Raw genomic sequence first — 71,245 nt, forward strand, 5'->3', positions numbered from 1 at the left:
CACTTTCCATAATTTTTTCATTGACGTTTCTCGTGACAAACCTCCCACGAAATTTCGCCAATAAGCACGTTTTTTCCCTTTGATCAAGTTTTTAAATTGATTTTCAAGGTCCAAATACGTCTGAAAATTTTCAGGGGTTCCACGTTTCCGAAAAGCTTTAAATGCATTCGATTTTTCTACATAAAGCTTGGAACATATGCTATCCCACCATAGATTGGGAGGCCTTCGACGAATAGTGGAACCTGGGATGGGTTTCGTTTGAGCGCGAACCGCGCGCGTTTGAAGTTCATTGTTATGGCCGTACCAGGTTAGATACCGCATCACTAAAATGGCTGTAACTCGGTAAATAATAGGATTTTCGATAAGTTCTTTCTAGCGTATATTCTTGAATGCCTAAACTACAGAAATATGAAGGAAAAAAAATGATTTTTTTCAAATTTCTAGACTAGAATACTGCCTTAAATACACAAATAGGATAAATAATATTGGTTTATCCGATTCAGGGTGTTTTCACACAACTATTGAATGCAAATCGATTTTCCTTTATGAAAATCACATGTTATCAAGACGAGTTTGGGTTTGTTGAAAAGCCCCAAGTCTTTAGTTGCTAATACTACCATAAGGCGTTAAAATTATTCGATTTTTTATGGTTTTTAACGATTTCCCTCAAAGAGAAATTATGGTCATGGTTTGTCCACCTCTGATCATGGTTTGTCCGAAAAATGATCATGGTTTGTCCGGCTTTAAAAATTACCATTTTTCAATGAAAAAATCGAATTTTTAAGGAAATTTTGCAGAAGATTGCCTTTTCTTGAGCATTTTAAAAATGTTCACCTCAACATAGAGAAACTTTATTTCTGCTATGCACGAAGAACACCATAAACAAAATAAACAAACTGCAGCACGCCAAGCGGTTGCCATAGAAATCATGTGGACAAACCAACATTAGTGAATCGGACAACTCATGATCAGAATTGAACTCTATGGAAATTTTCAAACGTATTGGACCAACGTTTCTTATCGTAGTGGAAGATATTTTTGTTCGAAAGGGAATGCTTATAAGCTTATATGCTTATATTAGTTACCTTTATTATCATATGTGATACTGTCAGTCACTGGTGACTGACGTAGCCTGAGCGAAAAGTCACCGGTGACTGACGTGACAGTGAACGTGTTAATTATATGGTTTAGCTATGTAAATCTGATACAAGTGATGTACAACCATGATGTTTACAATATTTGTAAGTGTTATAATCCAGAAGAGAACTGCATACGTACCAAATAATCATCTGCTCAAATGATGGGAAGGTGGATTTTGTAATCCTTTAAAATATGTATATATTAAAATATATTGATATGTTTTGAAGCATTTGAATACTTGATTTGATACAGGTGCGCTGAACTAGAGCATTCAAAAAGGTGGACAAACCATGATCATTTTTTCGACTGGACAAACCAAAATAATTTACCTTATATGCATCATATTCAGAAACTTATAGGATAGTTGTGTTCAAGCCACGACCGCATGGTTGACGTAGGATTACGCTGGGTTCTCTGTTGTATGTTGATATGCTTGAAAAATTACATTATTAAACATTCTAATAATAATTCAGTGCCCTTGAAAAGGGCTATTTTGTTTGGTTATTATGTATTGTTTATTCACTCCGACAGTGTTGCAATCGAGTGATGATGGCAGACGGATGGTGATTAGTCATTCGATGATGCATATCACGATAGAGGATGCCAGAGTGGAATGAGATATGCTGAAAACCACAGGGTGGTAAGGTGGCTCCACCATTCTGTATGAATGAAATAATGAAAAAACTCATCAATATTATATAAATAACTAGCTGACCCGACAAACTTTGTTTTGCCATGAAAATTATTTCTAGTGAATATGTTGGTTGTTAAATATAACTAATGTATTGTAAGTGTGTTTAAACGTTTTAACGATCTACATATACGTGAAACGTTCGTTACTCTTGTGTTTGACATACCGAGGAATAGAGCGCCGAGTCGATGACGATTAAAAAAAAACACAAACCATTTTTTGTATTCCATTCCCGATGTATTTCATTAACGAATCTGAAGTGTATATATATTGTTGTCGTAAAGTAGACAAATTAAATGAAGAATATCAATATAAATTTCGTTGTTGCAAATGTATTTGTTGCTCTTCATCGAATTACAGAACTCAACATTAATATAAGCATTGAATGTTTTGCTCAGCTGAGGCGAATATGGCACTGCCGAACGATTTTCTATGTCAATGTCTGCGTTGTTAATTTTCATGAATGATTGTCTTTATCAGTTTTTAGTCGTTGATATATTGGACATCCACCTAAGGTTGCGGTCGTGTTGTTGGTGAAATCTTCAAGAATTATACATTTTCCATCTGCCATGCAAGGCTATAAAAGTTTTAGATTACCGCACGGTCATGAACCATGTTTGGGGTAACAATATCGAACAATCACCTGACCTGACCTGGAAGCAATTTCAAGTTGTTGAAATTTTAATGAAAATTTTTATTCGATGTTGTTTCAATACTTAGTAGACATAGTCCTGACCCTAACTCAACTATTTATCTATTCTCGTTGAAGATACCTGCAGAGAATGTATCATTCTGGTACACAGAACACACAATAGAGCCATATTTAATTTGATTTTTTTGTCGGAACACGAAGCTCAATGACTGGAATTTAATTACATTAACACTTAATTACACTATTTTTTTGTAATTTTGCCATCCAGCCGAATAAATTCAGCAAGGTGTGGAACCAAATACATATAACTTTGTAATGAATCTCATTCTACATTTCATTTATTTTTTTGTTTGACCACATGTTTTGTAATATCATGACAATGCATGTGTTTAGACATGGCAATACCAAAGGCTGCGTCGGTATTGTTCATGATAGCGCCTGGCAAGTGAGTGTATTTCTCCTCAAAACAGGTTCTGATTGTTTAGAATCGCAGTCGTTCGCTCTCTACCTCTATATCGTTCGCAATTCATTCTACGTTGAGATGCTGAACGTTAGGAACATTAGAAACATTAGTACCATTGAAGAAGAAGGTGAAGAGTGTCGTTTGAACGGTGGGTGTCAACGATGAACTCCAGATTGTTGTTCTTCTTCGAATCACAATTTCTCGCGTCGCTGTGCAGTCGCCTACCATGACTTCAGCAATGTATTCAACTACATACGCATTGAATGTATACATGTGTTCCCCAGTCGGTGTTATATTAGAATTGATGAAAATAACATGATCGTCACATTGCAAACCGAGCATGTATGATATGAAGAATTTCAATAATTCATTATGTATATTCAGAAAATCTTCCAGCTCACTGGCAATACGCATGGCTTTAGCCGAATTAAGGTTATTGACGCATGTGAGGATGAATGTGTTCAATGAAATGAACTTAGCACCATCTGTCATTTAACAACGTAAATAGATTCACTCTCTTTGAGAAACAAACTACGGGTCGATTTTTTGAATATTATTTATACCAAAATACTAATATCGCGATTAAAAATAGGAGATGGGGGGTGAAACTTTGAGGTTATATATAGTTTTATACCAAATTTGAGAAAAAAAAATAGAATTCAAAATTATTTAGATTTTTTTCGCATAGGGCCACCCTAATCGGTATTAAACATATGGTAATTGGGACCCTAGCGGTATCATATATAGTTAACGTCCTATTATCATGACTACCAAGTTTTTTGTGCATAATTTCTTGAAAATCGTTTGAGCCGTTTCGGAGGAGTTCGACCACGAACATCGTGACACGAGATTTTTATATATAAGATTATCATCATCAAACACAATTATCAATTATTCTCACAACTTGCAAAAGAAATAGAAAATCCATGTCATATTATTATATGGAACATATATAGGCAAAGCTTTTTTGTGCGGGGGATAGGAACCCTCATCAAATTAACACGTAACTTTCTTGCTTCGAATTGAAAAAAAAATCAAATTGAATTAGATCTACAAGTAACACCGGATCTTTGAATGAAATAGAGGAAGAGATTGGAATAACCGCTGAGCACAGTCCTGGTGATGGTTGACTAGATGCTGCTTCAACTACTTTCGGAATGCAATCCGAGGTGATTGAGAAAATTTAACAAAAATCCGTTTGAATGCGGAACATAAATGTTTATACTAAAATTATTTGTTTTATTTTTTTTCAGTTGTTTTAGATTGATGTGGAACCGTCTTAAAGTTTACTGCCGAATGGCAGCGCTTCACATTTTCTTGTTTTATTTTCATGTCATCACAAAATAGGTAGTTATTCTAGTTGTTTGTTAGACGCAGTTGATTTTAATTTCTATCTTCATTAACCACATTTCCTGCAAAGTATTATATATTATACAAAGCATACTGTATTCTACAGCTGCTCATTTTGATTCCACTGTAGTTTCAAAATGTCACGCATACCTTCAATTTAATGTCGTTTACAAGATTAAGTACTGTTGTATATCTATTTTCGTTCGAGTTAAAAAAAACTCAAGTAAAGTAATTTAAAAAAAAATAATGATTGATTTTTCATATGATTTCCTTCAATATTTGAAGAAATGATATCTCTCCCAGCGATTATGCAATTTATGATGACAGACGAAAACTTAACGATTTCATCACGTTTGAGTTGCCTCAATGTGCAGAACTGAATTCCGATTGACCGATTGACATCGCCAACATAGATCGAGTTGCAGTTGCCTAAAGTGTAGAAGGCCTTACACTTATGCTAAACGTTTAACAATGCATGATCGGTTATTATAATGAAATTTCGCGAAGCAACCAATATGTTAAACTATATTTTATTTACTTAATGTAGTTTCAAATTTTGATTGTATTTTGTAGAATTCATTGTATAACTCACCGTAGTTGCAATCAGGGCTTCAACATGTCACAATTGAATGATATTTATTGGAAGAAGCGTTCGGCGAACGAAAAATTTCGCGTAATGGATCCGTGTATAATCATTCAAAATCATGCCTATGACATCAATTTTTGTGGGACTATGTGAAGTCTCTGATCTACTCCGATAATTCGCAGATGATGGGTGCCTTCGTAGACAGCATTCATTACGTTATAACTGTTATACGATCTCCATTCGCGATGACAGTGATACAGTGTCGAAGTCCAGTGGCGGCTTTCAATTTGGGTCCCAAACTCGATAGTATAATCTCTATCAGAATAGAAAGCAGGAAGACAATTTTAAATTTTTAGAATTTGAATAAAAAATGCTCCATAATGATATTAAACTACTTAAAACAAAACATTCATTTTCTATATTTTCATTAAAACTTTCCATTTTATTATAAAATTGTCTTCAGACACAATTTTCGAACGAGTTTTTTTTACCACCTCCCAAAAAAAATATTTTTCATTTCAATAGAGTACTAACTTGATACGGAAAAGTTAATTTTCATTCATAATTTTGATTTAAAAAAGGTGTTCATTGTGCCTAAAATCTATTACTATCGTTGACACTTCCTAAACCGTAAAAGTCATCCCGAATTGGAGCATAAAACTGAACTCCCCGATTAGACCTCCTCCGAGCCACAATTCTGGATATTTTATTCATATAGAAATGGCAAAACATAATATAGAAATAGCAAAATGGTATATTTTTATTGAAAATTTCCATTATATTATAAAATTGTCTTCAGACACGATTTTCGAATGAGTTTTTTTACCACCTATAATTTTGATTTAAAAAAGGTGTTCATTCTGCCTTAAAATTAATTACTATCGTTGACGCTCCCAAAACCGTAAAACGAAACTCACTGTTGTCACCCCGAATTGCTGCATAAAACTAGACTTCCCGATTAGACTTTCTCCGAGCCAGAAATTCTGGATATTTTATTCATATAGAAAAGACAAGAAATAATATAGAAATGGCAAAGATCAAGATGCTGAACTATAGGTGTTTCGTTCTTGACACTTTCAGGACATGACGTGAGACGAGTAGCGAGACGAAACTTTCAGAATTATTTACTTTTTGTTTGGGTGTGTGGTTATGATTTCAATGTCAACTCGCTAAGGTAAATAATTGAAGGAAAAAATAAGCAAATATATATTCGTGGAATATGGTGCACAACCTCCTTTTGCCCTAGCCAATTACTTGTAACGGCCCTTTCCGGATCTCCTTCCCGGTATATGCACAGCATTTTCCTCCTCCCTGAGCGAAATCAGTGGAGCCACAATCAGCGTTATTTTTGTCACCATCGCCGTAAGCTGATAGTACTCTTTTCCCCGCCGATGGGAGCCAAACAGAAGTACATTTTGTTTGGAAAGAAAGGCGAAAAGATATACTAAAACATCTTTCTGCACTGTTATGATTCGACAATAAAGCGCGAGCAGCTATTTTGCCAACGAATGCATTTGTCACCAAAAGATACGACTTGTTTTGTAAACAAATTTGTTTTTTCACGAGCAATGGCCGAACAGCAATTTTGACATTGCGGTCCACCTATAGTACAACGCCTTGGCAAAGATAAAGTGGAATTCATGACAAATGACACTTTAAAATCCAATTCCTCTCGAGAAAAAACACCCTGTACTACAAAAAGTACTAAAAACTTTTGCTGACGATCTGGCAACCATATGCATTCATTCTCATTTTCAATCAAAACAATCCATTTTGACAGCGTTTTGTTTTGTTCGGTCCTTCGCAATATCATCCGACTACGGTATCGGCATCAGTGATTATTTTCCTACCAACTGTTTATCTATTTGTAGCGCCATCGTTACTGTTGCAGTTTTATTATTAGCAATAAATCAAAACTGTGATTCTGGTCGAACTTTTACCCTAACCAACGGCTGACTACGTGACTGTCCCAAGGTAAGTGCTTCTTTTTCAATGTTCCGTGTGATGTGAACCGAGTGCAAAACCCTTATCAGTAGTGTCAACACATGTACCCATCGAGCACGAATCATAATCAAAATTTACTGCATTCTGAATCAATACATTTATCGCTCATCGGACAAAAGACAAAGGTCAATCGTTTACCCAAAAAAGAACAAGAATTCGAAACGCGCCCAACTCAAATCTCGCACCATTCAGTGGTCATTCCTAATTCAATTAGTCTACGCTGCTCATCTGATAGAGTAAACTGTATTTCCAACCACGAGTGAATCAAATATGCTTATGTTTGTTTGAATTTCTTGTTTTCTCTCCTTCGGTCATATGCGCTGAAGATGTCTAGCCGAAATGTTCCGATTAGACACGTAAGTAGTGACAATCACATAGCGGGTCTACACTGAGGGATCGTGTTAGGCCTCAAAAATTGTGATTTTTATTAATCTGCTTTTTGAACAATAACGACGATCGAGGCAATCATTGATAATACTTTACTCATTCCGCTTCCAGGACTCGCAGGTTTCGTACATACCGGATTGGCTCGAGTGTCACCGGAAACCAATCACAATGATTCTTCGGTTGTATTCAAGTTTTATCCTGCTTTGGGATTTCTGCATCATTCTGATGCTGTTCGCGATACAGTTGCTGAAGTCGTTATATCAGTGGGCTAAACCGCCGAAACGGAAATCAGTCGCAGGAGAGATTGTGGCGGTATGTAGTTTTTCGGAAGTAATTTACGGGATAATAATTGATGAGGGAACAATTTTAGATCTTCGGGACCAGTCGGGGAGTAGGACGTGATTTAGCGTTTCAGTTCGCGGAGCTTGGCGCAAAAGTTGCGTGCGTTGATATAAACTCGACAGATAACGAAATCTTGGTGAAAAATATCAACACCAGTGGTTACATTGCCCATGCTTTCGAGTGTGATGTGACCAATAAGAATGATGTTATCCGGACAACGACTGCAATCGAGAAAACGTTTGGCCACATCACAATGTTGTTCCACTGTTGTGGTGTTCCAAGTCCGAGGACACTAGTGACCGATCCTCCGCCAATTCAGGCCACTCTGGATCTAAGTGTCATTTCACACTTTTGGGTAAAGTATCTCTAATTTGTAATTGGGAAGTCAGTTTTGTAACGGTTGTCATTACAGCTTCTGGAAGCTATCCTGCCCAAAATGAAACGTAACAAACACGGTCACATAGTATTCCTCACTTCTGTCGCTGGCTTAAGCGGAATGAAGCACCAAATGCCCCTATCAGTTGCACAATTTGCCGTGCAAGGTCTGTTCGAGTCGGTTCTCGACGAATTGCGCATCGAAAAGTTTCAGGACACCGTTCACACCTCCCTCGTGCACCTTTATCCTTTCGTGATCACACCCAAATGTCGAAATGACATCCGAATGCGTATTCCGTCTGCCTTCGGAACGATCCCATCGGAAGAAGCCGCCCGGAGGATCATCGAGGGCGTGCGGAAGAACGAGCTAGAAATTAGCATTCCCAAGTATCTCCTCGTGTTGGGCCACGTGCTGCGGTTGCTGCCGAGGCGAGCCACTCTGCTGCTGCGGGAATTGTTCGACACTGGGGTGGATTTCTAGACTTGGGAAATTGTTTACATTTGATGTTTACTGCTGAGATTTCGACAAGCCTGTTATCTACAACTGATGTTTTGTGTTCCATTTCAACACACGAGTTTTTAACGGATAGTTTTGTATTTTTAAAACCAGATGTTTAAGGAATGTTATGAAATATATTATTGAACGGAAGTGTACTATTGTATAGTTTCTAATCCGACAGGATGGGAATGTTTGAAATTCGATTTTTTTTAACTGTAGAACAAGGTTTTTTTTGCTTAACCCATATCAAGCTAAGTGTTCAAACAGCAGCTTTCCTATTTTTTCATGGCTATAGAAAAAATAATTTTTACAGCTCGGTCGTTAATGGGTTAAACCTCACAATAACGAAAACCTGACAAACCGTTATCTTTTTTGACGTAGAACTACATCTTTCAGTAATGGTGCCAAATCAAAAAATAGATAGTCAGTATAGATAAAAAAAATATTGCAATTTATAACATGTTTCTCCGTTACATCGAATAAATGTTTGATACAGAAAATATGATAGAATGAAAATAGCCCTAAATCGGATAATTCCTTCTTCGAGTTTTGCTCTTATCCACACATTCAGCGCTCCATTTTTATTTATCTAGATAGGAGAAGATATAGGAGTGCGTTTTATCACATTAAAATCCATTTCCACTTTCGAACAAAAATCAATTTCGTTGGCGCAAACATCAAATGGACTAAAAATCCAAATAATCATACCATCATAGAAACATTTCTCGTACCCAAAAACCTTCACATCCCAAATTTGGGTTCGTTTGTTTGATTAATTCTCGAGTTAGGCTGAAATTTGTGTTTCATTTGCATGTCAGTCCCCCCTAGAAAGGGGGAGTGTCTATCCAACATAGAAACATTTATTGCACCCTGAAACCTCCACATGCCAAATTTGGGTTCGTTTGCTTGATTAATTCTCGAGATATACTGAAATTTTTGTTCCATTTGTATGGCAGACCCCCTTAGAGAGAGGAGTGAAGAGTCTAACCACCATAGAAACATTTATAGCACCCTAAAACCTTCAGATGCTAAATATGGTTTCATTTGCTTGATTAATTCTCGAGTTATGCAGAAATTTGTGTTTCATTTGTATGGCAGAAGACCCCCCTCCCCCTCTTAGAGAGAGGGGGCGGAGAATCTGATCACCATAGACTCATTTATTGCACCCTAAAACCTCCATATGCCAAATTTCATTTAATTTGCTTGATTAATTATCGAGTAATGTAGAAATTTGTATGGCAGTACACCCCCCCCCCACCCCCCCCCCCCCCCTTAGAGATGGGGAGGGGTCTCAAACTAACACGAAAACCTTCCCCAGCCCCGAAAACCCCTACATATCAATTTTCATATTGATCGGTTCAGTAGTTTCCGAGTCCATAAAAATCAGATAGACAGATAGACAGACAGAAATCCATTTATATATATATAGATTTGGCCAATTATATCGAAAAACCAGTATATTGAACTGTAACAAACTGGTTTTAAGTTTTGGAAAACATAAGTTTCCAAAGATAAAATTGAAGTTTTTCTTAACATGTCCGACTTACCCCCATCTCCCCTACTGAGCGCGCTACGTGCCAATAAGGGCACAAATCTGGCGTATTGTTTTCGTGAGAACAAGAATGAATCATAAATCACCCATCTTCAACAGCTTCTACAAAACCACCCAAACCCATCGGTTCTTTCCAGGGCCACCAAAACTTTCGACTAGATTTATTTTAAAAATTTCGATACATTCCAAGATAATATAAGAAATAATCAAAAGTGAATTGATTTTTATATTATTTTTTGCTGGAAGCGAGCTTCTGCTTTTAACTCTTCTGCATAGGAACGTATTCGAATTTGTTGATGAATTGTAGGTGATGTTCATTTTTCTCAACAACATTTTAATTCTGGAAAAATTGTGAATTTGTTGACAATTGTGTGGGCTAATCATCGACAAATTCGAGTTCATTCAAGTGAGATTTCTCACGGCATACGCCTGGTGGAATCGCGTGACATACGTGACATTTGTCATCTCACCTAACGCGCCGCCTTGACTTCAAACAAAATTAGAGCTAGTTGTAATTTATGACGTAGAACTGCGTCTTTCAGGAAGGGAGCCAACTCAGAAAACAGGTCACGTTTTTGTGAAATAAAGTTAACGTAATAACTATTTTCACAGCGAACAAATACTGATAATTTGCACTCCAATGCAATCGGAAATTCTCTGAGATTAGTTTGAAATACTATACAGTAAAATCTACCAATGTCTAAACAGTTTGAATTAATGAAAACTGGAAGCACTCTCATTTTCCCATAAATTTGTTCTGCCGATTTGTGTGCATTCCCGAACAGAGCTGTCAATAACGAATAACTGATACACTCGTTTCAGCCCGCTTTCAACATATTTGGTTTAAATAAGCCATCCGCGATTTGAAGCCACACCACTTCTCGTTTGGTGGTCTTCGAAGCAACAAGGTTGATGCAGAGCGTCGAACGGGAGAGAATTTTTTTCTCAGGGCTAAAGGCGGAAAACTAAAATAGAATAGAATGAAAACACAGATGCGAGTGAGCTAACCTAAAACAACGAGCGGATATCATTCATGCCTAATGCTGATTCCACACACATACACAAACAGCTCCATACAAGGAGAAGAAACCTTCTGTATCGAAGTGTGCTACGACAAAGAAGAGTAGCATACGAGAATTTTTTGTGCTAGTACGGATATGGAAGAGTATCCAGAATTTTGGAATATACACACTGCATTTATTTAGATAAACATATACTTCGTGAAAATATGCTTTCAAATTCCAGCAGAGTAACCATACTGCTGCATGTTGTGGGGTTCGATCACATCTCAAGCGGAATATAGGAGCAAAAAAAAGTTTATAGATTGTTATCGACATCTGAGTGGGAAGGGGAAAGTCTGATGCGAGTTGAACCAAATAAACGAGAAGTACTGAAAGGTCTCGAGGATTCTGGTTGGCATGCATGAATCGAGTCTACTGAAGTAATAAAACATTAAATAGCTAAAAAGTTATGTCAAAAATGTCGATGCGTTCTAAAATGATATCCGAAGTGATAAACAAGTGGATTGAATAATTGAGTTGACATCAAATTCGTCCAAAGAGGCTTCTCTAGAGGCTCTCAAACTTTTCAGTTTTTTTGCCCTAGGCATAAAAATACCGATTTCGAAACTAAACTAAGCACTCGACCTTGAGAATTACTATTAGATGGCCTCGCTGCCGTTGCCTTCTGATCGCTAGCAGGATGACTGAAAAATCGTGAATTAATTATTGGTGACTTTCTTCGAACGATCATTTGATTTGAGCATTATTTCTGGGTTGAAAGTGACGTCAAAGTGCATCCGATTTCGTGGAGAAAGTATTTCTCAACGGTGAGAGCTGTGTTCTTCCGAGAAAAACTGAAGGAGAAAATTTGTTCCGCAACGGTTGCTGTTGACGCCACCACCCCACCGGTTTGGTTTGGACTTTCTGTTTTGAGTGTTTGTTGGAGCATTGTAATTTTGCTAATAGATATTGAAAAACTACTTTAATATACAGTAAGTTCAGTGCCGCTCTAAACAGCGAGCAATCAACAGTACAATTCTGAGAGTTAATTTGCTCAAATCTGCTCAAATGGCGTTTTATCGCTCCGCGAAACGTATCCGTCCTTTATTCAATGAAACCATCAATTCTTGAGCATAAATTACGTTTTTCACTTACCATTGTCTTCAATCTGGACATCCAAATGCATCGAGAATGTTGAAAATTTCTTCTCTGTTATAATATTTTATTGAAAATCTCTGCAATATCTGAGCTGCGCTGAGTTCATCCATCATTTCACTGGTCAACATGATTTTTTCCGCTAGTCTCTGTTGCATTGACACTCCTATTAACGATCAACAACATTTTAATGTTTCAGGAGAATCATCAAGCCAATGGCCAATAAACGAATCCTGTGTGTCGGTCTGTGCAATCTGGACATCATTCAAGTGTGTGGGAGCTATCCTCTGGAAGATTCCGATCAGCGGTATCAACTCATTACCCAAAATCAGTTGGAATTCATTCATAATAAATGAACCATCACATTTTTTTCAGCTCTAATCGAAGTATCTGGCAAAGGGGTGGAAATGCCTCGAACAATTGCACGGTACTATCGTTGCTCGGTGCCAAATGTGAGCTGCTCGCAACGTTTAGCGATTCCGAACACTTTACATTCGCTCTCCGTGATCTCGAGCGACACGGCATTCCGATCGAAAAGTGTGCCTTCCACAAGGGGTGCGAAATTCCACTGTCCACCGTTTGGATCAATGAGGCTACGGGAAGTCGAACGATCGTTCACTCGAATCTGAACCTTCCTGAGATAAAAGTGGAAGATTTCGCGAGGTGCGATCTGTCGCGGTACAGCTGGGTTCATTTTGAGGTATATGTAAGTTAGTATACGAATGGAATATACAATAGAACAAGGTCGTTTTTTCAGGGTAGAAGAAGTGCTTCAGAAATTGCAAAGATGATCGAAACAGTAAGAATATTCAACACCAGTGAAGACCATGAAAGAATCCGGGTTTCGGTAGATTTAGAGAAACCCCGTAATACCAACCTTTTGTTGATCCCGAATGTTGACATCATATTCCTCGGCAAAGACTTTGCACGTTTTCTAGGGTATGATAATTCTCGTGATGCCGTTCATGGCTTCAAGAAGTCCTATCCTGGCAAGTAATGGAAGTCGATCAGCTGTCTAGATACACTTGATATTGCTTACCTCGTCGTAGGTACACGGCGATTTGTCCGTGGGGTAGCTCTGGAGTAAGCGCTCTGGACGGGGATAACAAATACTACAGTTGCGGAGTTTATCCACCAGCTGTAATCAGAGACACTCTCGGAGCCGGAGACACATTCTGTGCTGGATGCATATTACAATTAAACAAACAAGAACCTCTCCAGGCAGCGATCGAGTATGGTTCAAAGCTCGCCGGCTTAAAAATCGGTGATTACGGCTTCGATCACCTGCAACAAAAACTACATCAATTAGTGTAGAATTTCTCTATAGCAGCTTAAAAAAAGCCCACACATCACATAATGCCACGATGAAAAGACATTTTATTTCTCGCATTTGATTCCTCTTTCTTAAAGCAAATTAAAAGGAACATGTGTTACTTGGTACTCTTCTCGTGTTTTTTTTTGTTCTAATAACTTGCAAAAGAGTAAACCTAATCGCAAAAGTGGGACTAGGAAACGCATTCCTGCTATTAACACCTGACATGCGGGGGAGGCGTAGCTGCTTTCGGTTTTGTGCCTTACATATTCCAGCATTGTGCGAAGAAATTCGACCCCGTTTTTATTTATTGTTTCTGAAAACTCTTTTCACAAACAAAACGAGTCCTTGCCGATCAGCTTTCCTTGTATTATATCTTCTAAACAATCTTTGTGTAACTGCTTGTTTGTTTTAAATCGATCCGATTGTAGCAATAAAAGATAAATTATTTAAAATGTATTCACAATTAATTAAAAACAAAAACAAACATCAGCATTTGAACCCTGTTTACAACAGTACAGCGAATTGTAAAATGTATCCTTATAAACTAGCAACCAGCTAATGTTCTCGGTTTTTATCATTTTGTTTTTTTTTTCTTCTTCACTTATCTTAAATCCTATCAATACACTAGAAACAATGCATTGTATTCTTTATTATTCACCTCAATCTTTTTTGTTATCATTATTATCCGACTTGTTGAAGCACTTGACGCTCCGTATTGGGATTGATTCTGCGTTTGACTTGTTTATTGGGGTAATAGAGCCTTCGCGGCCACGTGGCCAACAAAATTAAAACGATTGTAGCCTTCACACACACACTTACTTGTATGGAAACAAATGTTTTCTTTTGGTTTGGTTGAGAAAATTTGTCTGATATATATATTAAATGGAGGGTTTTCCTAGGAGGATGTTAAAACACAATATTAGTCGACAATTTCGCTGCCATTATTTTGTTTGCGCAGTGTTCCCTGTGTTCGCATTGAATTTTCTGCAGTTGAGATTTTTTCTGACTTTTGTGCAAACCATTTCACACTCAAGAATTTGTGCCATTTGCATTTGTTTTTTTTGCGACCGATAAATCCTAACGCGTTAGTCTCATTGTTTTCCTGTTGTTACAATCTTTACACTGCCCATAGACACACTCACGTTTCGTGGCATGTGTTTAGCTGTCGCTAAGCAAGTATACGTACATGACGTTCGAATAGTTGATAAGCATCAGTATCAGCTGGTAGTGGACATAGGTGGAGGTAATAAAGAACAAATGGATGAGCAGGAATCGTAGCAAGTCCTGCTGCACCACGGTCGGCAGCACGGAAGCCGAGCCACAGGGGAACTTTCCGGTGCGGTAGAACTCGTTCAGCAGTTTCTCCTTCTCGGTGAATCGATCGTACAACCACTGCGTGAGAGATTCGCTGTCTCGGGGAACCTGTGCAAATGAAAATGATACTTGTTCAAAAAGTAATACTCTTGTGGAATTGATTAGATTTTCATAATGGTGGTTTTGTGGTTGACAAATATATTGCAGATACCTGTACCACGTGTTATTGACAAAAAGCTCTAGTCTCTGAGAACATGGAATAACCCGATTCATAGCAGCGCCACTACTGATTGGCTCTATAATGTTTTGACATTCATTTTTTTTCTGAAAGTGTTCCTCTTCTTAATAAGGATCCATTTTGTTTCTCAAAAGTTGTGCATAATGGAAACCGAGACATATTTTCTCAAAACTACATCAGAATAGTTGAAACGTTTGTTTGACAAACCCCATGAACGCATTAAAATTAACTTTTTGGCCGATTTTAAGTACTTGAGGGTAGCTACATCAACTGCCAAATTTCAGAAAAAGTTAGTTTTACAAACCCCCTTTTAATTGGGGTTTCAAATAGTGGTTTGTTTGAGAAACACAGCCGGCACTGGGAAAGATATACAATTTAATTCATTTTTTTTCGATAACGTAAGAAGCATGCGCAACTCAACATAATCGGAATATCTGGATTGCGACCCGGACACGACTCTGAAACGTAAGTGTGGTGTTCAGCGAACAGTAGAATACAAAGCGGAAATCATAAAAAGAGGAAAGGTTCGAATCTCACCACTGTCTAACATATTTTTCGGGTTGGAAATTTGTTCGATAGTTCGATTGAATCGGTTCAAAGCCGCTAAATATACCGCTGAATGCTCGTTTGTTTGAGAAACCTTAAGTCCACCAACTTTGAAGCGTTATATTTTGTTATATTGATAAAGTAATGGTCCAAAATAATAGGTTTCGGGTCTAATAATCGAATCTCATGCCAACAAATTGGAGGACCAGATCAAACTTTTGAAAAAAAAACAGTTTTTCGTCATTTTGTCGCAATTGCGTCAAATGGACTTTGGACCGTTTGCGACTTTCCAACTAGGTTTGAATCGAAAAAAAGGATTATCAACATTTTTGCACCTAGATCAAAGTCACAGAGCCTCGAGCTCACATTCGAATGCTTCCTTGTATTTTCCATGAATTGGCTAATCGATAGATTTTCTCCGTTCCCGATCAATTTTCTTATAAACATATTTAACTTCTCCGCAGAGCATTCCGTTACCCGGAAATAATATCTGAGGGTTGGTTGATCTGCTGATTTACATTTCTCGATTCCGAGTTCCATCCGCACTTCAAAACTGAAGTCGCTAACGCACTGTAGAAGGCCATGTAGTGCTTCTGTTGATTCCGCAAACAATTTCAAGTCGTCTATAAGGCCGTACACTGTTTGTCCGGAGGTCAAATATTTGATAATTTTGACAGATAATGTTTGGTTTGAAATTTGTACAAACACTATTTCGTTTGACACTTCAATTATCGACAATGGCAAACAATGTCAAACATCGAACACGGAAAAAATTACTGAAATATTTAAGTACCGACGAACAGACCGAAAAAATATGTTTGACATTTTTGGGTCATTGTGCACCGTTTTGTTGTAAAATTTGTTGCCTTTCTAAAAGCTTCATAATGTCTCTATCACAGAATCTTGGACCTTATTGGCGAAAAATTATAGCAATAGATTTTTACTATCCTCTCTTGACCCCAATATTCTTATCACAAATTTTGCAATGCGTGAAAAAGGTGGTAACAGAGTTGCAAAATCTCACACTCACTTTACTGACAGCGCAAGATATTGAGACAACATCAAAATCAACCACCAGTGCAGGGGCACTGACAAATGAACCAAGCTTAATTACATGCAACCGACACTCCGTCACGTGGAACATTTGGTTTTTGCATTATTCCCCACACTCATTCGTTCCACTGTCTCACTGAGAATTTACGCCCGAAATTTTCATACGCATCTTCGATCAGCTGACAGTGAAAGGGAACAAAATTCCATACAAGGAAATATCATCTCACTGACACCGCGTCAGACGTTTAAACGCGTGTTCGTGTGTATGTTTTCCTGGTATGTTTCTAGCCCCGGTCCCATTTTTGTGCCGCTTATTGCACACACATCGCAACGGCACATTTGAGTGCTGAGTTTATGGGTGTATGACCAACGAAAATTTCACCAGGACGCAATGAAAGGTGATATTTTCGGCTTGAGCATTCACTGATATCGAGAATGAACTGATATTTCTGTTGATGGAACGAAAACTATATCAAAACAAACGAGATGGTGAGCCAGCGGTCATAGGCACAGCGGCACCATTTTACACTGATAAAAATTGCTTTTCGATTTCAACATGTTCTTTCGAAATTTTGCATCCTTGGGTGGTAATCGCTTGGTGCCAGGTCCGGACTATATTTATTTATTTATTGTATCAATAAATCATGAAACTTGAGACATCGCCTCTTTTAATGTTACAATTTGTTCTACGTTAAAGATAATGTGAAAACTTCTAATTCATTTTTTTAATTACTACGTATTCGTTTCTCAAATTGCAACGAGCTAATTAATACTGTTTAGGTGAAGAAGTAAATTCCACTTGAAATTTTGCTTAGATGAACAATTTTTGACATTATTTGGTAACTGATTCCAAAAAAACTATGCCTCTAGAGAACAGCGATTGATTATAATAGTACGACGTATGATATGAAATCTAAAAGTGGTTTAATCTTGTATTACGAAAAGGAATCAACTTTGAAAAAAAGATAATTGGGCACTTTTGTTGTTATTAAGCGAAACAAAATAGAACATATTCTGTACTTATAAAACTGGGAGAATGGATATCCCAATATTTGCTTTTGTAAATGCTCTTCCCAGTCTTGGAATGTTGAAAACATACCTTATGCAACAGTTTAAAGCTACTTTAAGTTTGTTGATTGAATGTTGAGTGGCATTGGTGTATACAAAATCACCATACATAAAATGAGAAAATACTAGTGTTTTGAATAATTTGAGTTTAACTTTTACTGCTAAATGTTTAGTAACTAAATGTAACTGATTGAGCACACCAAAAATTTTACCAACTTGAGAATTAATATGTGATTCCCAACTTAAATTAGACGTAAAAATAACGCCAAGAATGTTAAATTTGTTGACAAATAAGATTGGTTAATTATTGATAGCTAGTGTAGGTAAGGCAGGTGATGTTCTCAACTTTGTTATGAACATCGCTTTAGTTTTAGATGAATTAATGGGCAAAAGGTTTTTCTGAGACCAGCAATGAATTCGATGCAGATCTTCATTGATCTTTATAGAGATATCGGCCATACTTAACTTATCAATACTGTATAAATAAATATGAGCATCATATCAATGAGTAAATCATTGATAAAGAGACAAAATAAGAGTGGTCCCAGAACGGAACCCTAAGGAACACCGGAGGAAATTGGCTTGAGGGAAGACAATACTTCATTGTAGAAAACTGCTTGAGATCTATCACAAAGATACGACTTTATCAAGTATGTGGCAGACCGAGAGAAACCAAACTTATATGAAAGCTTTCTTAAGAGTTTAGCGTGGGAAACACGATCGAATGCTTTGCTATATGATGGATGCATTAAAACGTCCCAATCAAGCTCTCGGAATTGTGTAGATTTGCGTTGTCCTGATGGAACACAACGCCTTTTCTTTTGACCAATTCCGGACGTTTCTGATCAATCGCTTCAAACGGTCCATTTGTTGACAGTAAAGATCTGAATTTTGTTAAAAATTTGAAAAAAATAAAAAAGAATAAAATGTTTTTAAAAATAAATTAATTTGCACGTATTTTAATGTTGCAGTATGGACACCATAAATACCATTCACAATTTCTGCAGCCTGACTTGCATTTTCGCCTTTATAAAAGGAAAAGTGTAAAATGTACCGAATTTTCTCTTTGTTGACCTCCATTGTTAACACCCTGTAATGCACAACTGAATGGAACAAACAAAAGACAGCAAAAGATTTTTTTTGGTGTGAAATTTCACCTTTACAGCGAGCTTAAACATGAAATTGTATGATCGGTATTACGCGAGATATTGATCAATAAAGCCAGCTACCGAGAAAATAATGGATAACTTCTTCCCCAACCTTATATTTGCCTTCGACCAAACAGTCTATGAGCACTAGGGTCCCAATGAATGTATGGGAAAAAATCGACCCAAAGATTTCAAAAACGTACACTATACGAAATATTCACCACCTCGAAAAAATACCCTATACAAAATATTCAGCCCAATCGGACTTAAGGAAGAGTGACCCAAAGCGGACAAAGTTTGATTTTTTTGAAAATCGAAAAATCACCCAAAGGGGAAATGTTTTGATGCTAAATGTCTTAAAATTGCATGGAACGTCGAGATCTAGTGTCATCTCGAACATTTTTTTTCTCTCAAAATCAACACTGGGACTGGGACTGACAGTTTTTTTTTCTGAATACGAGACGAAAATTATGGTTTTGGATGCCAATAAAAATAGTTATCTCGATTTTTTCATTTGGAACTTGCTGCAAAATGTCGATTTACACGATGATATACTCTATGCACAATATTAGCTGAACAGCTGAGGGCAAGTCAAGTGCCCAATCAGTTACTAGGAATCCTTCAGGTAGCACTAAGTCCACCTGGCACGACACAATGGAGGCATATTCTAGATAGGGAAACTGTGGAAGCACAAGCCTAAATCGAACGGCCGAACACACATCAAGTTATGCTGAAGAGAAGCGAGCGTGGTAATTTGTTTTCCAGCCTGGTAACCAATGATGAGTCGAAAATATCGACGTATGTCCCATACGGAAAACTTCAATGGATAAGAAGATGTATGCCATCAGAATCAATTCCAAAAAAAAGTTCCGCAATTCGAGTAGGCCGCCGACCCACCATCGAAAGCGGCGGCTTATCGCATACAAAATTATTTTACACCGATTGCTCGGTTAATTCGAAACATAGGATCTCGGTTTCCAAGGGGTCACCACAAACGAAAATTGATTTTGGGGGTCGACGAGGTCTAAAAATCGACCCCTATTAATTAACACAAGTTGCAAGTTGTTTGCAAAATAAGATGAATTCGTTGAATTCATCAAATTAAATGTAGTACTCTTTACAGTTCTGTCAAAAATCAAGATATTTATCTCAAAAACTTGATTGTTTCCACAACACTGTTGATTGCAACCTTTACAGCGAGTCCTAATTCAATTTTATCCGCTGCTTAGCAGAAACGAATCATCGGAAAGATCTACGTTTATAAGGGACTTCAGATTCCCTCTCAAATGTGCTGGCTTGATCAATTTATTCATTACTGGTTTAAAAAGGTTCGTCAGATTGAATAGAAAAGGTGCTATAAGCTCGTCATAAATGGTTGAACTGCAGCAACTGATGTTAAGAAAAGCCCCCAACAATTTATCCTCAAACGCCTCTGCAACTACTCTAAAGGTATTGGCTGTGAAGACAGCAGCAAAGCTCCTACGGAAATCTGGATGTGTATCTTTGTACTTGCGTTCCTTTTGTGCTTAGACTGCGGCTACGCAGGTTTTAAGGTACGGCAGCATGTCCAGGGCTATTTATACCATCGGTTGATTTTCGATTCATTTTACTCCGCAAAAATTTCGATCCAATAGTTCAAGAATACTCCGCGCATCTAACAGAACGTTCTCAAATAGTCTGTATAAGCACTGGAGGAATTCATCAATTTTCCAAACAGTCTTTTTCATTTCTTCTTTGAATGAATTGTGAAAACTTGCAAACTGCATCTACCTATATTCGTGAGCTCGTAGTGAGCTCGCTACGGATTTCCCGAATTTCTCATGCAATTGGTAACATGGGGACCGTCAATGCTGAGTTGACCCACTTCAAACTAGGGTTAGCTTCAAAATATTTCTTCAATCCGTCGAATAAGTCCAGTGCACGCGATGAACTTAGAAAAGCTGAGCCTATGTCCCTGGATTCCACCGTTCCCTTCAGTACATTCCAGTAACGGACATCAAAATCCATCTGTTGCTTTTATGAAATCTTATTTAACGTTTCGTCGAATCTGATAACGATAACCTTGCAATTTTCGAGTAAACGAAAGATGCCATTCAAAAAGTATGGCTCAATACCGTATGTGATCAGGTAGCTCATTTTGGTTCTGCTGAGCTGCATCTTTGGTACCATTCCACTGTCCAGAAACATATGCGGAAAGAGCTTAGCACTAGAGCACTAGAGTTTCATGGGATCATGTCTACTACTTGCTAAGGAAGATTGCCCAAATGAGCTCACGACCTTACTCGTGCGTGTATTCTACGTTTCAGTGGACCGATAATTACGGTTGTCTTGAATTGTTTCCACGACTGCGATTTTCGTTGAATCTTCTTTGGCAGCGCCTATTTTCATTTTTATTATTTTTACTAATTGATTTCTTAATACTCACGATTTTCAACAGTCTGAATTATAAATAAATCGAAAGAAATGGTGTAATTCTTTATGTTTGTGTTTGTTGGAAGATGAAAAATCAATCTTGCGTCGACTAGAGACTCTGACTCTAGACAGAACTCAAGTGTCGACGGAAACTCTGTTGACTCTCTGATTGAAGATCAATATATATAAAACATACAAGAGCACCACATTTAAATAACAATAGAAAACATTAATCCATCTGATTTTTCCTGGATTTGAATGAAAATTCCTGGTTTTACCGGTTTTCCTGGTTGAGTTTCCACCCTGAATGATAATACACCCATCGACTAATTTAGTTCGGGAGATTATAACGTGATTACACAGTGAAAGTGAACTTAAATGAAGTGATTAAACATAATTTGAAAGAGCGTTGCGTTCAGGATACTAGTCACCGAAAATTATGAATGTTCGGTTTTCTTGCTTTTCTTTTTTTTACGTTGATTGGTGCCTAATGCCTAAATTTTCTATACAATACTGTTCATTCTCCACATTAATTTGATGCAAGGTGCGGCTACTTAATGAGTTTCCCCAACACAGATTTCAATGAGCTTGAGGAATTCGGTATTGCGAAAGCAAGATGCGGGTACTTTTGTACTCGCATGCGTTTCTGCAGACCGGAATGAGTTCCCCAACACAGACTTCAAAACCAAGGAAAGAAATCGGCATTGCAAATAAATGCAATGTGTTGTATTTTAGGGATAACCCACCCATAGTTTTTGACGAAGGGTTATGTTTTTCCGGAACATATTTTTATCTTTGCTTTGCGATTTTAAAGTTAGTTTCAAAAATTAATTACCTACTTAAGTTATTATAAGTAATGTGTATTTAAAAATTATTAGTTACACTTGATAATTACTGAGTTTCATGTATATATTTATTTTGTTTAATTTTAATAACAAAATAAGGTTAAGTTGTTTCATTTCATCAACTGTAATGTTTTTAAATTGGTAAGTATTATATATGAATATAAAAAAAACTAGAAATTTTTAAAGAAATTGTGATATGGGGGTCTTTGGTATCACATCATTCTGGAAAAGTTTGAGAAGCCCTGGTTTAAAGAATGACTCACTTTTTTGTTATTCCTTCCTGCGCCTGGCAGTATATAGCACACCATTACACCTCTATTGAAAACAAAATCCAAGCAACATCGGTCCCGGACATCTTCTCCATCCACCATGTGTGGTTGTTCCACTACATGCTCTCTATCGTACCTTATATGCAGGCTGTAGAGAAGTGGCTTCACCTTGCCGCTCCACCACACACGGTCTATGCTCTATCTATCGAACAATCGCCCTCCCAAGACACACCTATATACGATAAATATACCGAGAAAAAAACGTTGGCGCCCCCCCCCCATCAGAATATGGTCCTCGGCCGACACTGTTACCAATTTCGGTGTATGGAAATTTTCCAATCGAACAAGATGTCCCGGTGAGCGTTACAAATCTAGCAAATCATCTTGTCAGGGATGACCATAGAGGGCTAAAAAATCTATGCGAGTAGATATTGGCGATGGCATTTATTTCAATATTATGGGATGAACATCCCACTAGATATTTCATTATGCCGAGGTATATCCTCATGTAAGTGGTACTGGAGCGTGAAGAGATTGTGCAAGTCTTATATGGGCAATACCATTTGGATGAGAAGCACTGAAGGTCTGCCTTCTATAAATTATAACCCCGTGTCAGAGGTACTGGAACGTAAAAAAGAACTGGTGTTACACTTTAGGTGGATCGTATCCTCTGTATGAGGTGCTGAAATGTCAAAATGGTGATATTCCAACCGTTGTTCCATCACGTATCACGTATGGTCACTTTACACCTTCGTATGACTGGAACTGTAGAATCCCTTGTGTGAAAAAATTATCCATTTATCCAATTATCCATTATCCGAATTATCTCTCCGCTTATGAGAGATAGCTGGAATACACTGAATTCTTTGCGATCAACCATCGTCTAAATTGATTTGCAATTTCTTCAGTATTCACTTATTTTCCCTGAAAATTTTAATAACATTCCGTACTCACCTCTGAACTACGGTATAACCTATAGAATAAATAAGTCTGGCATGGATTCCTAAGGCCGTGCACAATATTTGGTAAATCTAGTGGCTTCCCATTGGGATACCCGATGGTAATGTCCAGAATGTACTCTAAACAGTCGTTCAACTTCCCGTTCAGCTTAGTGAGTGGTGAATCCTTAAAATTATCTAACAATGGTGTGAGAAAAAAAACGTTATTATCCTTGGCGGATACTATGTAAAAAGCGATCATTTACCACAGTCATCGTTACTTATTGCTTCGCTATTGACTACGGTGCTACTATTATTGATGACATCATTCTGCTTCAGTTGCTGCCCCTGTGGCTGCTGCTGCTGCTGTTGCTGATCTTGCGTCGTCATCGCTGTCGCCCGATTGTATTCATCGGTAACGGTCGCAACGGCTGTTGCGCTCAGCTCGACATCATTCTCCCGACAGGGCGAATCCGGAGAACCGAGCACATCGATGATCGCTTTCATGGCACCAACGCGCGGCACGGTGACATTGTTTAATACTGGTAGGTTATTTTTCTCTGCAAATCTGATGCCACACATGAGAGTCAATTTTACAGTGCGTAGAGAATTTCAAAACTTTATGCGTTTACCTTTGGCTCACTTCCTTCCTCTTCCGCAAAAAGCCTCCTTCCGGGAAGAGCACCATCCACTTTCGCTCACGTGGAATGTACGATTTTCTAAGATGTGTCTTGAGCTCCAGCAGAGACTTTTCTCTGTTTGATTTACCCTGAAAAATTGGGGGATGAATATTTACTATAGCTCACTCATATAAGGAGCACAAGATATTACCGAAGCAATGAAAAAATCTTGATGGATCAAACTAACGGCTCCGAAGTTCGTATACTTAAACAGCCGATCCATGATCCACATAATGTTAGGTAAGACACCCTTTTTTACATTAAAGGCTGCCATCAAGAGCGGAACATCCGATGTACTTTGATGGTTGGCAATTATCAGCGTTCGCTGATCCAAAGCCGGTGTGATATCGTCTCCCAATTCCACCACTGAAATTCAAATCAATTATCAATGCATCATTATTTTTTGTCTGTGAGATGTAAAATACATACAATCATATCCGGCCGTAGCCGACCACATCGTAACGTTCGCCAACAGCCAGTGAAACAGAACCCCTTCGATCCTATAGTAGTACTTCTCGTGGATTTTCTTTAGCGGAAGCAACAGAAACATCCATATCAAATAAGTCGGCACACAGTATATGTTGTTCACTATCACAAATACCGTCCGGAACAGTGCCCTGGGATATTTAATAACGTCACAGCTGTGAATCAAAATGAAACGTTTCAAATTAATTCTATCGGAACATAAATCTTATCAAATAAACAAGCCTTACACTAATCCACCGCAAGAGGGCATCGCTGACGTCTAAAAATATGCAGATGAAAACGGTCCGTAAGCTCGTTTCCTTACAAAAGGTCGTGAACCAACCCACCGTCAGACCGAAAAAGGTGAATGACTGCAGACTGTTGCTTGATTTGTCCTAGTCGCCACGAGTCGCCAAATTCCTTGTGCCTTGTGTTTTTGAAGGCCCACTCTCAGCGCATCGTCAGGAATCCTTCTCCACGTGCTCCTCACTGGCGCCAATGATAATGATGGGCAGCAGTTATTGGATGATGGTGGCAATGTTGTTGTTGTTGTGATTGTAATTTGTCTTTTCCACACACTATAAGATGAAGGCTCACTGATACTGTGGTTGTTGTAGTTCTACTGCGACAAATGAATGTGTCCGAAGCGGCGATGGGGCAAAGCAGCATCATTCGTGCTCCCTTCACACTCTCTCTCCCTGCCGATCACTCCTCGTCGTCGTTTTTAGCAGTGGTCTTTCGCAGGTTCAAGTGAAAAGGTTATCGCCTAAATGTGATATTTCGGTAATATGAAAAGAACAGTTATAGTAGTAGATTTAATAATGAGACAAAAATATGTAAATATCGATTATTCATCTCTGGTAGACGGTCGGCCAACCATGCTACTGTGATTCGCTATCAAAAGGACAACGAAAAAAAGGGATGCTGATGATGTTTATAAATAATCATCGACCGGGATGTAATGTCTTCTCGCTTCGTTTCAACTGCCTTCAGGCAGACAGGGAGCTAGCGATACTATACAGTTAGTGGTATGATGCTGCTGAATGAATAATAGGTTTCAGAGCCATCGAGTCTGTTTGAAACCGTGACAATGAAGTCACCATATACATAGTAATGTGAGGAAAAGGAAGCCTTCCTCCGTGATAATGTTTAGAGTAGTGCCGAGCAATGGTGCGCACCTAACTGTTGTCGTCCAATAACTCTTGAAATAAAAGCAAATAAAATTCAGTTTGTTTACCAAATTGTAACTATATATATTACCTTCGAAACGCAGTACAGGTTGGACTCGATTATCCGGAGTATTGATTTTTTTTTCACTCCGGATAATCGAATCCTCCGGTTAATCGATTCATAAAAAAAAGAATTTTCTCTCGGTAAACGTAATATAATTATTATTTGCACTTATTTATTGAACGGTTTTATCTAGCTTGACTATGTTTGTATTTTTTATGACTTTGTGACTTTGTAACTTTGTCTGTAGCGCTGTACCACATTAATAGAAATTTAACTCTCTTTCTGTTAACCGTTTGATCTAAAATTTGGAACACATTTTTATCTCTGATGTCATTATAAAACTGCGTTATCCGTGATCTTGAAAATCCAAGATGGCGGCCGGTACAAAATGGCGGATTATGAACATATTTTCTCAAAATCCCATCAATATGGGTTCTCAAAACCCCATCAATATGGGTATCAAATGAAAGGGCTTCACTAGTAGAATACAGTTATTCATGAAAAATGCAAATCCAAGACGACGGCCGCATATTTTCTCAGAACTCCATCAATGTGGGTATCAAATGAAAGGGATGAAAAATGAAAAATGAAAGGGATTAACTAGTAGAATACAGTTATTCATGAAAAATGCAAATCCAAGACGGCGGCCGCTACAAAATGGCGGATTACATATTTTCTCAGAACTCCATCAATATGAGTATCAAATGAAAGGGATTGACTAGTAGAACACAGTTATTTATGAAAAATGCAAATCCAAAATGGCCTCCACCACAAGATGACCCATATTTTTTTTCAAAGCCCCATCAATATGGGTATCAAATGAAAGTGCTCGACTGGTATAACACAGTAGATCATGCAAAATCAAAGACCAAGATGGCCGCAGTTCCCAAATAAACAATTACTTTTAATGGTTTCATTCAGCTTGCCCTGTTTGTATGTATGTTTGAGTGTTTGTAGGATTGTCCCACATTGATTGAAATTTGACCCCGTTCCTAATCACTGATTGATCTGAAATTTGGAACATACCTTTAATTCTACTGCCATGATAAAACTGCGTATTCCATGATCTTGAAAAATTCAATTTGGCCGCCGTTATAAATGACTGAATGGCTTGACTTGGAGAATACACTACATTATGAACAACATAAATTCAAGAAGGTCGTCGCCACAAAATGGTCGACTATGTATTTTTTTGCAAACTCCTCAATATTGGTATCAAATGAAATGATTTGACTAATAGAATACAGTACATCATCAAAATATTCCGATGAATATTCATCTTGTCGCCATCGCCATCTTGTGGTGGTGGCCATTTTGGATTTGGATTTTTCATGAATAACTGTTCTACTAGTCAAGACCTTTCATTTGATACCCATATTGATGGGGTTTTGAGAAAATATGTAATCCGCCATTTTGTAGTGGATGCCATCTTGGATTTGCATTTTTCAGAAATAACTGTGTTCTACTAGACAAGCCATTTCATTTGATACCCATATTGATGGGGTTGTGAAAAAACTATATATGGAGCCATCTGGTGGAGGCGGCCATTTTGGATTTGCATTTTCCATAAATAACTGTGTTCTACTAGTCAAAATACAAATTATTCAGAATTTCCGAAAATCAAAAATAAAATACTTCGAATCCCGGATAATCGAGCCTCCGGATAATCGAGTCCGACCTGTATACTAATTGATGTAACTTTTCACGAAATAAGTTTGTATTGTATCACTGATTAGTAGCTGAGAAATAAAAGGAGAAACAGATGTCATGATAGTAGCATGCAAAAAAAATCAGTTAATCATTCGTTAGAATATGGGTTGCATTTGAAACTAATAATCCACTGTTTGTTAGATTCTTACACGGATTTTGAAATTTACGCAGTTTCTTTTTACGCGGATTTTGGAATTTACGCGGTTTTTTACGCACCACGTATCCCTCGCGTAAAAAGCGACGCGGTTATGCTGGAATCACACTGGAAGAATAGTTATAGTGATCAACCGGAAATAGCAGCTCTGAAAAACAGAATGCAATTCATACGAAGCATCAGTTCAAAATTTGAATAATACGATAGAATGGGAAGAAAAAAATAACTTAAATTTAGCTAAAATGTCTTTCACACAGTCTTGGAGAAAACAAGAGAAATTGCTATGAGAAACACACTGCAACTATAACTTCGTTATATCATGTTAAAATATAACTTCGTTATATCATGAATTTTCAAAATTTTCAAAAATTCATATCTCTATTTTTGTGAGTTTACCACGGCACTACTATATCTCAAACTTTGTTAAATTGGAAGGGCTTTCCAATAAAAATATACAAAAAATATATCGAAGGGGAGGTGTTTTGAGATAAAATTTTTTTTATCATTTTCAATTTTTTTGAATAACTGTTCTATTTTTGAGTAAGATTTTTTAACAGTAAATTTGAAAGGTTATTTTTCTTAAATGGTTCATTTATTTTCCAACAACTTGGTCATACATTATATTTAAATCAGGCATATGGATTTTATCAGCAGCTTCTCTTGCAGATAGGGCAGCATTCCTTCGATTCACTGCTGCAATTCACTTTAGGATGAAATATTTCAGAATGGTTGTTGAGGTAAGCGTCGATCCGAATGAATTTTCCGTTATATATCATCAGTGGAGAAACAATGACGCTTGTTGCCTCCGCCAAGGCATAAATCCATGCGCTGAACGCCGTCAGGTTGACTGCGGCCAGTGTTTGACGATATATGACGATGATATTCATTATATTGTTTCAATCTTAAAGGCATATTCCGTAATCGATTTTTCTGCCACAGCAATATTGTTCATCTCTCATCCCGTATCGCCTCTAAAGAGGAGAAAAAATTATTCGATTATATTCCAGAATTGGAGTACAGATATGACACATAGTGTGACACACTTTTCTTCGATATTTTTTTTCCTCTTATCAAATTGGGTTACGAGAAGGCAACACAATGTAGTATCGAACTATAATTTCACATGAAGGCTCAATATGAATTCCATGACGAGAAAAACAATCACAATAGGGAAGCGGATAATAGACACTCAATCCAATTACATTTCAGTTTACAATATTATGATGGTTCATACTTCATCGAACACTGCCTTGGGGATTTTTGCACCTCTTATCAACACGTGCATTAGTCATCCTCATAACATTGAATTATTACGAGCTTACCCGAATCCAGTCACGATTCGTTGATTCGCCTATGGTTTCGAGATTAAAGTTTCATCCGCTTGTTTATGTGACCCCAAACACGAGTACTATGGTGGCAGCGAAAATGGTCATGTCAAATTTTAAAAACCGACCATGTACATTTTGTTTAGTGGCCCAAAAAAGTGATCTGTGTGAAGTTTCAGCTCAATCGGGCATGATTTAGGGGTGCCTCAAGCTTAAAAAAAGGGGGTACCTCAAGGTTGAAAAAGAGTTATTACACGGATATCCACGCTTGTCGATGGTGAAGGGGGGAAGGGGTTATGAATGACGTTCACGTGGACAAGCTTAATAAGTATAGTATAAATGAAATCTGAAATTTGTTCAGAATTTTCAAAGATTTTTTAAGAGTGTTTACCCTTCGTACTTCGTGTTTTTTTAATAAATGAATTAAGCTGCCTGAGAGTGTTACCCGGTCGAACATCCATCTTTTCCTTAAATTGTTGAATATCTTCACCGTAATGTATACTTTGAGACTAACTCACATAAAATCACTGATATCTCGGGATCAAATGGGTTAGATACGCAAAAGTACACATTATGCATTTCTCTTCTCTTCTTCATCCAACATTGCACAGCTGTAGTGTGAATCTCTTTCGATAGTTTGTTCCGCAGTTTTATCATCTGTGCAGTGTTCTTAGCTATTAATTTAGGAATTGAAGACAATTGGGTGGATTGGTTAAATTCAAACCAAAACAACCAAAAAGTCAATCAATATTTTGACTTTCGCTCCATCAGGACAAACACCTTGTCAAATCACGAACTTACGAACAAATTTATCCATGAATGTGAATTTAAATCTGCCAGGGACATCATCTAGCTAAGATTTTTTTTCTAGGAACCTAGCCGAAATCCATCCAAGTTTTCAAGTCAAGTAAGTCGTCAATTAGCAAGTATTCTTCGTTGTACTTCATGAACTTCATGTACCCACGTCAGAAAAAGACAACATCTTCTGAAGAGACTTCTTTCAAAAAAGAATCCTGGTTTATTGTTGCAGGAGTTACGAAAAATTCTTTTTTCAGTATGCAGCTTTTTCTGGAATTTAACCATTTTTTATTTTGTGTTTTCCTGGGCACTTTGCAGATCTAACGAGGTATTAATTTTTTTGTCCAGTCTTTTCGGAAACAACGACCTTGTAGTACATTCCATCATCCATCACGACGCAACCGTATTTCATCAGCAAATTCTTGGAGAGCATCCTTGAACGTTTCTGTGGTTCCATATTTTACTTCGCATTACGGTTCCATACAACTTGTGTCTCGACATTTCTCAAACCACCATTTGTTTTTTGAATTTACGATTGCGAAGCTCGTGCCATTTTCTCCGTGTCTTTCGGTGACAAATCCGGGGTCCGTTTGAAAAGAGCAACCACTCTCGAGTGAGTTTTCGGATCAGTTACCTTTGCTTCGATCTCCTGGTTCCCTGTCGATGGTTAGACATTCTTCAAAGGATTTGGAATACCGTGAAGTTTTGGCGAGTTGAACAGTTCAACTCGCTTAAGAGAGGATAGCTCTGATGTTAATTGCGTTCGTGCAGGGTAGATTCGAACTCATCTTGTCACTTAAAATAATAAATTTATTTTCTCATACTGCTTTACGACTCATTCTTTCCCAGCAAACTGCTATATTTTTTAATTCAATGGTTTTTGATTCTCCAAAAACTTTGTCAAATATTCAAGATATGATTCTCTAAGAATCAGACACTATTAGAATTTGTCAATCAACAACGGAAAAATTAAGACTACATAAATGGAGTTTGGGAGAAACCGAAGAGCGATACGAATTAATTCTTGGGTAATGTTAGTAAAAAAAAAAGACGGGTGGGTAATGTCGGGGACATAACCGGAGTGACGTAGGACTATACAAAGGGGTCAGCTTTTGTTAAATATATATTTTAAATATATTGTTTTATTTTCTTCTCCTACGTGAATACCTACCTATCTACCTGAAAAATGGATTAGTTTACTGTTTACTCTTTATGAATATGTTGATGGTTCTGAAAAGAACCTTTGGTGTTGTGTTTTTGTTATCACTCGATATTCCCATCTTGTTCGGTTAAACCTTCCTGTTTAGCTATTGCGTTTAGCTATTCTCCACAGCTTTCACAGTTGGAAAATTTCTTCCCATCCAGCTTGTGACATATTGTTCAGTAAATTACATTTAATGTGACGTGCCGGAGAAACACTTAGCCACTCACTGAAACTAATTGTTGCCTTTATGAGCGCCGAACCGAAGCTGCTCTGTTCTTGATGCGGGTTTTCTGATTGTCGTGAGCAGCTTTGCAAGCCAACTCGAGCACTCCGACGACCGAAACTCTATAATCGCTGTTAGGTATACTGGTGCTCCGGCACCAATCCGTTCGGCCTAGTTACCCTTGCGGAGCAATCAGTGAATGCGACCAACAGGGAACTGGAGACCTGCACGGTTAGAGTGAGACTTTGCCTTTCCCTTAACTTGTCCTCCTTTGTTACGTCCACGATGCCGATGCCGTACCACCACACGGGTTTACGGTTTGAAAGAAAATAAGATATTTTTTTGGGGTCCGCGTGCTTTATACTCTAGCGGTACACACTCACAGGATAGAGACAAATCGGCAGACTCAGCCAGAGGGGCGAGTCCAACGAGACGAACGAATGAGCGTTAAAAGGGAGCGATGGCAAAAAAAATACATTCATTACGATTTGTTCGCTCGTTGGATTCACATGCAGGCTAAAAAGGGTCCTTTTCAGGATCACAAAATTATCTTCAATCTAAAGAGTTTATTGTTTTGTTATCACTCGATATCCCCATCTTGTTTGGCTAAACCTTTCTGTTTAGCGATTGCATTTGCCACTCGCCGCAGCTTTCACAGTTGGAAAATTTCTTCCCATCCAGCTTGTGACATATTTTACAGTAAATTACATTCAATGGCACGTCGCATTACCACCACTCAGTATCGGATTGGAGGTAATTTTAACCTGTAATTGAACATTTGCGATGACAGTGGTACAGTGTCGACTTTCAATGTGGGGTCATAATTTGGACCCCGAACTCTATGTTTACAAAAATGTCCAACTAAATATGGCGCATTACAGGTCCGTCCAATTGGCTAAATGTCGAGATAAGTGTAAATTACTGTACTTTCAATCTAGAAGCAATTTAAGAATTGGTGAAAATCAATAAGCTCAGAACAACTGCCAAATTCACATACTCATCATATCCTGGCAAACAAATTATGAAAAAATCAATTTGTGTTTTATTATTATTTTGGATATTGTTTTAGAAAGCATTGAACTGTATTTCCTAAACTCTTTTTTGGAAGGTTTAATGGCCCTGAAAAGCGCCTTGTTTTATAGAATGGTTCCAATTTAGAAAACTTAGTAATCTTGGTTTTGAAAAAAACCATTTCGAACGCCCTCGATGCCGCCTTGTTCTGGATTTGTCACCAAAGCAGTTTGTATAAAGAACAAACTTTTTTCTTCTGCTACCTGATGCCGTTTTGCGATTGCGTTTGCCACTCGCCACTCGCTGCAACTGCCTGTTGTTGTCTTGATGTGTTCTGTTCTGAATGCGGTTTTTCTTATCGTCGCGAACTGCTTTACCAGCCAACTCGATCACTTCGGCGGCCGAAACTATATAACGCCGGCTAGGTGCACTGGTGCACTGGTACTAACGCGCTCGGCCTAGCTACCCTTGCGGGGAACTCCAGATCAACACGATTCGAGCGGGATTTTGCCTTTCCCTTCACTTTTCCTCCTTTACCATGTCCAGACATGGCTGCTTGGGTTGGTTTGTTGATGTGTTGTGATGCGAACCGATGTGGTGTACGGTTTGAATGAGAATGATCGTTACGGCAGCGGAGCGGGGATTTTTAGGCTGACTGGCTGGCTCGAGAATTATGCATGTGTGAGACTGCGACCAATGTTTCGTTCATTTTTTTCTTTTCCCTTTCCAATCGTGCTTCATTCTATTTCGCTGCTGCTCTGGTTGCCCGTTTTGGTCGGTACGATTTGAGGAGCACAAAATGGACCAATCAAAAATGGGCACATAGTGCAATTATTTATCTCAAGAAAAATTAAATGTTATTCGTTATGATAGATGCGTAGATATATTTTGTATTTTCAATTGATACAAAAACCTTTGCGATCTATTGAGAAATGCTCGAGTTATAAGCGTTCCAAATCTTGCATTTTTTCCTACTTGTTCAGTGCCTAGATTTCCATTTCACCCCCTATATCTTCCGGTTAGACGTCAGACCTACGTCAAAACTCAAAGGACAGGAAAAACACGACTTCTAATAAATCCAATCAGCTTTATTTTTACGAAGCCGATCGTTTGAATTAATATTACAATCAGGATAAAACAAGATTAACGTTACAGTTCCGGTAATAATAAGCTTTAAATATAGTCGCAACTCAATTATTTCTTTGATCCGAGAAAATGCAAAAAATGTCCACGTGGACAAGAAGACAGGGGTTTAGTAAATGTCCACGCTTGTCCACGGTGGGGAAGGGGGAGTATAAAATCATGCTTTTTCCGTCCACGTGGTATGTGGACAGCCCTAAGATCAAAAAATCAAAACTTTGAGCGCTTTGAGGCACCCCTAAATCATGTCCGATTGGGATGAAACTTTGCCCAAATCATTTTTTTGGGCCAATAAACAAAATGTACATGGTCGGTTTTTGAAATTCGATGATGAAATTTTGCCCATACATCCATTGCCACCCTAACAAGTAGGTACTGTGGTACCGTGCACAAATATACATCAAAGCCAGTTGAAACAATATTGCACATTTTTTGGCGAAGGATGCATCTACGCGATGATTCATAGAGAACGCTCAATACATTTAAAAGCGTTTCAACAACCTCAATGCAGGGAGATCACGTCATTGATTCCACGCGACACGATTTTGTGCCCTGCTCTTCGAAAACATCACCATCTAAAAAAAATGAAACTTACCCCCACACGCTGTTTCCACAAACGACAATACATCTGTATCAGATAACCTCCGATATATCCCGTCCACCGATGACTAGTTCGCCGAAGAATTCTGAGTCCAAATTGCGCTGAGCCAAAATTATCGTTCTTTCAAGGTCGCATTACTAATTGATTCTATTATCACATGAGTGTATTATTGTCCAAGCGTGGTACGTTAATTAACACGGAAATGCCAATATTCTCCGCCTCTCTCGGGTGATTTTCGACGGCTGATTAGGAAGTGTTTTACATCACTCATACACATTGACCTCCGAGACCGAGACACGAGACCGTGATCCCTCGAACCGGCTACCAAAAGCAATACTGTTGGTGTGGTGGTCACATACCGGGGGAGGTTGTGAACACCGAACTGCGTCACCTTTTTGTTGACTGATCGTTGTGTGTGCGATTTGTTTAGTTTTATCAGCCACTAGAAGCTTGGGTGGAAGGAGGAAATGGACCGTGCCATGGCGCGACATCGTACGATGGATTGCTTTTTTCATGAAATCAAAATAACCGTCCAATTATGAGAACAGAGAGCGCAGAAATATTCACCAAACCGGTTTGGGAGCAATCTGGTAAAATTGAATCTCTACCAATTTCCCACTAATTGACGATAAGACGGAATAGAGTGTGTGAGCAACATCCACGAAACTGCCCTTCGACAGCGGCACGAGAAGTACACAAACGTTCAATATTATGCTGATTATTTTCGGTGGCGAAGTAGCTCGCGTTTACCTGCTGATAGATTAACCTTCCCTGTGTGCGCGTGTTTTCTTAGAAATGAACATTTAAGTACGCTAAATGCTAAACCATGACCAACTGCTCTTAAATCATTTGCTGTTCAGGTGCAACGAGCCTTCATCTTAACCCTTCTGATATCTGAATACAAACATACGTCAAGCCGTAACAAGTATGGAACATTTATGTGTGCCAGCTAGCTCATGTGAATCTCATAAATTATTCATTTAAACCTGTCTCGTTATCAGCTGCGATTTATTTAATCCCGTCAGCCTCAAACACTATCAGTCAAATGAGTATATGTGCGCGGGGATGAGCAATCCAGTGATGTCATTCTCAAGACAATCGTACAATCGCGTGACAAAATTAGTACATTACATAAAACAAGTAAAATGAAAAAAAAAATCAAAATTGATTTGATTTGAGTGCATGAACACACGAATATTCAGTATTCCAATTTTCATAGCACGCAGTTTCCAGCCGCACAATGTTTACAAACATTTGCCTCTAGCGATTGCTGCGATCTGTGAGGAGCAGAAAATATTGTTCCGATTTCATTTTGGCTTCTTCCAATTCTCACGCACCTTCGCCAGACGTCACCATGGTAGCATTTCCGAATAAACAAATTTTTCAACGCACTCGCAATGATGCAAAAACAAGACAATCCCTCTTCATACAAGACCGAGTAAAAATGAAACCAATTAACACGTCTAAATGGTCGAAATCGCGTGCCAAGCTCTGGGATCACACGGATGAAACATCAATTTATTGATTTTTCGTTTATACCCGTGTCCCTGGCCCGGCCTGCTGCTTATTCCTCTCGCTCTTTGGGCTCTCTCTTTGGGAAGTTTCGCTATTTGGCATGCCATACGCGAGATGAGATAAGCAATGTAAACTCTGATGCTAATACTTTTTTTCCTTCCACCGTCCATGCCTGCTCAGAGCAAACTCTAATGTTGGATCGATTCCAATTGGTTCAACAAAAAAGCCACCCCAAACACAGCAACCTGAATTAATTATTCAATTATTCCAGCGGTGCTAATTGAAATTCGATAGTCGGATCCATTCCTAACCCTGCCCAGCAACAGACAGGAATTTCCCGTTGCGACCTTGATCCGGCCAGTCATTTCCACGGACCGGACCGAGGTTAACTTTTTTTTCCTCAACTCCACATTTCACGAAACCTGCCACATTAACACACAAGAATAAAAAATTACTCACATTTTCATTCATCATCACATATGTTCACAAATGTCCGTAGTTTCCAAGAATCGCAACCGCAAAACAAATTGTGCTAATGATGCGATAGAATACACTTTTGGGTTCGATTGTTTTTGCCTCACACGCATCCAATTTTGCACAAACGCCAATTTTTTTTTTACTTCTTCACTCGACAAGCACTTCAGAACGCAACAAGATGATAGGAGGGGACCGCAATTACTGAGGAAAATGTCAAAAGTTCTGAAGTTTTCCTGCAACCGTGTCGTGCGCGGACGAGCGGCAGATCTGCAGCGATGTGTGCGTGTGATGTTTTGCCAAACAACGGAGACACCCGCTGATGAAACGTTTTTTGCTCATGTGCACGATTGTTATAATTTAGTTAATTTTTGCCTAATTTTCAAATATGCGTTGACGGCAGTGCGCTTCGTGCTCCATCGACATAAAAGGAAATCTGCAATGGTTTTTGAAGTAGAATAAAAATTTACAAAACAAAAATAATAAATGAAGATAAGCTCATTCATATCAAATAACTATTTGTGATAGTCTCAGATTGATTAAGGCTCTTTTGGCGAGGAAGCCTAATAAACATTCATCTTATTTCCTCACCAAAATAACGGAGCAGATGAGTGTACTGATCGAAAGATCTTGTGAGATAACCCTACACTAGGGTGCCAATGGTCATCTCGAATTTGAAAATTTACCCGATAAAAATGTTCACCACCTCGAAAAAAACACCCTATGTAAAATATCAGCTCAATCGGACTTAATACTTATGACAGACAATCAGCTGTACTTGCGTTGTACTTCGAAAATTGTATGTCTGTCACCATGTACAGCGCTAGAACCATGCAAGCAACTCGGTACAATCGCTGTACCTGTACCGACCTATTTTACCGCTGTACATGGCTACAGTTGTACTGTGCGCAGCGCCATAGACGGTTAGTGGTGGGTAGCATGAACAAATCGTATCAAAACACTTGGCAAACATTCTTTTCACTGACTTTCTCTTGAGTTAATAACTCAGAATGGAAATTTGCTTGTTGTGTTTGATAGTTTAGACGCTAAATAAAAACCTTTTTCATTGAAATATGTGGTGAAAATTGGAAAAATTCTGATTGTCAGTTTGACATACGGTACAATGTACAACCAAAGTATGTCTGTCATGGTACGATAGTACCTGTACAACGCTGTACTCTTACAACGCAAGTACAGCTGTATGTCTGTCCCTGGTATAAGACAGAGTGGCGCAAAGCGGACAAAGTTTGTGTTTTTTGAAAATCGAAAAATCACCCAAGCGGGGAGAAAAGAAAATCGGAGTTTTCGAAAAAAAATGATGCCAAATGTCTCAAAATTGCATGAAACGTTGAGATCTAGTGTCATCTCGAAAAAACATTTTTTGTCAAAAATCGACACTCAGGGACTTTTTTTTAGGAATACAAGACGAAACGTATGGTTTTGGGAGCCAATAAAAATAGTTATCTTGATTTTGGATTTGATTAGTTGATTTTCACGTTGATTTGCTTTCCTTCAAACACTCACGAACCTTAATCGTGATCGCTTTAGTAATCAATTGAATCTACCTTTGGCAGCCCATAAAGACCAGCAACGTATGGTGATGTGGTGCAAACTACACAAGTGCCCTCCTTCTTCTTCTTTCTTCTTCTTCAATGGCACTCTACAAATCTACAAACTAGGAGATTGTGATGTATAACATCTGACGACATTTGGATACGACATTAGTTTGTATAAGGTAAACTATTCTCTATCAGAATAGTCGGCCCGAATGCAGTTTTAAATTGCTAAAATTTGTATGAATTTTTTTTGCGTTTTTTTTAAATTTCGTACTTGGCGTTATTTGATTATTACGTTGTACTGACGCTAGTTTCTATGAATTTTCATTTATTCTCACCAAAACTCGCCATTATAATATAAAATTATCTTTAGACACAATTTTTGTATGACATTTTTACACCACTTGCAATCAAAAGGGATTTTCATTTACATAAAGCACTGATTTCATTTGGGAAAAATAATTTATTATTCTCGTGAGGGAAAGAATGAATCATGTTTCAACCATCTTCAGTTGTTTCTTCAAAACCAATCTTCAGTCATATCTTCAGTGATAAACAATCGGATTGAATAATTTCGTTGTCTTACAGTAATTTACATTTAATGCGACATGCCGAGGCACCACTCAGTGTCGCATTGGAGGCGAATTTGACCTGTAATTGGACATTGGCGATGAGAGTGGTACAGTGTCGACGTCTGGTGGCGACTTTCAATGTGGGGCCATAATTTGGGCCCCTCCAATCAGAGATAAAAATGTCCAAACGTGTCGCATTACAGGTCTGTCCAATTATCAAAATGTCGCATTAAATGTAAATTACTGTAATATATAATACTAGCTGACCCGGCAAACGTTGTTCTGCCATATAAATTATTTCTAGTGAATATTTTGGCTGTTCAATAAAAAATAACTAATGTATTGTAAGAGTGTTTAAATGTTTTGATGATCCGTAAAATTTATCGATTGTGATCGATAAAAGATCCACGTGGATATCGAGCAGATACATGAAGTTTTGACCGTGTATTGTATTGGACCGGGGGAATGTGGACCTTCTGATCCCGCGTGTGTGACATGCTTGATCTCTTTAAAGTCAAGAAGAAAGTGAAAAAAATAATATATATATAAAAAAAATATATATACAATTTTATAATTTTTTATCATTCAACCGAATACATCCAGCAACATGTTGAACGGAACACGTGTAATGGAGCTCATTAAAGACATAATTTCTTTTTTTTTTGAACACACGTACTGTCGTTTGAACAAAGGCTGTGTCGATGTTGCTCATGATTGCGTCTCGCAAGTGAATGTATTCTGTTGTTTGTGTCATAGGAATAGCAGTCGTTCGCTCTCTACCTTTGCGTATATTTTTACGATGAAGAGGACGAAGTGCCATCTGCCATTTAATAACGTAAATAAATTCGTCCTGTTTGAAAAACGAACGACGGTTCATTTCTTTGGTATTGTTGATATAAAAATACAAATATCGCGATTAAAAATAGTAGATAGGGGTGAAAATTGGTTATATATGTGTTTTTTCATACCAAATTTATGCAAATAATACAAAAAAAAAACAAAATTATTCAGAAAAAATAATTTTTGCATAGGACCACCCAAATCGGTATTAAATATATAGTAAACGGTATCCTAGCGGTATTATATTTAGTTTACGACCTATTCTCATGCCTACCAAGTTTTTTGAGTATAATTTCATAGAATCGGTAGAGCCGTTTCGGAGGAGTTCGACCACGAACATCATGACACGAGACTTTTATATATATAGAAGATAATCACCTCTATTCCGATACTCGGGTTTGAAATTAGCAAAATTATGCATTTTGTAACCCGTTCGACTTCGAATAAGCACATTTATCAATCCGTTCGACTTCGAATTATTTGAAATTTGTTTTTCATCAATGCAAGGATGCCAAATTCGCGGACATGTTCGCAATTTTACTGATATTTAATTTTCGTCGCAAACTCTATTCTGTTGCAGACTTATATTTTCAGTTGCAGATTGCAGGGATATGGTATTTCTCTTCTTTATGGTTTGGTTCTGTTTCCTGCGCTAACAACCTCTTGTAAACTTTGTAAACAAAACACATTACGCTTGTGCCCAAGCTCGCCCGTGATCAGTCTGTCTCTTTCACGCTTCAAGGAAATAATTCCCCTTCTGCTTTCTTCCGTACTGTTTTCATATACCGCTCCCCTAACCAACTTAGTGACGAAACGGCCTCACCTAGTACCATAGACCCGTCTTGGTTTTCATCAAGGCGCCTAGAAGTATATACTAAGGTGGGCCAACTTGCTAAAACCACTCTTCAGCCATCTTGGAAGTTTACTGTGTTTTGTTTGTAAACAAAACACAATACGCTATTGCCGAAGGTCGCTCGTGATCAGTCTGTATCTTTCACGCTACAACCAAATAATTCCCCTTCTACTTTCTTCCGTGCTGTTTTCATATACCGCTCCCCTAACCAACTTAGTGACGAAACGGCCTCACCTAGTACCATAGACCCGTCTTGGGTTTTCATTAGCCGATTGGCGATCTAACGCAAAACGTAAACGATCGGTGAGACATCTGGATTTTGTTTTTGAACTAATAGCGAATTCGTTTTTGTTCAGTTTCAACCCCAGTGCCGCACTAACTGCTGTCAAAACGTTTTTTTATTCACTCAGTTTCGCACTCAGTGTCGCACTAGTTCGCCCCGAAAGCTGTTAGTTTCGCACTGAGATGTTTCACGGGTTGGCACTCGGGTTCACCAATACAACTATACTGAACTGTCAAGTTCCGAGTATTGTTTTGGAAAATCTAAAAATAGAGACTATGAAAATGGAAAACCTGCTGCTCTTGCTTTTGTATTATTTGAATCGTAATCCAATTCGGATTCTGATTTTGAAGAGTATATTCGGGTAGACGGCATTAAGCTCCGTGTGCTTTCATTGGGAGGCGAAAATTATTATGGATATTCAGGAGGAATAAACATGCTCTCAAAATCAAAATTAGGAATGAAAATTTACTTTAACGTATCGAATATTTATTTTATGTGATGAAATAAGAGGGTTTTTCTCCGATATCGCAGAAACATTGAACGAAAACTGTGTCTAATGATGATTTTATATTATAATAGTAATTATTTGTGGAACAAACAGGAAATGCATCGACAAATGGTTAAGTGAGTGTCAGGACTACATGTGTTAGGTAATCAAACAATATGAAGTAAAAATTTTCATTCAAACTTTTATATTTTTACACTGCACTTGGCCCTTCTGATCTTATAGAGAATACTTTACCTCCCAAGCACTAATATCTCCACCAGACGTCGACACTGTACATTTGTCGTCGCAAATATAAACAAATCAGACTATACAACGCACACCAACAAACCACCGCATTCGTGGAACTGAGAACGTTTTTTTATTACAGAGTCAGTGTGGCACTGACTCAGTTTTAAAAACGAATTCGCTATAAGAAAATGATGCTAATGTAACCTAAAACTCAAAAAACAAATCACGTATATTTTACTTCCGGGCTTTCCAAGGTAGTTCTCACATGCAGAATCGTGCATTTTTCTACTTGTGTTTGATTGTGCTCTCGAATTTCGTTCTTTAATTCAACCATTGTCAACATTTTTATAGTTTTCACTACTGAAAGAGGTAAATAAATAACATGTTATAAATAAAATTGCGCAGAATTAAATTTCTTACAAACTCATCGCAACCAAATAATCTTTTATGATTATAACATTGTAATTTATGGAAAGAACTACAAACCTTCCATAAGCTCACATGGCAAAATTTAAAACCATCATCACTTTCACAGCAGCGCCGCCTAGGTGTAGATTTGTACGTTAGATCGCCAATAGTTCAAGACGTTTGCTGTGCAGACTATTTCAGAGCGTCTCGAAGGTATGTATATGTTACAGACTCCAGCAAATGGAAAGACTTGTTTGTTAGTATGTCTATATTCTTCGGAGGTTGGAACAATACTTAATAATGAAAATTATGCTGTCAACCAGCTTGATTATTCATGGGCTTCTAGGATGATCTCTAATGTGGTTTCTATGGAACATCTCCCCCTTAAAAGAGATCGTACGGTGCAAGCCATGCTGGAAGCCTTCGGTTACGAACGGGTTGATTGGAGCACTGTGGTTCAATGACTTCAACAACGGCTTCAGGGACTGGAACCTCTTCTTGATCCAATGTTGGTTCGGTAGGAGGTTGGAACAATACTCAATAGTGAAAATTATGCTGTCAACCAGCTTGATTATTCATGGGCTTCTAGGATGATCGTCTAATGTGGTTTCTATGGAACATCTCCCCCTTAAAAGAGATCGTACGGTGCAAGCCATGCTGGAAGCCTTCGGTTACGAACGGGTCGATTGGAACACTGTGGTTCAATGACTTCAACAACGGCTTCAGGGACTGGAACCTCTTCTTGATCCAATGTTGGTTCGGTAGGAGGTGGTGCCTCAGGTGGTTGTTGACCTGAGGGTGGCATCTCGGGCAGTACTTCAGGTGATTGTTGGGCTTTTTCCAAATCAGGATCGGCAGTTTCATTGGGGCATGGGGTACACAAATCTTGCATACCAAATTCCTCAAGCAGCATAGTCCATGGCAAACTTGTCTCAGTAGCATCACTAGAGGATTCCAGATGACGCTGTCGTAGCTGATTCGTATGAGAACGGATAAGACGACCGGATTCTAGGAGGACAGCATACATGACTGGACCTTTCTTCTCGATCACCTTGCCAGGAACCCAGGAGACTTGATTGCGATGATGAACCTCTGCATACACCAAATCATTAGTGCAGAACTCTCTCTTGACGGTGCCATGGTGTCGATTGAACTGGTTATTTTGCTTACTGTTTACAGCTGGTGTCGGTGTCTTCCGGGGTTTGAGCAGATCCAGAGTAGTAGTGATGGGTCTACCAAGGAAAAGCTCTGCAGGAGACTTATGATCAGGAGCACTTCGATTGGGCGTGGATCGATAAACGGAAAGGAAAGTTTGAAGATGTCGGAAAGTTGCTGGATTTCCTCCCTCTCGTAACTTCTTGAGTCCTCTCTTGAGTGTTTCCACAAAGCGCTCAGCCTGTCCATTAGACTGTGGATGGTAGGGCGCAATCGTTAAGTGGGTGATTCCAGCTTCTTCACAGAATTGCTTGAATCTGGCGCTAACAAATTGCGATCCATTATCCGAGACGAGAGTTTTGGGATTGCCGTATCTTGCAAATATCTCGTCTGGCATCTCCAGTGTCTTTGTCGTACTTGTGCTTCGAGTGCGATAGATTTCTGGCCATTTTGAATATGCGTCGATTACCAGAAAGTAGTAGTATCCATTGATTGGGCCAGCATAATCAATATGGACTCGTTCCCACGGCTTCGATGGAATGGGCCACGACTCCAGGTCCGTCTTGCGTGGTGACTTAGCAGCTTCATCACAGGATCTACAGCAGCGGACGTAGTCTTCGACGACATCATCGATGTTGGGCCAGTACACGAAACTCCTCGCTAGGGATTTCATCCGCTCCATTCCTGGATGGCCTCGATGCAGTTGGTGGAGAATGCGTTTGCGAAAACGGTCTGGCACAACGACTCTATCGCCGAACATGATTCAACCTTGAACGATCTGCAGACTGTCTCGGCGAGTGAAGAATTGTTGAGCAACTGGATCATCAATTTCCTTGGAATACTTGGGCCATCCTTCATTGATATGGAACACCACCGATTGGAGAACAGGATCTCTTGACGTTTCAGCAGCGATAATTTCAGACGTCACGGGAAGACTAGAAGTTGACATCGGCTTCCATTTGTACAGAAGCAATGACATATTCTTCATCGGCTGTTGCATGGAAATTTCATCAGTCTTGAAAGGACTGATGAAATGCCATGAAAATTCTTCAGTGCGCACGAACTGGATGTCGAAATCGTACAGCATCAGCGTAAGCGCCCAGCGTTGAAGTCGGTTGGCCGTGTATACCGGAATTCCTTTTTTGCTTCCGAACACCTTGAGAAGTGGTTGGTGATCAGTCTGCAAGGTAAATTTCCGGCCGAACAACATCTTGTGAAATCGTGTCACAGCAAAAATCAGCGCCAAAGCTTCTTTCTCGTTCTGGCCGTAATTTTTCTCTGCAGGGGTCAGTGATCTTGAAATGTGCGAAATTGCCTTCACTGATCCATCCGGGAAGCGATGCATAATAACAGCGCCCAAGCCGTCTTTGGATGCATCACCTGCTACGATGATTTCCTTGTTCGGGTCGAAGTGCGTCAGCAACAAGTCGGAAGTGAGCAGCGTTTTGAACTTGTCGAATGACTTCTGGCAGCTTGCAGTCCATTCCCAATTGACGTTTTGTTTCAGCAAGTAGTCCATGGGTGCTCTCAGCTCCTTCATCTGCTTGACGAATCGCCCATAATAATTGATAACTCCAAGATACGATCGAAGCTGTAATACGTTCATTGGAGCTGGCATCTGCGAAATTGGGGTAGTCTTCGCTGGATCAGGTCGTAAGCAGCCTTTGTCGATTATATGACCTAGAAACTTGATTTGCGATAGGCCAAATCGACATTCTTCGATCCTCAGATGAAAACCGTACGTCTTTATCCGTTCCAGAAATTTATGGAGGCTGCGATCGTGTTCTTCCTTTGTCCTACCGGCTATCATGATCTCATCCAGATACGGTTTCACTCCAGGAATACCAGCGACCATGCTATCGATAATCCTTTGGAACGTACCAGGAGCGGACTTGATTCCAGGCGGCAGACGGTTGTATTTGAACAGTCCACGATGAGTGTTGATCGTTAGATACTTCTGAGATTCCTCCTCAACCTCGACTTGCTGGTACGCATCAGATAGATCGAGTTGGGAGAAATACCGGCAGCCAGCCAGATCAGCAAAAACATCATCTGGATGCGGAAGCGGATGGGCATCTGATTCTAGTGCGTTGTTCAACCCTGTAGAGTAGTCGCCGCAGATACGGACGGAAACGTTGTCTGACTTCCGGACCACGACTATCGAGGTTGCCCAGTCGGAAAACTTCACTGGTGAGATTATTCCCTTGTCTTGAAGACGTTGAAGTTCGGCATCCACCTTTGGAAGGGCAGCATATGCAACTGGTCTCTTTGGACAGTACACTGGACGGACGTCGGGCTTCAGGTAGAGTTTAACCTTCGCTTTGGTGCACCGGCCTAGTGTTCTCTGGAACACTTCAGGAAACTTCGTACGCAGCTTTTGCTCAGTGTCTTCCGGTTTATGATGGATAGCATTAACCAGCGAGCTGAATGGAATTGACCACAGATCGAATAGGTCGATTGTTTCAATTCCAAGGACATCCAAATCGGAGCTTGATGACACGTAGACAATACCAGCTTTCGTCACGCTTTGGATGGTTAATTCAGCAAGGAACTCACCAGTCATGTCGATCTTATTTCCGGAAGCGCTGATGGCGGTGATTTCAGTTTCGCTGATGGCTGGTTTTCCGATCGCCTTCCAGGTTTGCGTAGAAATGATCGTGATATCGGAAGCGCAATCCAACTGGAGAACAGAATTGTTGCCATTGATTCCGACGGTAACGTATTTCCTCTTCCCTTGGAGATCGATGCGTTTCACCGAAATTCCTTTGGACTTCACGTATTCCTTGGATTTCGGTTTTTCGAATTTCTTTGCAGACTTCGGTTTTGATTCCACGTATGAGCAGTAACCTTCTTTGTGCCCCTTCCGTTTGCACTTGCTACAGCTGTGGTCTTGATAGGGGCATTCCTTCACAAAGTGTAAATCACCGCAGAACCAGCACGGAGATTTCGGTTGCTTCTTCTTAGCAGGCTTGGTAGAAACGGCGTTTACGACGGATTTTTCCGGAACGGGCTTCTCTACCATCTTGGTGTCCTGCTTCAGATTTTTAAACCGATGACACTCCTCGACGAGATTTTCCAGTGTGAGCTTCGTGCCGTCTGCTGGCGGAGCATGCTCTTCAGCTTCTAACTTACCGATCAATCGAGTTCGGATGTCTGCATCGCGGGGAGAGTGTAGACCGCAAACAAAACGTAGTGCCTTGAATTGGTCGTCGGTGAGCTTGGTCAGCTGGAATGCTTCGCAGTGCTTGTTCACAGAGGCAGCGTAACTTGAAAAATCGTCTGCTTCGTTCTTGACATATTGTAGACAACGGTAGCGATCGTTAAACAGAGAGGTTTGGCGGCCAAAAAGCTTCTTAAGTTTCTTCACCGTGTCGTCCAGGCCGAAATCGCGGGGATGCTTTGGCAGGATACTGTTTACGTACCGCTCATGGAACTTGGTGCCCATCTTCCTCAAGAGTAGCCTCACCTTCGCCGGATCGTCCAGATTCTTGTCGTCAACCTTGAAGATATCCTCGTAGCGCGCGAACCATGCATCGAAAAACACTCCACCGTCAGGATCGTAGTAGAAGTCTTCAATTCCCGTGGCCAACGATTCGATGATTTTCTCACTTCCCGGTTGGTTGGCTTGACCGGTTCGGTTGAGAAGTTGAATCTGCTCTTGTTGGCTAGCTACCAGTTCAGTGAGCCGGAGAATTGCGTTCCTCAAATCCTGGTCGGACATCTTGCAAGGGCTTAGTATGTCTATATTCTTCGGAGGTTGGAACAATACTCAATAGTGAAAATTATGCTGTCAACCAGCTTGATTATTCATGGGCTTCTAGGATGATCGTCTAATGTGGTTTCTATGGAACAGTATATTTCCTATTCTAAATATTGATTATTTGCGATGTGAACTGCGAAATTTTCTTACATTTGAAAATGTAAAGCATTGTGTAATTTCATTGATTTTCTTGTTTAAAACTATCATTTTTCAGATGCCAGAAGCAACCGGAGATGTGGAAACCTTTGCGTTCCAGGCTGAGATTGCTCGGCTGATGTCGCTTATCATCAACACGTTCTACCCGAACAAAGAAATATTCTTGCGTGAATTGGTCACTAACTCTTCGTATGCTCTCGACAAAATTCGTTGTACATCGCTCATCGAACCCTCAAAATTGGACAGCTGTTTATCAAGCTCATTTTTAACAAGGAAGCTGGAACTCCGATTAACATCGATACTTGTATCGGAATGACCAAAACCGATCTGGTTAATAACCTTGGTACGATCGCCAACATATGGAATATTGCTAGCAACTGTTTCCATTTGCAGGATGCTATCTTAAAAGATTTTTATAATAAAATTGACAATTTGATAGATGTAAGCATTATTTTTTGACGTAGGACTACGTCTTTCATTTCTATACCGGGGTGTAAAATCAAAGTTTCGAAAACGAAAGCGTTACGCCGGAGACCGAGATTTTGAGTGTTAATAGCTCTTAAACAACTGAACGAAATGGTATGATAAACACTTCATTCGAAAGATAAAATGTCTACGCGTTCTATACTTGTTACTTTCTGATCCAAAAACTTGTTTCAATAGTCTAAAATTTGCTTTCAAAACAGGCTATTGAAATCACCAATCGGTATATAAGCGAGCGCCGCTCGGAAATCCGCTCAGTTCTAATTGAACAGCGATTGGAGCATGTTGTCGCTGTTGTGGTGAAGCTCTTCATTTATCATAAGCGCGGATGAACGGTGTCACCAAGAGCCTGTTTGTGCACCTTAGGCCAGAAGAGAATCCATCAGGAGGAAAGTGATGCCACAAACGGTTCCCCGGGAAGATCTCGAAGCAGCCGCCACACACACACACACACATACACGCGCGGAATTCTTTCCATTTGGATGCCATTCAGCATCGAGAAAGATCCGGAAAATAATCTGCCAGTTCCTCTAGGAATTTAAAAATACATTCATGTAAAAGAGTTTATTTGAATGTTTTCTATCCATGTAACACTGTGACCAAATATGTTTCAATCAAGTGCTATTAACAGGTGGTTATCGAGTTAGCATAAACCACTGATGGGCTTCCAGTATCGAGGAAAATGTGGAAATATCCAATCGTTACTGAAAATAATCTGCCAGTTCCTCTGGGAATTTAAAATTACATTCATGTGAAAGAGTTTATTTTAATGTTTTCTATCCATGTAACACTGTGACCAAATACATTTGGTTTTATGATTTTTCAATCAAGCGCAATTAACAGAATAGCTTCTGAAGATTATTCTTCCCCATCAGTAGGATATTTCCGTATCCAATATTGTATGCGCCCGCAATCGATTATTGCTCAGTCGCCGAAAGTTCCGAGCTCAGAGAGTTCATTCCCCTCTAATTCCAGTATCGAGGAAAATGTGGAAATATCTAATCGTTACTGAATATAATCTGCCAGTTCCTCTGGGAATTTAAAAATACATTCATGTGAAAGAGTTTATTTTAATGTTTTCTATCCATGTAACACTGTGACCAAATACATTTGGTTTTGTGATTTTTCAATCAATCGCAATTAACAGGATAGCTTCTGAAGATTATTCTTCCCCATCAGTAGGATATTTCCGTATCCAATATTGGATGCATAAAACCTTGTGCCTACAACGTAACGCTCTCGTTTTCGAAGTTCCCCAAATATTCATTCATTCAGAATGAATTCAGATTCAACTTCAAACAAATGATCTCTAAATCAACGATAGTCCTACGTCACCCTTGCGGTTATACCATAGATATAACCCACTTCCTGTTTTTCATTTTCATTATTGTTTCTCGCTTTTTTACTCTTCGGCTCATCTTCATGGACAAATATTGCATTTTAGAGTAGGCTGGATCAATCCAATAAGGATTTTCTTCTACATCCTTAGCATATTTGAGAAGTGCCTCACGAGGATCTTGATCATCTTCCACTCTTTTGTTCAGATCAAAACTCCTAATTACATACGACGTCAAGGTGCCTCGGGAACTGGTAACACGCCCCCTTTGTTCACTGGTAGTGAGCAAATTTGGTCGTTTGGAATTGACAAGAGCCAAACGATCCTTCTCCTACTTCTTCCGATGAGAGCGAGACTTTCTCCTAACGGAACATCGAAAACGTGTGAAAATTAATGATTTGGGCGGCTCTGATCACTCCCGCATCTTTTCCGGTGACAGATACGATCCACGCAATGCTTGGCTCCTCTCACACAATCACAATCCGCAGATTGTTCCATTTCCACACCCAAAATCTGGTTCAACTTCGGATGCCAAAGAGTTCGAATTCCATGTGAATCAGTAAATGTAATAATCGTTCCGAAGGTGGCTTGCGGAAAAAAACTTTTGTTTTTGTTTTGATTTCACAGTTGTATGACAGCTGCGATGAAAGTTCGAAATTCACCGCCCTTTAGGATTTGAGGTGAACGGGTAGAATGCAAAATATTCGAACTCGATCGGATTGTGAAATCCAATCAATCCAATCGCCGATCGTGAACCAGAATGAGGGTGAATACTTTTATTTTGCTTTTTTTGCCTACCACTACATGAAAACAGTAGTGAGTAATATGCCTGATATTTTTTTTACGTTGGTTGCAGTTAAACATCTTAAACATCTAAGTGGTGCGGACTCAATCCACTTCATTTTCAAGCAAATTCATGCATGTTTTCAAGCGATTTCTTGCAATAAATTCTCAGACCACCAGGGATGCCAGATTTACAAATATGTTTGTAAATTTACAGACATCTGTAAAACACTTTTCATTTTTGTTGTAGACTTTTTGGATACAAAAATATTTCACAGGTTTTTGAAAAATAAGAGGCTTTATTCATCACATCAAAGATATTCGACTCACCATATGACATTTTTCCATAGTTTTAATACAGAAAAGTTATTATATTTAGTTTATATCAATACACATGACGTTAGACCAGCGATACTCAACCTGCGGCCCGGCAGTCTTTCTGGTTGGCCAATCTGGTGTGTATAAAGTTTGAAACTCGTACTTTTGCCATGACATCATTGCAGACGAAAGAGAGAATACGGTTATTCACAATTAATGAAAAATTGCATTCTCTGCAGGAAAGGAAAAATCTTGAATGAAAATTGTCTCTGATAATTATTTTCTGTTCTAGATAAGATTGTTTTGCTGAAATGCAAGGAGATTTATTGAAGAATAGTTAAGTTAGGGTCAGGACTATGTCTTCTAAGTATTTAAACAACATCGAATAAAAATTTTCATTCTATTTTCAACAACTTACATTCGCTTTCGGGTCTGCTTATGACGAAATATGGGTTATTGTTCGATATTATTACCACAGACATGGTTCATGGCCGTGTGGTGATCTAAAACTTGTATAGCCTTGCATGGCGGATGGAAAATATTCACTGCATTTTCTTATAAATTTCATCAACGACAAGACCGCAAGCCTTGGTGGATGTCCAATATATCAACGAAGAAATACTGATTTTAATAAAAATTAACAACGCGTATATATGTGTATGTATGTATGTGTAGATTGTTGAAATATTTAAACACACTTACAACACATAAGTTATTAAGTGGCCCGAAAAATCAATTTTTTCCACTTATTCCCAAAAATGACAAATGAAAATAAATAACTTTTGAATCACTGATTTAGAAGATCGACATATAAAATTGAACTAATGACCTAGCCTTTTAGTGAAAGATATTTAACTTGCGAAAAAAATGATTATGTTTTAGTAATTATTGATTGTAATCGTATTTTTATTTTTTTATGACTTTGGACTAGAGGGCGCCATATTTTTTTATATTTTTTCTTGAAAGCTGAGAATTTTTTACATAACATATATCGATATCAGAGATGCTATTTTTTTCGTTTTTTAGATATGATTTTTCAAAGTTAACCGGTGGTTCGAAAAATCATTTTTCCCCCTTTGTCCAAAAATAACATTCTGCAAAAAATCATAACATTTTAACTACTGAACCGATTTAGATGATCGATATATTAAATGGAAGCCAATAAGCAAAATTTGAAAAAATATCACACTTGCGGGAAGTTTGGATTCTAGAAGCGGGAATATTGATCGAAGACTTAAAACATGTTAAATTTACAAAGTTATAACTTAAAAATGAGAATTATAGCATCTCTGATATCGAGATATGCTAGGTAAATAATCCTCAGCTTTCCATGAAAAATATAAAAAATTATAGCGCTCCTATCTTTAACCGAGAAAACTATGAAAAACTAACTGAATCAATAATTACAAAAATGAAAAATTCAATTTTTTCGCAAAAGTAAAATTTTTCTATAGAAAAATAACTCGTAAGCTTCAATTTGATATGTCGATGATAGGAATCGGTCCAATAGTTCAAAAGTTATGACTTTTTGTAGTGGGAAAAATGAGGAAAAATTGTTTTCGAACCATCGATTAGTTCTGAAAAATCATATTTCAAAAACGAAAAAAAAGCATCTTTGATATCGAGATATTTTATGTAAAAATTCTCAGCTTTCAATTAAAAATATAGAAACAAAAGCGCCCCCTAGTCCAAAGCCATGAATACATTGAAAAACGACTACAATCAATAATTGCGAAAATAGGATCCATATTACCTGCAATTTCAATATTTCTTAATTAAAGCTCATTGGCTTGAATTTGATATGTCGATCATCTAAATCGGTTAAGTGGTTCGAAAGTTATAAATTTTTGAAAAAAGTCATTTTTGAAAAAGTGGAAAAAAATAATTTTTTGGATCACCCTAAAATGGAAATGGGCACCCTAATGAAAAAATAAAAAAATACGAGTTTAATGTTTTGCGATAAAGAACAAAATTACCACTTTTGACGAAGATCTGAGAATCACTATATTGGTTTGGCATGGAATGGCTGTATATATATACAAAATACAATCTTACGTGCATCGCGATGTACAAAGTATTTATGAATATGTGAAAATTAACGTTAAAAAACATTTCTATAGATCTGTACACTTTTACAGACTTTTCCACATTTTTAACAGACATTCACATGTTTTCACAGACTTTTTTCAAAAATCATCTGGCATCTCTTCCTTCCACTTTTTATCGAATATTTTCAAATCGCAGGAGTAAACATTTACGTGACTCTGACTTCGTTTGTTTTTATTTCGTTCGGAAAAAACGTTATGTCAAAGGGAGGGGAGATTAAAAATGCGTTGCTCAGTGAAAGGTTGAGATGCTCTTTCAGAGATGCAATGGTTAATTAAACAATTGACGGAAAAATGTAGCTCGTTCATTTTATAATTCTAATTATTTTTGCCCTTGACAACAATACCTCTTTTATAGTGTTGATTATCATAAGAAAAATAACACTCCTGATCGTTGGATCTCTTTTGACATTTCAATTAGATCTTTTTTGACAGCCGTTTTGATTCAGTCCGCACCAAGGCGCCTAGAAGTATATACTAAGGTGGGCCAACTTGCTAAAACCACTCTTCAGCCATCTTGGAAGTCTACTGTGTTTTGTTTGTAAACAAAACACAATACGCTATTGCCGAAGCTCGCTCGTGATCAGTCTGTCTCTTTCACGCTACAAGCAAATAATTCCCCTTCTACTTTCTTCCGTGCTGTTTTCATATACCGCTCCCCTAACCAACTTAGTGACGAAACGGCCTCACCTAGTACCATAGACCCGCCTTGGTCCGCACTACCTAGTTAAACATGATTGATTTCAGTAGCGGGTTGTGTTCAAATAGTGTGGCAAGGTTGCCAAGTGATATTTTCATTATCTTGTTGATCAATAATATAAAAAAACCTAAAACAATTTTCCAATAAAGTGATGTGAATCAAGACGGGTCTTTGGTACTAGGTGTGGGCGTTTCGTCATTATGTTGGTTAGGGAAGCGGTATATGTAACAGTACGGAAAAAACAGAAGGGGAAGCAAGCCTTCCAAAATAGCTGCAGAGTGGTTTGACCATATTGGCCCATCTTAGGATATACTTCTAGGTGCCTGGATTTGAAAATTACAATTTTTATTCTAATGATAATTATTAGAAACTCAACAAAAAGTATGGAGCTCTGTGATAAATGAATACACCAGTTGAAAGCTATGAGCTCATTCGTTGCGCTATTGATATTTGCAAGTCTGGAGAATTTTTTGAATTTTGAAAGACGTAATTTTGAAAGACGTAATTTTCTTCAATAAACCCGAAAATGTGTGAACTAGATATTCCACAATTTACAGTGCATATTTCAACTAAATTTGTGCATTTATCAGAAGTTATCAGAATTACCAGCAGAAGCAGTCTCTACTAATTTTTCGCTGAAAGTATAATCTTCATAAATATATAAATACAAATTAAGTGATTTGCATTTAATTGGACATACCGAGGCACCACTCAGTGTCGTATCAGAGGCGAAAAAATTTTACATTTCTCTACGAGAAAAATTTTGCTCTAAAACTATATTAACTGAAAAAGATACATAATACTAAATTAATTCGAATTGAGTTTGAATTTTCTTGAAACGAGTTAGGCCTTGTTCTCACTGCAGTGGGGTGTCAGCGTGGCTTGGGCGGGGCGTGTGATGCTTACGATTAATCGTGTGTGTTCTTACCGATGTGTTCACACCAGGCTGACGTGTCGTGAGCGTGGTTCTGGAGTGTGGCTGGCGTGCAAACGAAAACACTTCACGCCGGCGATATTTGTACTTCTTCGCTTCTCTCTTGCATATGTTTGATTGTAGTAGTGACATAATTTAAATTTTTAGCGATTTTTTTAGTTTTTACGATTTTCACCGTCCGTTTTTTGTCCCGGTTCGTCCAACGATGTTGGAATATTTAAAAATAAACCAATTTTCATTCTTTCATTCAAAAATACACATTGACAATTTGTATAAAACACACCGAAGACACGCCGCTGGCACGGTGCAATATGAGTGAATTAAAATGTAGTTGCGAGAAGTGAACACGCCCCGCTCACGCCACGTTGACTCCCCGCTGCAGTGAGAACATGGCCTTACTCGTTTCGAAATGCGCAATGCATTTCGGGCCCAATGATTGATTCTTATACTAGATGATGCCAGGAACCCATCTGGCATAAAATTTCATCCCCATCTGCCATATAAATATAAAAACTATCCATGTGCAGTACTGCACACGCGGCCCCATCACAAAGTAAACAAGAAAAATATCGATAAAAATCTTTATAAAACAATTTATTTTTTCGAAATTACATTTTTTATAACATTATTTCAAACTCGTAAAATGTCTTCTATTAAAACAATCCAGACATAAAAACTTTTCGGAGCATTTCGGGCAGTGATAAATTGTAATTGGTGGAATAATACGAGTATGATATAGTATAGTAGCACACTATGTATTGAGGCCGGAAACACGAGACGAAAAACACATTAGTTTTAACGTAAAACATGTATTGTAGCGCACACGTTTGAAACTTTGGAAGATTTCGCGTGTGCAGTGCTGCACTCATGGCCCCAGCGGAAACATTTTAGTATGCAGTACGGCCAGCCCCGTTCTAGACGGCCATGTTTTTGGTGCCAACGTCTCGAGAACAAAACAGCTGAGATGTATGTGGCTTTGGATCCGTTTTGTATCCTACTGACAGCTTTGTCAACTCAAGTGCTTGCACTTTGAAAGTTTTGAACCCTGAGATGTTGGCACCATCTGAACACATAGGGAGAGATAGGCGGTAGCAGGGAGCTGAGTGCGGCACTCATGACCGTCTAAGTGTTAATAACTTAATTTTAGAGTATGTAAACCAATGAATTTGGCATCCCTTGTTTGTGGGTACATTTCGATTGTTGACAGCGATTCTGCGTCCGATTTGACAGTCATCCTAACCTTCCCATTTGTCAGTGTTTTCACAACTCATCGTCGCCGACATCGTAGAATACGTTCGAAAAGTAATTGTAAAATTAATACGTTCAATTTGCTGGTTTAATTTGTTTTCCGTGCACTTAAATAAACGAAAGCAAAAATGAATACGTCCTCGTCGTTTGAGGAAAGTTTCGAGGATAGCCCTGTGAAGAACAAGAGCAAGGATCTGGAGGATGAAAAAATTGAACTGGTAAGTATCGGAACTGTTGTAAGGGAGAAGCTCTTGCGGTATGGAATATTCGCTTTGTCACTTGCGTATCCGAATGCTTTGAGTTTTTTTTCCCATTTTTAGAGCGATGAGGATAAACAGCTGAAGGATGAGCTGACTATGTTGGTCGAGCGTCTGCAGGATTCGGCTACGGAATTGTATCACCCATCGTTGGAAACAATGGCCAAACTGATCAAGGCTTCTACCACTTCCATGACATCGGTTCCGAAGCCACTCAAATTCATGCGCTCTCATTTTGATTCGATGAAAAAGATCCACCAGAAGCTGGTGGCGATTCAAAAGGGCTCCGCCTCAGCCAAGCTGGCTGCTGAGATTATATCCGTGCTGGCCATGACCATGGGCGGTGGGAAGGAATGCTTGGTGTATCGACTGTTGTGCGAAGATGATAATGCGACTATCGGCGAATGGGGTCATGAGTATGTGCGTCATTTGAGTGCGGAAATAGCTTCCAATTGGCCGGATACGACGGAAGATTTCAAGAAGCGTTTGATTGCTTTGGTCTATCAGATTGTTCCGTACAATATGGCCCATAACGCGGAAGCCGAAGCTTGTGATCTGTTGATGGAAATCGAACGGCTGGATCTGTTGGGAGGATATGTGGACGAGAGTGCTTATCCGAGAGTTTGCCTCTACTTGCAGAGTTGTGTTCCTTACGTTCCGGAACCCGAGAATATAAGCTTACTCAAGTGCGCTTTGAAACTATCGAGGAAGTTTGAAATGCACACCCAAGCGATGAGACTGGCAATGATGATAAACGATATGCCGTTGATTCAGGATATTTTCACTTCCTGCAATGATTTGGCCATCCAGAAGCAGCTCGCGTTTATGTTGGGACGTCAGCAAATCTTCCTTGAGCTGGCGGAGGGAACGAATGATTACGATGATCTTGTTGAGATCATGTCCAATTCTCATTTGAACAATCACTTTCTGAATCTTGCCCGTGAGCTGGACATCATGGAACCCAAGACTCCGGAAGACGTTTACAAATCTCATTTGGATAATTCACGGACCCCCTTTGGGTCATCGCAGATTGATTCTGCCCGGCAGAATTTGGCAGCTAGCTTTGTGAATGGTTTTGTTAATGCAGGTTTTGGTCAGGATAAGCTTCTGATGGAAGACGGCAACAAATGGCTGTACAAAAACAAGGAACACGGAATGTTGAGTGCAACCGCTTCGCTCGGATTGATTTTGCTGTGGGATGTTGATGGAGGTTTGACCCCAATCGATAAGTATCTTTATTCGAACGAAGATTACATCAAATCGGGCGCCCTTCTTGCCTGCGGTATTGTCAATTGTGGCGTTCGCAATGAAGTCGATCCAGCTCTGGCTCTGCTGTCGGATTATGTTCTTCATCAGAACAGCACAATGCGAATTGGTTCAATTCTTGGACTGGGATTGGCCTATGCCGGTTCGAATCGGTCTGTTGTGTTGGAGCTGATTGGAACCGTGTTCAGCTCCGAACGTCGCACGGGATCGACAATGGAAGTGATGGGAATCGCAGCCTTATCACTTGGTATGATTGCCGTTGGATCGTGTAACAGCGAAGTAACTGAAGTGCTTCTCCAGACGATTATGGACCGTTCAGAGTTGGAACTGAAGGATACCTATGCAAGGTTCCTTCCTCTCGGGCTAGGTCTTGTATATCTTGGTCGCCAGGAAGCAGCTGAAGCTGTCATTGCCGCATTGGAAATCATTCAGGAGCCATTCCGTTCGATGGCAACCACGATGGTTGAGATCTGCGCTTATGCCGGAACCGGAAATGTACTGAAAATCCAGCAACTGCTGCATTTATGTTCGGAGCATTACGAACCAGCAGCAACAGAAACGGAAAGTTCTTCGTCGAAGAAAGATACCGCCGCCGCTCAGAAGGAAAAGGAAGATAAGGAGAAGGACCTGTCCGCTTGTCAATCGGTAGCGGTGCTCGGAATTGCCCTGATTGCGATGGGCGAAGAAATTGGTTCCGAAATGGCTTTCCGTTCGTTTGGTAATCTGTTACGCTACTGCGAACCATGCATTCGTCGGGCAGTCCCACTTGCTCTCGGACTTATTTCGGTGTCCAACCCAAAGTTGAACATATTGGATACACTGAGCAAATTCTCCCACGACAGTGATGCCGAAGTGGCCCATAATGCAATTTTCGCAATGGGATTAGTTGGAGCCGGCACAAACAACGCCCGGTTAGCTGCTATGCTCCGTCAGTTGGCGCAATATCATGCGAAAGATCCGAACAACTTATTTATGGTTCGAATCGCCCAAGGTCTGACACATTTGGGCAAGGGTACCCTCACCCTCAGTCCGTATCATAGCGATCGACAGTTGATGAGTCCGGTTGCCGTTGGTGGTCTAATGGCCACGCTCGTTTCTTTCCTAGATGTTAAGAATAGTAAGTGTTGATCCGATATGAAGCACAGGTTTTATAGCGTTCTTTTTTTGCAGTTATATTGGGGAAATCGCACTATTTATTGTACACTTTGGCAACCGCAATGCAGCCTCGAATGTTGATCACCTTCACCGAGGACTTGAGCCCATGTCCTGTTCCCGTGCGCGTAGGAATGGTAAATGAAACATATTCAAACTCTCCCAAGACAATTCAAAACAAATCTCTCCCGAAAACAGGCCGTCGATGTTGTTGGTCAAGCGGGCAAACCCAAAACCATTACCGGCTTCCAAACGCACACCACCCCGGTCCTGCTGGCGATGGGCGAACGCGCCGAACTAGCCACCGAAGAGTACATCTCACTCACCCCCATCATGGAAGGGTTCTGTATTTTGCGGAAAAATCCCAATTACGTCCCGTAAGCGAGAAGGGATCACATCCTCCACAGGACTGATAGGATTTAAAACACATATTTGAATGCGTTCGAAAATGATCAATAAAAGTAATTACAACTAATTATTACTTAAATGTATTTAGCTCACAGCAAGTATTTCAATAAAAAAAACAAACAATTTTAAATTCGAAACTTTACGATTTCCCCTTGCGTTTTGATGTTCCTGCGCCGGGTGGCTTAGCCTTACGATTCAAATTCATCTGCTTCAACTTTTGATCCAGTCTACCCTGTGCTTTCTTGAGATCCTCTTGGGCCTGAACGGTTTTCGCTGGCAATGGGTGTAGAAAAGCTTCTCTTTCAACCTTTCTCACTGCTTCCCCGCAGCCGTGGATTTCCGGGAGACCGTGCTTAAAGCAGAACCTCTGCTTGCAGAAACCACAGTCCGAGCCCATCATGGTGGTCTTCTGCTTGCACCGTTTGTAATCACACGTTTGATCGACCGTTTTGACAGCGTCCAGGACGTGCTCCAGGTTTTGTTCCACCGTTGTGTTTGCTAATGGTTCGAGAATTTCGGTCGCTTTCGTTACCAGCTTTGGGTTGGTGTCAAGTTTTAAGTCGGCTTGCTTGGTGACTCTGTCGTCCTTCGGCGGGAGAGATGCCATTGTCAGGATTTCGTACGCTTGTGAAATGTTTGAATTGGTAAAGCGATAACACAGAAAAAAAATCACCAACTACGAGCACAATATATTTGTTTACAATTTTTATTAGTGAACTATTTTATCAGGAACGAGGGGACGCCCCAAGCAATTTATTACCGCAGTTTTTAAAGTACAGTAAGTTACGTTTCATGCGACATTTAGCTAATTGGAAAGGCCTGTAATGCGACACGTTTAATTGGACATTTTTACCTCTAATTGGACATTTTTGTAAACATCGAGTTCGGGGCCGTCGCAACCAAACGTCGACACTGTACCAGTCTCATCGCCAATGTTCAATTACAGGTCGCATTAAATGTAAATTACTGTATATCTGAATAAAGTACGATACACATACAACGTTCCGTCACCGTGAAGTCAACGTAAAAGAATGATATGTCAAATATTCTCCCATGGAAATCGTATGGTAGCATGTAGCATGCACAAACACCATTACCGGCAACTTTGACGTCGGCAAAATAAGTCCAAGAGAATAGTTGACGGGACGGTGACGGTGACGCTATATGTGTAGCGCACTTAAAGCAATCAAGTGTAAGGTAAACAGTGTGTCGAAATCGTTAATCGGCCATTGTAACGAACAAGTCGTATCCAGGCTATTGAAAATATTCGATCGTAGAACAGCTGCAGTCTCGCGCTTTGTTACGAAACCACAGGGCAGTCTCGTGCAGTAGTTGAGTGAGTTCAGCCCGTCCGTAGCTGCCAACGTGACGACGACTAATAAACGACGAGAAACGTCAGGAAGTGAAACACGATGCAAACTGTCAAAAAACATAAACAAAACGTGTACGACAAAAGAGTGGCGAGTTGTTGCGGAAGCTATTACAAATTTATTATTCCAAAGTTAGAACCTAATCTCACAATATTTATCTTATTCTACGGTTGGTAAAATTTATTCCTAAAATTATACTTATGCTATATGTACAACCTATTCTTACAGCTATTTACAAGTATTATAATTACTATTATAACCTACTATTCCAACAGTTAAAAGTAAAGATAAAGGTAACGAATTATGAATTAAATTAAACTAAACTAATAGCTAATAGTACGGTTTGGTTAGCAGTTTGCTTTCATTCAGAATTAGCAGATTTCGGATAAACACGGAAGATAAAACGAAAATGTAAGTAATGCTATGTAATTGTAAACATTGAATTGAAAGAATATATTCCAGCTTTGAAGCTGCGAGTTAGCTGCTATCTGGACGTTTTTCTTACCCATCCGAACATTCTTCAAAGATTTTCTGGTAGTATGAATCCAGAAAAACAGATCGTGAGTCACTGTGCGAAGTGTGACCGACCGGACACGGCGGACAACTTAGTGGGATGCGATACGTGCGAGACGTGGGTACATTTTGGATGCGCACGCGTGAGTGATTCGATTGTCAATCGCAGCTGGAAATGCGACCAATGTCGTGTAGAGCATTCCATGATCCAGTCACAAGGTTCGGTTGCTCGCTCCACTTCAAGCAAGCGCTCGTCCAGGGTAGATCTCAATCTAAGGATGATGGAGGAACAGAAGGCCATGCGAATGAGAATAATTCTGGAGGAAGAAGCAGCTCGGGCCGCCACGAGGAAGAAGCTAGCTGAGGAGGAGAATTTTCTTAAAAAGAAATATGAAATTCTTCTGGCAGAGGCAGAGGATTTGGAGGAAGGAGCGAGTAGGAGATCAAGACTGAGCAGTCGAGCTAGTCGTGAGAGGGTACAATCGTGGTTAAGCATCCAGGAAGTCGGCACATCACATTGAGTGGAAGTAGTGCCATCCAGTAGCATCATGCCAACGGTCGTAGCCTCCGAAGTAGATCAGCAGTCTGTTGCTTCAGTTCCTACTACTTCAAGCCCCATCGCGTCGAACATCCCTGTTCTGGCAACTTCTGCCCCAGCGTCAATTTCTACGCCAATTTCGATGGACGTTTCCAAGAGCGTCGAGTGTGCTGAGGGAATGATCGTCCCTCAAGTTCAAAGTCCGGTGACGTCAAGACAACACATCGAAACTACCCTCCGATCGGAAGTAAGTTCATCGTCGCTGACTAGATGCTATTCCTCTATTGGAATCAACTCCTACGGGGCAATGGATGTCGGAAGGGCTCCATTGAATAAAAGTTCTCCGCCTTCGATTGTCGACTTTCCTTTTGTACTTAATCGCAATCCTCTACCAGAGAAACATAGTGAAATAAATCAAATAATTACGAGTAGGCCATCGGGATGTGATAATGCGATCGCGTCTTCGATTAGTAAAGGGCCAATGTTACACGATAGATTAATAGTGGGAAGTGTACCAGAAGTTCTTCCTTTACACTATGGGTCCAGTCATACACCTATGCCCATTTGTAATCCTATGTTCCCAACTTCCGATCCAAGTCTTGGTCAAAATCATAAGATAAATAATTTGATGCAAAACTTCCACAACATCGTCGCCACTAATCCACCAATGTCATTTCACAATGAGGGCCCAGGTTGCCTGACAAACGGGTATCCAGTAGGTTCACAAAACCTTGCTCCATCAGTAACGATGGGAATTTCTCGTTCAATGTTAAGTTTCGGATGTCAACCTACATGGAGCAATGCGAATATTATCAGTACGAGCGTAGCTGGGACGAAGGGTGAAATAGAGTCGGTCCCCGTAAATCAAATTCCGGTTTTATCGCAAAGAAGGTTGATCCTTAACAACGTCGGTGAAGTTCCAGGGACATCCAATGTATCGATACCGACTACATCTAACGTAACTTTTCCTCAATTTGGGACTCATCAACAACCCGTTACACCAGTTCGAAATGGGCCATCTATTTAACAGATGGCGGCGAGACAAGTGATGCCACGGGACCTTCCAAACCTTGCTGGTGATCCGCAGGACTGGCCGTTGTTTTACAGTTCGTTTTGCAACTCCACAGAAGCGTGTGGATATACGGATTCGGAAAACTTGGCAAGATTGCAACGCTGTTTAAAGGGTAGTGCTTTAGAAGCAGTTCGGAGCCGTTTGCTAATGCCACAGTCAGTGCCATACGTTATCGATATACTACGCAGGTTGTATGGTCGACCAGAAATCCTGATTTATTATCTCCTCCAAAAGCTGCGGACAGTACCTTCTCCAAAAATAGATAATTTACAGACGCAGATTAGCTTCGGTCTCGCGGTACAAAACGTCGTAGATCACATGTCTATCGCCAATCTTACTGATCATCTGAGGAATCCGACGCTGCTTCACGAGCTAGTAGAGAAACTGCCACCTCAAATCAAGATGCAGTGGTCCTACTACAAGAACAAATTTGCTAGTGTCAACCTAGCGACCTTTAGCGCCTTCATGTCCGAGCTGGTGATGATGGCTTCGGATGTTACGCTTCCAATGGACGCTCTCACTCTAAACTCGAAAGCTGGTAAACCGAATAGAGAAAAGTCGATGTTGTACACACATACTGAGGACCTGTGGGAGAACCAATCCGAGGTTACAGTGGAAATTCAGACGCCAGTGGAACAGGCGAAGAAGACATGCGTGTATTGTGGTAAACAACATCACGAGATCGCGAGCTGCAAGCAATTCAAAGCGCTCGATGTCGATGGTAGGTGGAAGGTTGTGAAGGAGAGAAACCTGTGCAGGAGTTGCCTCGTACCCCACCGGAAATGGCCATGTCGTACCAAAAAGGAGTGTGGTATTAACGGATGTAGGATACACCATAACAGCCTCTTGCATCCACCAAACAGTTCGGAACAGACGGACGCAGCGAGAACCACAGGAAATACAAACACAGTTGTATACCAAAATTTGCATCGATCGATGTCGTATTCCTTATTTCGATATCTACCGGTAACGATACATGGAAATGGCAAGCACATCAGAACCTATGCGTTTCTGGATGACGGATCAAATTCTACTCTTTTGGAGAGCATTATTGCCTCCGCTCTATGCATCAAGGGACCCACCGATGGTTTCAGTTTGAGTTGGACAGGCAATATATCGCGAGAAGAAAAGGAATCCCAACGAATCAGCGTTATAATCAGCGGTGACGACAAGAAGTTCAAACTCCATAACGTGAGAACTGTTCAGCAGCTCCAGTTACCCGCGCAGACGATGCGCTACGAAGCTCTAGTTCATACCTATCACCACCTGAAGGGCCTTCCTGTTCGCAGTTACACGGATGCAATCCCGGGAATCATCATCGGTATAGAGCATATCCGACTACTAACTGCGTTGGAAACACGAGAAGGAAGAGATAATGAGCCGGTAGCAACAAAAACGCGTCTTGGATGGTGCATCTTAGGGAAAAACTCCGACAGTGGAGCTGCGACGGAGCAGCTGAATCTACATTTAGCTAGCGAATTGAAAGTCTGTGGAACGCATCAGTGGGTGACGGATGAACGGAATGTAACAGTGAAACCAGAACCAAAAGGAGACAAACGGACAATTTATAGTGGTAACAGCACGCAATTCATGGGTGATAGTAACCCAGGAGGCTACAGAAGAGGTGAGATCCAGGATATCTATGAGGACCGTGCGGTTATGCCTCCAAACGGTAACACAAACTGGCCTTTCAATCCACCGTTAACAGCTCATGTGGGTGGTTTAAAGACAGTTATGTCAGCGATTGTGGATCACCTACATCATCCGAACGACGATGTTCTGGAGACGGTAGTGCTGAAGGCTGAGGCCATCGGCAACTCCAGGCCGCTCACATACATCCCTTTGAAGTCGATGGAGCAGAATTTACTCACGCCGAATGATTCCGATACCAAGGGCCAGAGATGTCGAGACGGTTGGAAGGAGGGACCCTGCGTGACAGATGGCGTCGGTCAGTGTTTGGCGGATCAATCTGGAGTATGGTGACGGTCCGGAACTACACGGGCAGGGGTATGTTACGAAACCACAGGGCAGTCTCGTGCAGTAGTTGAGTGAGTTCAGCCCGTCCGTAGCTGCCAACGTGACGACGACTAATAAACGACGAGAAACGTCAGGAAGTGAAACACGATGAAAACTGTCAAAAAACATAAACAAAACGTGTACGACAAAAGAGTGGCGAGTTGTTGCGGAAGCTATTACAAATTTATTATTCCAAAGTTAGAATCTAATCTCACAATATTTATCTTATTCTACGGTTGGTAAAATTTATTCCTAAAATTATACTTATGCTATATGTACAACCTATTCTTACAGTTATTTACAAGTATTATAATTACTATTATAACCTACTATTCCAACAGTTAAAAGTAAAGATAAAGGTAACGAATTATGAATTAAATTAAACTAAACTAATAGCTAATAGTACGGTTTGGTTAGCAGTTTGCTTTCATTCAGAATTAGCAGATTTCGGATAAACACGGAAGATAAAACGAAAATGTAAGTAATGCTATGTAATTGTAAACATTGAATTAAAAGAATATATTCCAGCTTTGAAGCTACGAGTTAGCTGCTATCTGGACGTTTTTCTTACCCATCCGAACACGCTTTACGTATGTCAAGTACAAATTGATCGTCATTTATCATGTAACTGCTTCAATTATTGATAAACATTTTAAATTAGCAACCAAAACTACAATTCATTATTTCCAATTCGATACTGGGCCGATACTAGATGAGTCGTATTTCTGTTCGATATTTGTTATAATGTTCTCTCGCGTAAAATGTGCGAACAAAATTGAAAGATGGTGTCCAAGACACTCTACTGCAGCGTTAGAACCCAGCAAACATTAAATCGTATAACTTTGCACATGATAAGTCACATATAATTTCGTATCAAATCACAATCGCATAAAATATCAATCAAAATATCGATCATATATATCTAAAATCGCATAAAATTCAAAAACACGATTTTCCATGTCATCGATGGATTGAGTGGTAACGTTGTCGTATCAAATCGCATATCAGTCCAAAAAGCATCGCATATCGTTATATACGGCTTTATATGCGTACAAAATATGGCATATACGTATATCGCCTCCACTTTTGTGTGTATATGCTAGTTATCTGCATCATATATCATACAACTGTGATCACGCGTATTCTAGAGCTTGCCACTCAGAATGCATTCAAGGCGTGTTATTTGGCATAGAAATCTCAACTAAGTACTAATAAAAATGACGCAAGTAATACTACGTTGAGACGGCGAAGTTCCTCTAGGAACGTTAGTGCCATTGAAGAAGAAGAAGATATCATACAAATGTGTCTTGGTTGTATGTATATCGCCTCCAATTATAGCTATTCATACGACTTAATGTTTGCTGGGAATGGTTACCCAGCAAACATTATGTCGTATGAATAGCTATAATTGGAGGCGATATACATACAACCAAGACACATTTGTATGATATATGATGCAGATAACTAGCATATACACACAAAAGTGGAGGCGATATGAGTATATGCCATATTTTGTACGCATATAAAGCCGTATATAACGATATGCGATGCTTTTTGGACTGATATGCGATTTGATACGACAACGTTACCACTCAATCCATCGATGACATGGAAAATCGTGTTTTTGCATTTTATGCGATTTTAGATATCGCAACACAAGTCAATCAAACAATTATTATTTCACAAATATAAACACTCATATATAAAAATGGCGATTCGTGAGGCTATAATAAACATTTCACGAAAATATTTTGCCCCATTTGTTTTTTTTTTCTATGTCTGTAATAAATTGTATATGAGTATGGCAAAAGTCGTATTTGGTGCTTTGACAATTCATGAATATATTCATATCAAGGCGCGTAGAAGTATATCCTAAGGTGGGCCAACTTGCTAAAACCACTCTTCAGCCATCTTGGAAGTCTACTGTGTTTTGTTTGTAAACAAAACACAATACGCTATTGCCGAAGCTCGCTCGTGATCAGTCTGTCTCTTTCACGCTACAAGCAAATAATTCCCCTTCTACTTTCTTCCGTGCTGTTTTCATATACCGCTCCCCTAACCAACTTAGTGACGAAACGGCCTCACCTAGTACCATAGACCCGTCTTGATTCATATTAGATCGCAATTCAATTTCAACATTATCGCTATTATAGCCGGTCAAAGTTGCATATTCATCCAAACAAATTCGGTAAGCATTTGCCATGTATGTATATGGCCTCCACTTTTGCATGCATATGCCAGTCAGGCGCATTATATGCCAACCAAATTTTAGGACATATGATGTTATATATACGCTTGTTATGCGATTTAATGTTTTCTGGGTAACTTTTCATTTATTAGCGAATATGCGGTGCTCCGCTGGCATGAAGATAGCTGTTCATTCGCAATGTTCTTTCATATTCATTTTAAATTCGCTTCTGTATATTTCCTTTCAATACGAGGCGTTTCAGTTCATTTCAATTATATGCAGTTGACGGTTTACTAATAGCTAATATTTTATCAATACAGAAATCATTATACTATCCATCTACATGTTATGTACACCAGTGATCAGATGTGGAAGCCATGAACAAAACAATAGTGCATGATCCTATCACTCACTGACAAATTCCGGGAAGGCCTATGGATTTACTATGGAACTCGTTGTCGCACATAATCCGCGGATCATCCGCTCGCGGAAAATCGGGGTTCCATTGTATTTTTATTTGACATTTCTCTTCAACATTGCGTGAGACTTATTTATATCGCTCTTCAGTTTATTCCAAATTCCATATATGTTTTCTTGAGGGGAAAAACATTTATGTCTGTATCAAAACATAACTTGTGAACCTGATTTTGAGGATTTATTTTTACAATCCTTATCCTTCCTATCGAACTCACAACTCATAATCCTGGTCAATAGCTTGACTTTCCATTCGTAACAAGAGGTTTATTGTGTCAAAAATTTCCTACGTAGCCAGCTGGGATTGAACCCAGGCCCGCTGGGGTATAAGGCTGTTACACCAATCATACAACCTTTGGCTTCTGGCTAGTTTTTGTGTGTAATCGAAAATATGTTGTAACTTTTTGGAAACTCATATTGATTATGAGTATTATACGCCCAGTCTGGTCTGCGGTGAATCACTTCACATTTGTTTGCATGAAGATATCGTTTCATCAGCATTCCAAAATCAGACAAGCGGAAAACCAACGCAATTCCTCTCGGCGATGTAAAAGCTTGTCTATAATCCACAATAAATGTATCTGATAGTTTCGACAACATGCTTATCGAGTGGTTTCAAATTACGACTCTCATAATTCTACGTCATACACGATCTTTTGAAGAAGCTCAATTTCCCAATAGCCGACATCTTTCCTGAATTCGGTTACGTTATCGACTCGAAAAAAAAAGTTGTGTTGTGCAGCTCCGCTCAAATTTATAGACGTTGCTAAGCCGCAGATGTATCATCCGATCAAGATTAGTTTACTATTGCATAATTTTGTTCCGTATTGTTCATATGGACGAGATCGTCTAAGCTAATTATGATTTCAATAGCTTTAAATATCAATGAACTTTTGGTACAACTGCTTGGGAAACTGGGTTGTTCGGAAAGTTCGTGGTGGTTTTAAGGAAGTAATCAGAACCCTAGATTTTCAAAACATGCATTTGTTCGGTTATAATCGATTTGTTGCACAGTGTTTTATAGGGCCCTATTATAGAAATCGAGGCGATAAGAATTTTGCTCGTTAGACCTATTTTACTATTATAGAAATCGAGCAATTCGATAGCACCGAGCGAGTGATAGCTATCGATGTAAGTGTTAGAACTTTTCGAGTTGTTTTGTTCACTTGTTGCATATCTTCAGAGAATTATTTTGTTTTGGTTTGCGACTCTGATATTTTCCTTTAGGAAACATTTCAGAAACGCTTGAATATATGCAATTTTCAACACATGTTCGTTTGTTTTGATCAGTATTTGTTTTACGGTGCTGCCAGAATAGTCTATACAAGGTAAGTGTTCAATCCAACATTATTCATATTGATTATGTTATAATTTACAATGCAGAACTCACTTCCAGCACATATATCAGTGGCTGAAAACGAGTGAACAGACAAATGTTTGAACGACTCGTTGAACCAATGGAAGCGAATGTAAATTGATCGGGGTATTTGTGGAGGCAGTTCAAATAAAATCCCGGTTAAGGAAACGTGGGAGGAATTCAGTGAGGAGCTTAATGCGCTGAGACCATCAATGCGTCTTGGTTCAGAATGCCAGAAAGTCTACGATACATACAACTTCATAAGTAAATTTTATCATATTATTTGAATTACTATCAAACGAATTTCCTACCTAAAAATGTCTTATTCCTGCTAGCGTATGTTAGTACGTGTTACTTTTGTCAGCAATTTTCTTTTTTATTGCTATACTATACCAAACTTTCTATACCATATGCTAAAGCTGAAATGTCTTGCAAAACAATAATGATTTTTTTAAATTACAGATTTGGATTGACATGAGGTGAAAAGTAAATAAACACTAGCACACAACAAGCGAGAATTCAGGACCAAAGGTGGTGGCCCAATACTATAAAGCTATTGACGCCGCTACAACAAGAAATCGACGCTAAAAGAGAATTACATTAAAAAAATGTTTTCCTTAAAAAAGTGGAATTTATGTGTGACTCCTTACGGAATTCCATAGATTGCAGTTGTGAAAATAAATGAAAAAAAATGAAAAATGTTCCATGATATCGTTTTTATTACACATCCATGCATGCATTACGCCTATTAAGCTTCATTCGTTGAGGGAATATCAGTTTTCTCCAAAACATAACCATATTAACACTTTTGGAAATACATTTTCATAGCAGATGCCTCAAAAAAAGATTTGGCATCCTTTCTATAGTGCTTCGCGAAACATTTCAAGCTTGTTTCAAAATATTTCATCACAACCGCTGACATTCGAGCTTGCTAACGAATCGAGCAGTTTTCCTCGATTTCTATAATTCCAGATTTTACTCGGTGTGATAGTGATAGTGATAGTGATTGTATCGAATCCTCGATTCGATTTCTATAATAGGGCCCATAATCTCTCACGTTACTTCAAAATCCCATCCTATCAGAATTTGTTCGGTTTCCTGTCGGAACTGGTCAAGGTTTTCTTTATAATACACAAAGAGTGGATGTTTTTGTGATCAAGAGAATTTCTCTGGGACCTGAACAAAAGGCAAACTGAAGATGCAATATCAGGTGAGTAGGCGAGTGAAGCGCAGTGAGAGTAGATTGGCTCTCAGCTAATCTTCAAACATTTTTGCCGGGTTGTCGAAGAGACAAGAGGCCTGGCGATTGCAATGATGGAACACGACGCCATCATATTGGTTAATTCTGGAAGTTCGTTGCTGATCGTAGCCTCCAATTCATCCAATCATGAGCATTACTTTTTGGAAATAATCGACTGGTAGCTTGGTACGTTCATAACACAGAATTCCCTTCAATCTCATCAGATATAAAACATGGCTTCCTACCTAGCATTCTTTGTTGGTATCTTCATTTTGGCGGAGATAAATCGATTGTACTCAGTTTATCTGTTACTTTTAGAATACAAAATTGAGTGAAGAATGAGACATGAGAAAAAAGATGGGTGGGTAATGTCGGGGACATAACCGAGACGTAGGACTACACCAAGGACACTGAATAATGAATAACTGTGCTCTACTAGTCAAGTCCTTCATTTCATACACATATTGATGGGGTTTAGAGAAAATATGTAATCTGCCATTTTGTGGTGGCGGCCATTTTGGATTTGAATTTTTCATAAATAACTGTGTTCTACTAGTCAATTCCTTTCATTTGATACCCATATTGATGGGGCTTTGGGAATTTCAGAATTTTGTAGCGGTCGCCATATTGGATTTTCAATATCATCAAATATGCAGTTTTATAATGACTGCAGAGATAAAGGTGTGTTCCAAATTTCAGATCAACCGGTCAACAGGAAAGGGGTCAAATTTCAATTAATGTGGTACAGCGCCATAGACAAACATGTTACATTCAAACATACAAATATGTCACAGCTAAATAAAACCGTTTAAAAACTCCAGCATTCTGTCAAATCGAGCGCGATTAGCCATTCATTCACCCGGCGCGACGCTTCCACCGTTTTTAACACACTTCGATAGGCTCTCCTGCTCCACATCCCACACTCCTGTCTCTCACTCGCACCGTATCGCACCGCATACATCCCCGGCAAATGCAGCAATCTCTTATGCTGAAAATCAATTTCAAGATAGCGTCTTTCCTGCTTGGCGTCCGATGATAGAATGTGGCCAAGCCCCACCATCGCTCACTTTATATAGCCATATAGTTAACGTAATAGCGACCGCCTATATTTATTTATAATCTCTTTTTTGTATTCCTCCTTCACCTTGTCCATACGGTTCGCCCGTACCCGTGGTTGCTTGTAATGAATAGTTGTTCGCTGCGGGAGCGCAGACAAAATGTATGGGAAGGTAGGGAATTATTTCTTCCAGTTTTTCATCAATTTGAACTTTATATGAGCTGAAAACCCGTAATGTGTAGCATATAAACAATTGCTGAGGATATTTCCTATCAATGTGTGTATTTGGAACCAAAATCCATTCATTAATTGAGGAGGTATTAGCGTTCAAAAACTGAACACTTTTTCACATCGAAATATTGAAATTGGGCTTCTATATTGAAAGGTTAGACGTAGTCCTACGTCAAAATATGGTTATTCGGTCGGGCAGCCCTTTCAGGTAGCTCAATTTTTTTTTAATTTATTTATTTTATTTTTATTTATTCATAAGCAGTATAGATGGATTGAAAGTTGAAAAAAATGTGCAGAGACGATTTAATTTATTTGTTAATATAGATGTGATTTTTTTAACAATTATTCAACGTATCCATGCGAACATTATGGACACACCTCCACCTTCATCGTTGACAAGCGTGGAGGTTCTCGTACCTCTTGCCCCTTAGGCCAGGCGCAAATTGAGAAGCGTATAGCGCGAGTAATTTGGCGCGATATAGTGCTTGTTTTTGTGGCTAATGAAAACAGATAGAACGGCGCAAATTGGCGAGGAGACCCGAGATGGCGCAGCGCTCGTGAGAGACGACTCGCGTGACGTTGTAGCTGAACCACAGTTTTTCGTGCTTGTCGTGTCGGCTGTGATGGTTGTGGTGGTGAACAATCATATAGCGCCGTGAGTCTGGCACTGTATGGTTGTGCCGGTCGGGTAGTTGTGTTAGTAAATAAATATATCGCGCAACTCTGTGTGAATCAGAAATTGTATGCGAGTGGCACGTAATCTACAGCAAACTGCGACTCAATATGCGCACCGCCACGCTACGTTTGTGGTACACATGAGTCGTGTTGGTCGTCTTGTGCTAGCTCACAAGCGCTATACGCTTCTCAATTTGCGCTTAGCCTTAAAGTTGGACACATGGTGTATAGACAGCTCTTTGCTTGTTCAATTTTTTGTATTATCATTTCAAACAGGCACGTATTCTGTTAGACGTAGTCGTGTGTTGGAATAGTCCTACAGAAAACGACTAACAAACGAGTTATATTTACCTTAATAGTCATATTTTCTAGTTTCTTTTTTAATATTCATATATTTAAGAAAAATATTGTTCATCAAAATTGAAATAGCTGAAATCTCGCGTAACTTTTGAAAAGGTAACATTTTCGTCAACTCGAGAAAAACGAAGTTTAAGAACATTATTCCGCGAATTGTCTTAAAAGTTATCGATCTTTATCGCTCCTCTCACCACTAGCGATCAAGAATAGCTCTCCAAAACCAATCGTAGATGTTGTTCCGTGATTTGAGTTTAAAGTTGATTCCAAGGAGCGAAAATGTTACATTGGACGTTTTGACTGCCCGCGTTTGCACATTGGACATATTACGTTGCACGATAAGAATTTGAAACTAACTACTAAACAACAATCCAAAAATCAGCATTTCGTTCTAAAGACAGATTATTATTGTTATCACCCGTTGAATTGAACTGAAATCGATAACAACTACTGTGAGAAACAAAACGACCGAAGTACGACTTCGTGTTGTTTTGACTGCTTTGTTACTTCGGACGTTTCGGACGGCATCGGAGGAAAGTGGCGTCCGAAGTAACAGCCGAGTGCTTAAAAACCGAATCTGTACATTGGATGTTTTTTGTATCGGCGATAAAAGGATGATGAAAATAGATACGTGAACGATTGTTTTTGTAATGCATTCAATGATTGAAGACTAATAGCGTGCATCCATTAACTCGATTTGTTTACATTTGTTACATAAGACCTTTTCAAAAGTTACGCGAGAAATAGTCTATAAGGGCATGTTGCACAACTTTTGTGTATCCATGCAACATTTGCGTATGGCATGAATTCTGTGATGCAACATTCAAATGAAGCACGTCACAGTCGCACGCACATCCTCAAACAAAACAACTGACAGTTCAGCTCCGTGAAAATTCATTGCACTTCTTTTCCAGAACATCAGCAAAATGTACGTGTAAGCAATCGGTGGAGTTGAACTTTTCCAATTTGTTTTGC

At 39.3% G+C, this 71,245-nt stretch overlaps 7 protein-coding genes across 10 annotated transcripts in view; 3 read left to right on the forward strand and 4 right to left on the reverse strand.

The window, feature by feature from the left end:
* The first annotated feature begins 6,652 nt into the window (after nt 1-6,652).
* LOC129775473 (ketohexokinase-like) lies at nt 6,653-14,915 on the forward strand. 3 transcript variants are annotated; one of them, XM_055780261.1, is made up of 5 exons: nt 6,653-6,856; nt 12,397-12,504; nt 12,573-12,897; nt 12,955-13,190; nt 13,247-14,915. In XM_055780261.1, exons 2-5 carry the CDS (start codon nt 12,413-12,415, stop codon nt 13,509-13,511), a joined length of 918 nt encoding a protein of 305 aa, XP_055636236.1. In that variant the 5' UTR covers nt 6,653-6,856; nt 12,397-12,412; the 3' UTR covers nt 13,512-14,915. The 3 variants fall into 3 exon arrangements, with proteins under 3 accessions (XP_055636236.1, XP_055636234.1, XP_055636237.1); XM_055780259.1 differs by lacking the exons at nt 12,397-12,504; nt 12,573-12,897; nt 12,955-13,190; nt 13,247-14,915 and adding exons at nt 7,213-7,242; nt 7,385-7,585; nt 7,644-7,970; nt 8,028-9,362 and having other exon boundaries at nt 6,665-6,856; XM_055780262.1 differs by lacking the exons at nt 12,397-12,504; nt 12,573-12,897; nt 12,955-13,190; nt 13,247-14,915 and adding exons at nt 7,385-7,585; nt 7,644-7,970; nt 8,028-9,362 and having other exon boundaries at nt 6,665-6,856.
* On the reverse strand, nt 13,552-36,123 carry LOC129775472 (acyl-CoA:lysophosphatidylglycerol acyltransferase 1-like). Of its 2 annotated transcripts, none has more exons than XM_055780257.1 (8): nt 35,862-36,123; nt 24,737-25,254; nt 24,453-24,664; nt 24,175-24,389; nt 23,976-24,112; nt 23,610-23,911; nt 23,360-23,541; nt 13,552-14,934 (listed from the first exon to the last, which is right to left on the reverse strand). In XM_055780257.1, the coding sequence occupies exons 2-8, from the start codon at nt 24,757-24,759 to the stop codon at nt 14,671-14,673; spliced, it is 1,335 nt and encodes a 444-aa protein (XP_055636232.1). In that variant the 5' UTR covers nt 24,760-25,254; nt 35,862-36,123; the 3' UTR covers nt 13,552-14,670. The 2 variants fall into 2 exon arrangements, with proteins under 2 accessions (XP_055636232.1, XP_055636233.1); XM_055780258.1 differs by lacking the exon at nt 35,862-36,123 and adding an exon at nt 33,882-34,984.
* Nucleotides 36,124-41,752: 5,629 nt separating this feature from the next.
* Nucleotides 41,753-42,961, reverse strand: LOC129774588 (uncharacterized protein K02A2.6-like). Its single transcript, XM_055778353.1, has 2 exons — nt 42,480-42,961; nt 41,753-42,398 (listed from the first exon to the last, which is right to left on the reverse strand). Exons 1-2 carry the CDS (start codon nt 42,959-42,961, stop codon nt 41,753-41,755), a joined length of 1,128 nt encoding a protein of 375 aa, XP_055634328.1.
* Nucleotides 42,962-43,042: 81 nt separating this feature from the next.
* LOC129774589 (uncharacterized protein K02A2.6-like) lies at nt 43,043-46,000 on the reverse strand. The gene has a single exon (XM_055778354.1). It carries the CDS (start codon nt 45,998-46,000, stop codon nt 43,043-43,045), a length of 2,958 nt encoding a protein of 985 aa, XP_055634329.1.
* Nucleotides 46,001-54,087: 8,087 nt separating this feature from the next.
* On the forward strand, nt 54,088-57,316 carry LOC129776307 (26S proteasome non-ATPase regulatory subunit 2). Its single transcript, XM_055781878.1, has 4 exons — nt 54,088-54,320; nt 54,423-56,742; nt 56,796-56,914; nt 56,976-57,316. Exons 1-4 carry the CDS (start codon nt 54,231-54,233, stop codon nt 57,156-57,158), a joined length of 2,712 nt encoding a protein of 903 aa, XP_055637853.1. The 5' UTR covers nt 54,088-54,230; the 3' UTR covers nt 57,159-57,316.
* Nucleotides 57,250-57,902, reverse strand: LOC129776308 (DNA-binding protein SMUBP-2). The gene has a single exon (XM_055781879.1). The coding sequence runs from the start codon at nt 57,790-57,792 to the stop codon at nt 57,325-57,327; it is 468 nt and encodes a 155-aa protein (XP_055637854.1). The 5' UTR covers nt 57,793-57,902; the 3' UTR covers nt 57,250-57,324.
* Nucleotides 57,903-71,134: 13,232 nt separating this feature from the next.
* Nucleotides 71,135-71,245, forward strand: part of LOC129776376 (Golgi resident protein GCP60) — a 2,326-nt gene continuing 2,215 nt past the window's right edge. The window contains exon 1 of the mRNA XM_055781972.1: nt 71,135-71,245. This exon is cut by the window's right edge and continues 309 nt beyond it. The gene's annotated coding sequence lies outside the window, so the exon portion shown is untranslated.

This window comes from Toxorhynchites rutilus, chromosome 3 (genome assembly GCF_029784135.1).
Source record: "Toxorhynchites rutilus septentrionalis strain SRP chromosome 3, ASM2978413v1, whole genome shotgun sequence".
In the NCBI taxonomy this organism is placed as follows: Eukaryota; Metazoa; Arthropoda; class Insecta; order Diptera; family Culicidae; genus Toxorhynchites; species Toxorhynchites rutilus.

What these genes read in the sequence shown, in the direction of transcription:
- LOC129776308 (XM_055781879.1), bottom strand. Translation starts at nt 57,792, where the DNA reads ATGGCATCTCTCCCGCCGAAGGACGACAGAGTCACCAAGCAAGCCGAC.
- LOC129775473 (XM_055780259.1), top strand. Translation starts at nt 7,213, where the DNA reads ATGTCTAGCCGAAATGTTCCGATTAGACAC. An exon ending in TCGCAGGAGAGATTGTGGCG is followed by an intron (nt 7,586 to 7,643) that starts GTATGTAGTTTT and finishes GAACAATTTTAG; the next exon opens with ATCTTCGGGACCAGTCGGGG. An exon ending in GTGTCATTTCACACTTTTGG is followed by an intron (nt 7,971 to 8,027) that starts GTAAAGTATCTC and finishes TTGTCATTACAG; the next exon opens with CTTCTGGAAGCTATCCTGCC.
- LOC129776307 (XM_055781878.1), top strand. Translation starts at nt 54,231, where the DNA reads ATGAATACGTCCTCGTCGTTTGAGGAAAGTTTCGAGGATAGCCCTGTG. An exon ending in AGGATGAAAAAATTGAACTG is followed by an intron (nt 54,321 to 54,422) that starts GTAAGTATCGGA and finishes TCCCATTTTTAG; the next exon opens with AGCGATGAGGATAAACAGCT. An exon ending in TTTCCTAGATGTTAAGAATA is followed by an intron (nt 56,743 to 56,795) that starts GTAAGTGTTGAT and finishes CTTTTTTTGCAG; the next exon opens with TTATATTGGGGAAATCGCAC.
- LOC129774588 (XM_055778353.1), bottom strand. Translation starts at nt 42,961, where the DNA reads ATGGAGCGGATGAAATCCCTAGCGAGGAGTTTCGTGTACTGGCCCAAC. An exon ending in CTCAAGAGAGGACTCAAGAA is followed by an intron (nt 42,399 to 42,479) that starts GTTACGAGAGGG and finishes GCCCAATCGAAG; the next exon opens with TGCTCCTGATCATAAGTCTC.
- LOC129774589 (XM_055778354.1), bottom strand. Translation starts at nt 46,000, where the DNA reads ATGTCCGACCAGGATTTGAGGAACGCAATTCTCCGGCTCACTGAACTG.
- LOC129775472 (XM_055780257.1), bottom strand. Translation starts at nt 24,759, where the DNA reads ATGCCCTCTTGCGGTGGATTAGT. An exon ending in CCCTCTTGCGGTGGATTAGT is followed by an intron (nt 24,665 to 24,736) that starts GTAAGGCTTGTT and finishes TTTGATTCACAG; the next exon opens with CTGTGACGTTATTAAATATC. An exon ending in AGGAAGGAAGTGAGCCAAAG is followed by an intron (nt 23,912 to 23,975) that starts GTAAACGCATAA and finishes GTGTGGCATCAG; the next exon opens with ATTTGCAGAGAAAAATAACC.